Source organism: Megalops cyprinoides, chromosome 19 (assembly GCF_013368585.1).
Source record: "Megalops cyprinoides isolate fMegCyp1 chromosome 19, fMegCyp1.pri, whole genome shotgun sequence".
NCBI lineage: Eukaryota > Metazoa > Chordata > Actinopteri > Elopiformes > Megalopidae > Megalops > Megalops cyprinoides.
The window spans coordinates 6,372,214-6,443,601 of NC_050601.1; the positions used below are offsets into that span (position 1 = coordinate 6,372,214).

The 71,388-nt window shown below is 43.6% G+C and overlaps 4 protein-coding genes across 5 annotated transcripts in view; 3 read left to right on the plus strand and 1 right to left on the minus strand.

The window, feature by feature from the left end:
- The first annotated feature begins 3,742 nt into the window (after positions 1-3,742).
- Positions 3,743-12,296, plus strand: tab1 (TGF-beta activated kinase 1/MAP3K7 binding protein 1). 2 transcript variants are annotated; one of them, XM_036552669.1, is made up of 12 exons: positions 3,743-3,818; positions 4,948-5,081; positions 5,690-5,843; positions 6,050-6,136; positions 6,587-6,725; positions 7,627-7,743; positions 8,560-8,671; positions 9,151-9,295; positions 9,608-9,821; positions 10,056-10,209; positions 11,526-11,774; positions 11,806-12,296. In XM_036552669.1, the coding sequence occupies exons 1-11, from the start codon at positions 3,786-3,788 to the stop codon at positions 11,749-11,751; spliced, it is 1,515 nt and encodes a 504-aa protein (XP_036408562.1). In that variant the 5' UTR covers positions 3,743-3,785; the 3' UTR covers positions 11,752-11,774; positions 11,806-12,296. The 2 variants fall into 2 exon arrangements, with proteins under 2 accessions (XP_036408562.1, XP_036408563.1); XM_036552670.1 differs by having other exon boundaries at positions 4,951-5,081.
- A 9,954-nt stretch (positions 12,297-22,250) lies between these two features.
- Positions 22,251-36,181, plus strand: LOC118795163 (beta-1,4-mannosyl-glycoprotein 4-beta-N-acetylglucosaminyltransferase-like). Its single transcript, XM_036553546.1, has 3 exons — positions 22,251-22,421; positions 33,601-33,931; positions 34,104-36,181. Exons 1-3 carry the CDS (start codon positions 22,411-22,413, stop codon positions 35,496-35,498), a joined length of 1,737 nt encoding a protein of 578 aa, XP_036409439.1. The 5' UTR covers positions 22,251-22,410; the 3' UTR covers positions 35,499-36,181.
- Positions 36,182-49,458: 13,277 nt separating this feature from the next.
- On the minus strand, positions 49,459-52,857 carry LOC118795142 (complement C1q tumor necrosis factor-related protein 1-like). The gene is made up of 3 exons (XM_036553517.1): positions 52,815-52,857; positions 51,115-51,312; positions 49,459-50,006 (listed from the first exon to the last, which is right to left on the minus strand). Exons 2-3 carry the CDS (start codon positions 51,302-51,304, stop codon positions 49,459-49,461), a joined length of 738 nt encoding a protein of 245 aa, XP_036409410.1. The 5' UTR covers positions 51,305-51,312; positions 52,815-52,857.
- Positions 52,858-65,602: 12,745 nt separating this feature from the next.
- Positions 65,603-71,388, plus strand: part of LOC118795188 (interleukin-2 receptor subunit beta-like) — a 9,207-nt gene continuing 3,421 nt past the window's right edge. The window contains exons 1-7 of the mRNA XM_036553583.1: positions 65,603-65,713; positions 66,978-67,058; positions 69,678-69,801; positions 70,193-70,265; positions 70,529-70,619; positions 71,019-71,152; positions 71,275-71,388. The exon at positions 71,275-71,388 is cut by the window's right edge and continues 100 nt beyond it. Coding sequence (XP_036409476.1) covers positions 65,707-65,713; positions 66,978-67,058; positions 69,678-69,801; positions 70,193-70,265; positions 70,529-70,619; positions 71,019-71,152; positions 71,275-71,388 — 624 coding nt within the window. The 5' untranslated portion in view covers positions 65,603-65,706. The remainder of the gene's footprint in view (positions 65,714-66,977; positions 67,059-69,677; positions 69,802-70,192; positions 70,266-70,528; positions 70,620-71,018; positions 71,153-71,274) is intronic.

The window sequence follows — 71,388 nt, forward strand, 5'->3', positions numbered from 1 at the left end:
CATGTAGATGTACTGGACTTTGTTGAGAGAAAAGAAATAAAGAAACTGGTCTTTATCATAATCTTGTGGGCTACATGGCACTCAAAAAGGAAAAATCAGACTTGAGTCAGTCAGTGTTTCAGTGAGCCTGTATATATATAAACTACAGCTCATACACTATAACAGGATGTCGTACCAGGTCTGAGATTAACACAAAGGCAACAAAAATAAAGGACCACGGATCAGAGTGATTATAATTGTGATATCATAATTTATTGATGCAGAAGACTTGTCAACAATTTGTCTCCCCCTACTGATGTACAGCCACATTGCAGCCAAAGCACAAGAGCTTGGACAGGGCAGCAGTCACACGAGATGAGAAGCAGGGATCCCTGGGCTTTTTCACACCAGAGACAGACACAGCACCGTCCAGTGGATCTGCATATCAACAGGAGCACAGCATGCTCGCTCTTCAGGCTTTTCATAGGAACTACTCCAGAGCAACAAATCAATGAGGCTTATGCATTCACCCTGACCACGATACACGGTATCCATGAAGTTACTACGCTTCACTGTCATTGTAGCGAAGCGAGACCGAAATGTGAAGATAATTGACTGAATATGACAGAGCAAAGACAGTTACCCTTTGGAATCCATGGCACCACTGAGTTGTTGAACATCTGCAAACAAAAAGAGAATAATTGTAAACATTGTGTCACCATGACTTCAGACTGCACTGCCTTTTGCAGTGCCCTTACAGTAGATCGCAAAAATATGTGATGTTCTTTCCTTGTGGCTGTTTGAGAAATATTTCTTCCATACCTTTGTCCGTCTGAATGGTGACCTGAAAGATTTCTTCTCATATTTGGGCTGGGCTTCCTCTGCTCGTGTCTGATCTTGAGCTGCAGCTTTCTGGTAATCAACAGAAATTAAACCGAAGGAAGGTGACTTTTGGCGGCCACACAGACCTGAAATCTACCGTGCTCTCAAATGTCTGCACTTTCCTATATATCATGCGCCATTTCAGACTTAGTCACAGGCCAGCTTTTTTCTTTCCAGGCCATTTCTTCTCTGGCACTGTGTGTGCACTGCCTTTGGTATCTTGTGCATTACATTATTGTCATTTAGCAGACGCTCTCATCCAGAGTGACTTACATAGGTTACAATTTTTACATGTTGTCCATTTATACAGCTGGATGTTTACTGAGAAAATTCTGGGTTAAGTACCTGGCCCAAGAGTATAGCAGCAGTGGCCTAGTAATCAAGCCAGCAACCTTTTGGCTACAACCCCTGCTCCTTTCCACTATGCTACACTGCCATGCCTCTTGTAAACACTGAGCACAATCAAAGGATGATGCAGTAAGTTTCACTGAATGCGTACATCTCTCTTTAAGATACCTGTGCAGTGGAAAACATCACTTCAATCGGTCGGCTGCTTTCCAAATGGCCCAGGCTTTCTGCAGCCCTGTAGCTGGGGGTGTCCACCGAGAATGACCGTGTGGGTTTGCTGGGCGTGTTGTCAAGAGTCTCCAGCGGGGTGAACTTGTCAGAAGATGGCACGCACATCTCCTCCTCGATGGTGGGCAGGGCGTGGGGGGCATTAACAACCACCTCCACAGGACAGGGCTTGTCAGAGGGCTCCGCCTCCGTGGTGGACGGGTTTGGGGTCAGGTGGGTTATATTCTCCAGGAGGCTCTTCACCACTTGCTCCACGAATTTGTACAGCAGCTCCACGTGGGTTTCTCTGGCCGCGCCCACGTCTGCCTGCGAGTCCGAGCTGCATCTCCTGGAGTCCAGGATCAGCTGGGTCACCTGGCGCACGAGCAGCTCCGAGAAGCCCCAGAGCCTGACACCTACGCAGGAGCCTGCTTCCTCCGGGTCCTCCATGTAAATGGTGGTGTCCGGGTCTGGCATCTTCGCGCCCGTCCCGTCAGTCCCGGCGGAATGAGCAGCCCTCTGAGCGGCATCCGTGAGCGTGTTCACGGTGTCACTCACCGCCTCACTGGCCGTCGGAGAGAACCAGGTGGAGCCTTTGGTCACTGGGTTCAAGGGATCTGGAACGGAGCTGACCAGCTCTGCTCCACACTCCTCCATGATCCTGCAGACCAGCCTTTTGGTCTCCAGTTTGAGCTCTGCTGGGAAGAACCCCACCTGAGAAGTGTGGTCAGGCATACACTGTGTTAAGCTTACATCATGTAAACTGTGCCACATCCCTATAACAACAAAGCTCTGTGCAAAATAAGATGAGACTTGATCATCACATTTTGGAAAAAGGAAAACTTTGACAGATGGGATCCATCACTGGGTTTTTATATTCATTCATGACCTTGTTATGACATAAAGCCCAGTTACAGTATCTATACAATCATTTATTTGGCAGGTTCCCTTATTCAGAACACTTTACAAGACCAGCACTGCAAATTACTTTATTATGCACAAAACATACTTTATTATACACAAATAATCTATTCAGTGCCTTCAAAGTGGATGAATGATCACAGCTGTGTCATACATTCAGTCCTATACTAATTTAAAGCCGGTTTGAAAACAACAAACACCATGTTTGAATACTGACCGGCTAAATCATTTTAAAAATCAGATACTAAAGAAATTACAAATGCTCGGTATGTGGAAACGGAAGAAAACAGTAAGCTACTTACATCTTCAGAGTCGTGCTGCATTTATCAATGATGTACATTCAATTTTTTCCGCATGATAAAGAAGCTAAGTTAACAAAGAACATTTTGATACAAATTCACTTCAGGTTGTTGCTACAACGGATGTTTGTCAAGCTGACCACGTCACAGGGACCTATGTTGTCATAGTTAATTGAAGATGTGGGCATGCCCACCATAGCTACTGTCGCTATGTCGTACGTTCCATAAGTTTTTTTTTCCCCCATGTTGACCACTCGAAAACGGTGGTCAAGCCTTAATCTTAATTCTCTATCTTTTTGAAACAAGCTCGTAAACTATAAGATAATAGCAAGCACATGTAATCGAAGGAGTCCGTTTATATCATTGATTCTTACTTTTCAATAACAATGTTTGTTCAGTTATAGGAATTCCTGTACAGTTAAGCTACATTATTATTATTATTATTATTATTATTATTATTATTAGTAGTAGTAGTAGTAGTAGTAGTAACAGCAGCAGCAGCAGTGGCAGTAGGCTACTAGTGGCGGTGGTAATGCTCCTATTAACAACAAATGTGGATGGTTTAGAAAGAATATGGCAGTTAGGGCCATGATAAAATGCCTCTCTGCTACATTTCGACTTTAAAAACTTTAAGCCTTTAAACTCGACTCCAAATATTTCATCTCAGAATCAATGTTTCTTTTTAAATACCCTAATAGTCGCCGTAGGGCCATACTCAGCGAAAATGAGGAAAATGTTCTGATCACGTAGTCTGCCAATATTTCCACGAGTGGAACGCCACACACTTTTTCATCGTTGTTTTGCATATTCGGGCACAGCCACGTTTGACAACAATATGAGTATTAAACGCCATAACTCAAATTCATAGACATTATAAGTCAAAAGTCCAAAAGTCTTATTAAGTTGAAATTGAAAATGCCGAAGATGAGGTTCGAAAGAACATATTATATTTTATATACCAAACCAAGTTGGTTAAGAAAAAAGCTACACATTAAGTGAACTTGGTGAGATTTGTTTGTTATCCATACGTCTCCACTAGATGGAGACACATCACAAGGAGACCGGTGCCGTAGATGACGCTGTACGGAAAACAACGCAACCAATATGGCAGCGCCCAGGGAAGTCTAACGCTGGTTAGTTCCGCTCAAGATGGCGGCCCAGCGGAGGAGTTTAATGCAAAGCGTAAGAAAAATAGAAAATTTAGTTGTTTTAACTCATGCAATTGGCTTTTGATGGGTATCGAACAGTTGGTTATGGATTTGCGTGTGTTCAGTTTTTTCGCCATGCCTTTTAAATGTACACAATGTGACTTAAAACACACAGCTTAGCAAGCAAGTGTTGTGTTTTTCCTTGTTTTGCCAGTGTTAACGTTAACGCAGGTGCGGCCCTGTTTAGCTAACGCTGAAGTGTTTTAGAGTAGAGCAGTTGACAACTGTTTATTGTCAGATACTACCTATATCATTAATTGCGCTGATCTATATTTATTTGTTGATGTGTCGCCAAATTTGGTAGTGTGGCTGTGTTTTAGCAAGCGAGCTACTGTCATAGCTAGCTAAGTACCTAGTAGTTTTCTAAAAGGTTATTTCAAGAAAAAGATGAAATGGCTAATGATCCTATACAAATTGGCTTGCCAGTTAGCTAGATCTAACGTTAGCTGATTGCTGGTTATTGGAACAGCAGTAGCTTAGACAGTTTAGCTATGTTTAGTAATGAAACTCTGCTCGTCTCATTTTTATTTACAGTAGGACATTCAGAGTGACTTAACGTTTCAACAGAATAAATAATACCAAAGTGAATGGTTGTTACTTGATATTATTGTCATTAATATTTTGTTGTTGCTGTTATATTTCCGTTTCGGGCTGAAGAAGTTATCCATAGGAAGCTAACACCCGTTGTAATGTACTATTTTCACGGAGCGTTGCACTACAAAAACGTGATAACGAAGGTAGCTACCTAGCAAGCTAGTACAGTTCATAATGCATTTCAGAAATATAAAGTTACACTGTCCAGTTTCTTTAATTCATTGAGATTGAGGTAATTCTGTTGTCGGATCAAACTGAAACACTGGGTTGTGTGTGTGTGTGTGTGTGTGTGTGTGTGTATGTGTTTATGCACTTAAATGCACTTGGGCGTAGGCCATATATTATATCTCCAGGTATTTTAAGTGATGAAAAATGAAAGTAGGGCCTTTTGTGCCACTTAATTTATTGAGAATATCCACGTGACTAGATGACGCTCATGCGTTACCCTTCTCCACTAATTGCCGCTTAAGCGTGTGGTGTTTTTTTTTTTTTTTCTTGCTGTGCGCTAGCAGCAGCAGAGCTGGACAGATGACCTCCCGTTGTGCCAGCTGTGTGGAGTGGGCACTGCGGCCAACTGCATGTACAGTCCTGATGGCAAGGGCACCCAGATGCACCCCAATGAGGACGGACACTTCAGATTCAGGTCGGAGACACTGGCGCACAGACACCAACACTCCCTGCCGCTCAAAGCTTAAAAATGTATTTCATACACTAGGTGTCAGAATTATGCTTTTATGTCAGGGCCCACTGTCATTTGTTTCCTTGTTTGACAAACCTCTTGTTTGTCCATGAACAGCAAATATAATTATTCTCCTGCGACAGATTGTTTTGTTGATGTTAATACTTGTATATGATGACCCCCCCACTTCATTATGTTTACATTTACAGCATCGCTTTGTCTCTACTTCTTTCTCTCTCTCTCTGTCTCTCTCTCCCCCCCCCACCTCGCTCTCAGAGTCAGAGTCAGATTTATTGCCCAAGTATGTTAGCACACTCTCTGCCCCATGCAAGAGAACATGTCAGTGTTTCACTCCGTCTTATGTAAAGTCACCCTTGCAAAAAGTTGCTAAACGTAGTGGAATTCCTTTAATGGCAGTGTGTGTGTGTTCATCACTCACAGATCAGCTCACTCTCCTGACACAATCTCCTGTGAACTGGGGGGTGTGAACACAGTCATTTCCTGCTGCCACTCACTGCGAATTGTGATCGGGCCAAGATAACAGAACCACCGCGTTTGTTTTACCCTTTCAGGGGCGATGATGGATGCTTTCTCTACGGGGTGTTCAACGGCTTCGACGGGGGCCGAGTGGCCAACTTTGTGTCCCAGCGTCTGCCGGCGGAGCTGCTGCTGGGGCAGCTCAACTCCAGTCACTCTGACGCTGATGTCAGGAGAATCCTCTTACAGGTGTGGGGAGAGTGACTCCCAGCCAGTCAGTCGGAGAGTACAGGGGCTGTTTATTTATTATGCACATTTATTGCAGATAGGCAGTCAGGTAGCCCAGTGGCCTGAACGTCTTAACGTGTTGAATGAAAGGTCTGTGTGTTGGATCAGGCCAACAGCATGTCGGGATATCATCGTAGTTGTGCTGATCGTATGGTTTTCTCTCTCAGGCCTTCGATGTTGTGGAGAAGAGCTACTTTGAGACCATCGATGACGCACTGGCTGAGAAAGCAAATTTGCAGTCACAGCTGCCTGAGGTAAAGACAGTCTGCAGCATCATGCGGCCAGGTTGCAAGAGCCTAATTCAGCCAAAAAAGGACGGATAAATAGTACACCATGCAGGTGACTCAGGCTAGAAGAGACAGGACCATAATTGGAAGTTTCTATTATGGCCGAGTTAAAGACCAAAACGCTGAACTAGTACTCAACCCTCTATGAAAATGTAGCATCGGCTGGTTGCCATAATTTAGGTGACATGATTAAAGGGTTAAAGTGAATTCAGACCTTGACTAACACGCCTCTTGAAAACAAAGTGTGGCCTAAAAAAGCTTTTGGAGTTGGGTAACAACTGCTGATGAAAGATGACTCACCATCTTCAACAAGACCATTCAGGGCCGAGTGGAAGTCAGCGTGTGACTCCGAACCGCAGTAACCCGTCTCTCTCTCCTTCTCCCCCTCCCTCCCTCCCTCCCTCCCTGCCTCTGAAGGGTGTGCTGTTTCACCAGCTGTCCCCGCAGAATCAGAAGCTGTCTGAGAGGCTGAGCATGCTGGAGCAGGAAGTGTCGGGTGGGGCCACGGCGGTGGTGGCGCTCATCCTGAACAACAAGCTCTATATCGCCAACGTAGGTATGTGCAGCATGCAGGAGGCACGCTCATAGGCGTCGCCCTGATTACACAGCTGTATCACTTTTTTTTTCTGCTCTGCCCTAAAGACGGGACCCTTTAACTAACAACGGGGTTACAACATTAAGCACCTTGTCCAGTGCAGTGGACCCAGCACATTTTTTAGGTGGTGAAACCGAACAGGTTGACCTGGTTCTGTAGCTTAAAGTGAAGGGGAGTGTAGGGAGTACCTGGGTGCACTGGTGATTTATGAGTAGCCTGTGCCATCTGCTCTGTTTGGGGTCTCTGAGATCACTTCCCTCTCATCTTCCAGATGGCTGCTGTCTGAGTGATTGAACTTAGCCTCGTGCATTTCCCAGTGCCGGAGTTTATTCTGGAGTTTATTAATACCAGCAGTCTAGCTTTTTGAAGATGTCAGACCAGAGGATGCAGATAGAAATCTAGCTAGAGGGTTGGGAAGTGCTGAGGACAGAAGGCCCAGCCCGAAGACTTGCAGTGTGCATTGCCTTTACATTTGAGCAATGCATTTAAGCTAGTATTCATGCGTCCCATTCAGTCATGATAGTGGCTTATTCATTGCCTTGAATAACCTCCACTGCCGCCTCCTGAGGAAAGTATACGTAAAGAGTCTTCTGTTTCAGGTGTACCTGTTACGTTTCCACTGTCTGGACAAGGCGTCTTAGACAACATGAAGTTGTATGGACCTGTTTTCTGTAGAAGAGCCAACTCTGGTCTTACACCAGTGTGTTTGCAAGGAGGAATGTGGTCTTTTAATAGGGCCTTAGATCTCAGGGCTGTTTGGCTGTAGAGGAAGGGTGTGGCACTCCGCGTCTTCCTCTATGTGTTTGTGCCTCTGTGTATCTGCGTGCCTCAGTCTAACTCCCTGGGTGTCTTTGTGGGCCAGGTACCAACCGGGCCCTGCTGTGCAAGTCCTCCAGCGACGGTCAGAACCAGGTGATCCAGATCGGCCGGGCCCACACCACGGACAACGAGGACGAGCTCTTGAGGCTGGCCCAGCTGGGTGAGCTCAGTGCTGGGAGGCTGGGATGGCAGCCTTCCTGAGCATTACCCTTTGCCCTGTTATTGCTGTTATCATTTGCCATCATACATATATATTGTCTTAGCAGACACCCATATTCCCTCTGGCTTATGTGGCTTACATACATGTCGCTACCAATGACGTCCAGTTCAGTGGTCGCTACAGCGGTGACCGGAAATGGGAAACCGGAATGGTCGTCATGGCGCCACACATTGTTACACCGCACATAAGGTGGATAGTTCAGATTCTTTGAAGTAGCCAAAAATATTTTTTTTTAATTTAATTTTCTGGGAAAGAAATTCATACATAGGCATCGACTTCACTATTTATATTTGTCTAAGAAACAAATTTCAAGCATTTATGCACAAGTGTTTAGATGATAATGTCTTTTAATGCATGTTTCCCGTTGTCTTAATCAGGTGTGTCCAAACTTTTGACTGATACTGTATGTATTGTCTTAGCAGACACCCTTATCGAGAGCAGCTTATGTTGCCTACATTTTTACATGTTATCCAGTTATACGGCTGGATATTTACAGAGGCAATTCTTGTTATGCACCTTGCTCAAGGGTAGAACAGTAGTGCCTCAAGTTTGGTATTCAAACTGCAACCTGTGAGCAATAGGCCCACCTCCGCACCACACCACAACACATTGTTGCCCTACTCATGTGGTTCGCGTCCCACCTGTGATTCATCCCTCCCATGTTTCTGTGCACTGTGACTGGAGGGTAATGAAAGGAAGTGCTTTGCTGAGGTGAATCGTTTTTTTTTTTTTTTTTTACTCATTTTGAACGAGCAGGCCTGGACACCTCCCGTCTGCGCCAGGCCGGGCCCATCTCGGGTCAGAGCAGCACCAGGAGGATCGGGGACTACAAGGTTAAGTTCAACTACACAGACATCGACATTCTCAGGTGAGTTCCAGGGTAGGGCACCTTCAGCAGAAAGGTCCGCCAGATGGCCTGTATTGATGATTACTAGTAGGATGCTTCAGTAGGACTTCTTGTGTGTCCATACTTCCATGTCTCTCTGTGCAGTGTTTAGATGGTATGTGGTAAAAGCTTCTGTGGAGCAGTGAGTTAACTGTGGCTTTCCTTTGCTGAGTCATCGATGGGTAACTGTAGTCCCACAGGGTTCGTATTCACAGTATACAGTATGTCAGCCATCCTTCATGAAACCGATGGCCAGCTGAAAGCAAGAGCAGTTTTTACTCTCAGCCTGCTTGAAATTGTAAATTTTTCTGTGTGTGTGTGTGTTTGTTTTTTTAAATGGTGGACCATGAAGCCTAAGCATTATCCTTGAATTTGTGAATGTTTCTCATGTTGCCTCAGACTGTTTAATTCTTACTCAAACACTTTCTCACACTTTCTCCCTCTGTCATTCCTGTTAACAGTGCAGCCAAAAACAAGCCTATCATAGCAGAGCCTGAGATCCATGGTGGCCATCCACTCGAGGGTGTGTCGGGGTTCCTGCTGCTCATGTCTGAGGGACTGATCAAGGCCCTCGAGGCCGCCCATGGCCCTGAGCAGGCCAATCAGGTGCGTTCTCTCACATTCACGAGGCTTACTCCTTCTGTGTGTGTAATTATTAACTCTTTTCATGAGCATTTTAGGTTTTACAAAGGCAGGCTAGGTTAACCCAACAGGGAGTGTTCCTACGGAGGTAAAAGGCATCTATAAACCTTGTAGGGACACTGTGGAAATGCTTGAATGTGCACAGGGCTCATTTTCAGGTTTATGTTCAGTTTAATGAAGGCCACTGACATTTCCTAAAAGGTAGGCCTGCAGGTGGTCTTTCTTTGGAGAGGGGACCTTGACCCCGCCCTCTCTCTCTCATACACCCAAACTCAGGAGATGGTGGCGATCGTCGCCGCGGAGCTGGCTCAGCAGAGCAACCTGGAGGTGGTGGCCCAGGCCGTGGTGGACAGGGTGAAGCGGCTTCACCACGACGTTTTCGCCAGCGGGCGCCAGCGGGCGGCGCACTGCTCCCGGCACGAGGACATGACCCTGCTCATACGCACCCTCAACTACCCCCTGGCCGACAGCGCGCTCACCCCGACCCAGGGTAACGCACTGCCGCTCGAGCTGGCTCAGAGCGCCTCTCTGAGTGTGTCGTGTGCCGCATCGTCTGTATGCGTGCGCGCGTTCTTGTCTGTTTGTCCTGTCTTCTTTTTGTCTGCAGTCTTTTCTGCAAAACAGCTGGTTTAACAAAGTCACACCAAAGAAAAACGTTTGATTGACTGACGGTGTGAGTGCATCAGCCTTGTACCACTTCCTGTTGTGTCTTTTGTGGTGCCAGGGGGCCGGATCTACCCAGTATCGGTGCCGTACTCCAACAGTCAGAGCACCAGCAAGACCAGCGTCACCCTCTCCCTGGTTATGCCCTCTCAGAGCACTCTCACCAACGGGACCAACACCGCCTCCACGCAGGACGAAGGCACCCCAACGCCAAGGTGCTTGTCGCTCCATCTTATTCCCCTGCCATTTGGAAGCTGTTTCCTGTTTGTATGTGTGTGTGTTTCCTGCTCATCTGACACACTAACGGATGAGTGCACTTGTCAGAGCCACCTGTATCACGGCTTTCATTACTCCTTGAGGTCTTGTGCTTGTGCTTGCGCTTGCGCTCCATTTGCCAGAGCATCGTTTTCACATCTTAAAGATTCATTCTCTGATGTTCATTAAGGGTCCAACCTTCTCTGAAATTCCCTATAACCGTACGTTTTTTTTTTTTTTTTTGCCTGGACCTGCTCTCAGTTCTTTGAGCACAAACCAGCTCTTGTTTGTCCGTGAGTAGGAAGTATCAATGCTCTCCTACTGAGCAGTATGTTGTTGGGAGCTGGTATTTACTTGTGATGAAACCACCCCATCTCATGTTTCCATGCAGCGGCGCAACCGTTTTCTCCTTCCCCATTGTTGTTCACAGCTCACTTTCTATTTCACTGTGTCACTACTGTAATGTGCTGTAATAGAGACAGTATTTCCTCCGCTTGCTACATAATGTGATGAAAGCTAGAAAGGCTTTCTCTCTCTCTCTCTCTCTCTCTCTCTCTCTCTCTCGTGCTGTAATGTTGTAGCATAATTAATACTTGCTGGGTCTAATGATTGTCTCCACTGGGCTATCCGTGGCCTGTCCTAGCTAGACTGGACAGATGTTCATTCAGACGGGTTAGGTAATTGTCTCCATTGTATGTATGAGTCGCATTTTATAAAAAACCAGCACAGCAGGCAATGACAAATACAGACTGGGTAGCGTGTTTGCTTAGTCATTATCTGATCAAGAACTATTGTGTTGTGTCTTAGCTCTTGTAATTTACTCGATATAAGGGTTCACTAGTGTATTTAGACTATAAACTAAACAGTGTGGATATTGAACCAGGTTTGTGTAGCTGGTTGTCGCTGTTTGCACAGAGAAACTAATGTTAATGTTTGTCATACATTACGGATAAGTATTCATTATATATATTTACATGAGCGTGTATCTTGGTTGCTTTATTTGAGTTATAACCCAGCTAACATGGCCACGCCCACTTTTAGTCTTTCATCACTGACACCCCCCTCTCGGAGTTCTTTGTCTGAGGAAGTGAAAGCTGTTCGGGTTGTTGACATTACAGACATGTTCAGAGGGATAGGAATGACAATTGAGGCACTCACAATTGTGTCAGATAGCCTGAAGTCAGTTTGTAACCTAATCAGTACAGACGACGCACTAGTATTTCCTGCTCTTCGGACTTTGGAATGATGGTTAAAACCTGTTCCCCTCCCTTTACAGCCAGAGTCCCACAGCCACCCTGCAGTCCACCAACACCCACACCCAGAGCTCCAGCTCCAGCTCCGGGGACGGAGGCAGCCTCTTCCGGCAGAGGGGCAGCCAGGCGGCACAGCCGGACGAAACTGGCAGGGTGCAGCCTTACGTGGACTTCACCCAGTTCTACAGACTGTGGGGGGCAGACCACTGTGACAGCCAGAGCACGCAGGGGGGGCTGGGCCCACAGTGAAGGGGTGTGAAGCAGGGAGGGAGGTTTTGGGTTGGGGTGGGGGGGGGGGGGGAGGTTTATGCTTTGGTGGCGTGGAAGATTTTGAGCAGGGGGAAGAGGCAAAGTGGAGGGATGAGACAGGATGAGGAAAACGAGGTAAGAAATACAGAGCCAACTGCATGTGTGAGTGAACTTAACAGGGACCATGTATTCCCCTGTCTGTTTCTCCGTCCAATACCCAAGTGAGTTCTGTGTTTTTCCTGTTTTAGGGGGGGCGGGTGGTTGACATACTGTATTGTCGGGCCAGGGTCTTGATTGGAACAGAGGACGCATTTCTCAGTTTGTTAAATCTACGCTGATTGTGTATATGTATGCTGTCTGCCTGCGGCGAGCAGAATAAAGTGGGGGAAAAAATATCAATGTTATTTTAGTGTTTCTATTTAGCAGAAAACATGACTTCCTATTACTTAGTGTGCAGTGACTTTAAAATCAATCAAACCTGGAATGCTGGAATGTCAGTGGAAACATTTAAAACAAATTTAGTCGTGAGACAAAGCATTTAAACATTTAAAGGAAATTAAAGGTGTATATATATTTATGCAGGACACCTATACCATACAGCAATTATTAAAGTCTGGGTCTCTTCTAAACACCGCAATAAATTACTAGGACTACACAGAAAAAAGGTTTCTACTTTCCTTATTAACATGTTGCAGCAAGTATAAGTCTATTTTATAATTTCACTGAATTATTGTTTACCTTTGAAGTCAAAGTAATTTTAGGTAAAGCATTAAGTTAGTGTGGTGGGTGTTTTCTATCAGGGATCCTAGACAGAGATTCAGGTAGAGGAAATGACCACCGGTTTTAGGAAAGCTGATCAGATGAGGAAAAATGTAGTCATGGAACAATGACAGAAAATATCTTAACCACAACATTACTGTAACATTACTGCAGCAGATGTGGACATGAGTTCATAAAACAGAATGAGGCGTGCCAAATTTGTAATATATGATTATTATACAGGTCAGCAAAAAGGTTTTTTTTTTTAAACTATTTCAGAGTATACTGACTTTTGAAAACTGGTGTACAAGAAAACATCATACAGTTTTTTTTTTTTTTAAAGGTGGAGTGTTGCTTAACCATTCCTATTAGGTAGTTGTGACTGAAACGATAGCAACACATTATATTTTAAATTACTCTTCTCCACCCTCCATTACAGACCTTTATAGGGTTAAAGTGCCACTATCTGAGACTTCTTGTATGACATAAAGCCGTTAAACACAGCACATAATTAAGGATATGCATTTGCTGACACTTGGGTGTTTTGCTTGTAACCTTGACCCTGTGATCAGTGCTTACAGCTATGTTTGTTATTACATTCTAATTCACCAGTGCCATAAATGTGTGCCTGGTGACACTAGCAGCATGCAATTTCCTGCATCATCCTGCATCATCAAAAAGAATGGAATGGAAACATTTCAGTGAGAGCGTAAACAGCCAGGGAGACCTGAAATATAAAGCTGGCACACCGCAACGGCTTTGGCTCTGTGCCACACCGTGTTCACTTTACCCTTGCAGATGAGCTGCCTGCTCTGTTAACAGCAGGGGCCTGGGTAGATCTGATCTTCACTTTCACATACGAATTCACATCTTCACATACGAATGCTTTTATCTAGCTCTGCATCATCGCTATGTGAATTTAATGGATTTTAAGGGCCCCTAGAAATCTTGTGGGCTGATTCTGATTAAAATACCTCAGCCTGTCCTTCTCTAACCTTGGCTTAGTGCTTGCTCGCAAAGGGTCTATGGGTCTAGTGTTTGTTTCATTGCATTACGTTATTGGCTTCTAACAGGCACTTCTTACCCAGAGTGACTTGCATAGATTACAGTTTCTTTCTTTTTTTTTTTTTGAAAATCCATTTATACAGCTGGATATTTACTGAGGCAATTCTGGGTTAATTACCTTGCCCAAGGGTACAGCAGCAGTTCCCTAGCAGAGGATCGACCCAGCAACATTTTGGTTACAAGCCCTGCTCCTTAACACTATGCTACATTGCCACCTCCTCAGACAGTAAGGGGTTTTCAATGTAGCTGTTTTGGTCAGATGCACAGTATACTGTACATCCAAAGACAGGCGGCATTCTGTTCCCACACAGTATATGTATGTTAGGTATAGATTTAGTGTTTTGCCGTTAGATTGATTAATTGATTGATTTAACTTGGATAGATACACTTATGCTCTATTATGCTGGAAGTCACTCTGGATAAGAACATCCGCTAAATGCATGTTAAGTAATTTAATTGCCTGTGCAGGACTGTGATGTGCTCATTGACTGACTTGCATAAGCGCTGCATCACCCCATTGTACAGAGAGGTGACTGGGAACAGGTGTGGGTCATTTACTCTGTTCAGTGTCAAACCCCTCCTTATCAAGGAAACAATACCAGCATGACAGCAGTTTCTTAGATGGCTAAGACCACAGCCAACAGTCAATTAATCAGAAGTCCACTGATGGGCCACCTTTTTAAGATGGTGACAACCCCTTGCTCCGTCTGCGTTTGGCCTGGATGCTTTTATTTTATTAAATTAAAGACGTCTCTTAGCATTCTTGTAAGAGTCAATTTCTTGGTGAAATCAGTTGTCTTTGCGTAGGTTACGTACTGTTAGAAGTTCGACATGTGCGGTCAGACCAAAGCTATGACGTGTGAACACAGCTTTGTAGACCTTCATATATTTCTTTAAAAACACAACGAGAAACTGAACATAATGATGAATTTAAGATAGCATCAACAAGCAAAAGGAAAATATGTGCAGTGGAAGAGGCATGATTCCAATGTAGAGAAAATCGCTTTCCGGTCGTTTCTTTTTTTTTTTCCACGAACTGCATAGGTCCCAACTTGATAAGAGGCTGATCCGAATAATCCAGTTGATGACAGCATTATTATTCACTGCTGGTACAGCGAGAAATAACCTGCATTTCTCAGAACGTTTCGCGCTGCCGCTACGCATTGTTCGTGCTGCATCCGCGTCTCTATTAGGATATGCGAACCGTTAACGGGGAGGAGCTGTCACCTCCTGCGCACATCGCCCCTTCCCCCTTTCTCCCTTTTCTTTTGGTCATATGGGAGACAGAATATACATGATATGCAATATATGGTGATATGTGTTTTATTCTGTCTGTATATAAGTGTGTGTGTGTGTGTGTGTGTGTGTGTGTGGGGGGGGGGGGGGGGGGGGGGGTGAATTTGAAACGGGAAAGGCGTCATGATCATCGCAGACAACACTTTGACGACTTTCTCACACACGGAGTTGGTTCATAATTACGGTGGAAGGAGTGGGGGCGGCGAAATGCGAAAGCGTCGAAACCGCTGTGCCCAGCTAACAACAACGGCTGAGCAGGGGGCGCAAGTGATTTCACTGTTCCTTTTATGATCAAGTTCCTCTATATTTATTGCGTAAACAAGTGATTCAGTTGCAGATTGCATGACAGGATACCGAAAACGCGTCCTTTTGATACCAGTGAGGCAGGGTACAAATTCATTTTAGAATTCCCGCTTGGAAGGGGCAGACCGACCGATGGAGTATGCGGTTGATTGACGGACTAGATGCTTCTCTGTGCCTGGGAAGAAATATGTACTCGCCCCTGAAGGGTTTACGGCAAAGACGTGGCTATGAAACAGCACGATAAGATAACTGTCTTTAAAGGGAACATCACACACCGGCATCCTGCAACCCAGCGGTGAAACGCCAAAATGGAAAAGTCGGTAGCTCTTTTCTACTCGGCGACTGCGAGAAGACTGTCTTGTCCGCAATGAACGCTTGATACATCATCCACAGGCGATGGGTAAGTGTTGTTCTTACGATAAGGATGGATACGAAGCTTGATTTTTTTTTTATTTCTATGGTCGAACTGTGTGTGTGCGTTTGCCTGATAGTATGAAACGGGGAATTGGAGCCAGATAAGTGTGGGCTGAATGTGGCTATCTAGCAGTAATCACTGTACAGTAATTGTGTCCAGTTGCTTGTTGCTAATGCATATTTGTAACGCGTTACAACATGTTTTAAAACAGCATCGTGGGAATAGTCACAGTGTTGCAGATGACGCGGTATAGTGTGTAGGATACATGTTTTTTGTCATTTTATATAAGTAATCACAGTGGAGGATAGGGTGCAACGCCTCCCACGTTGTATATGTAAGTATAACCCTGTTTTAAACCCGCGTACCCTAGGCAAGTCTCGCCATGACTGTTACATGGTACTGAAGCAGTGGACGTTTTGACTGTTTCTTTTTATGTGAACGCTTTCCAAATCTTCCTGGGCTATCTAAGGTCTCGACGCACGTGAAATTTCCAGAAACGCCGGGGATCCTACGGTAAAAACACACCAAAAGAATACCCCCCCCCCCACACACACACACACACACACACACACAACACGCATCGGCGAGACCGAGCATATCATAAGAGAAAACATTTACATTGAAAAGCCAACAGATTTTCCACGGAGACGGTCTCCTGTAGTAGGGGCGGGACAGTTGCAGTTGTTGGTACGAAAACCAATGTGTCTGCTGATGCACGGTGTCAATTCTGTGCTGTCAGTTGTGTATCTGCGCAGTCTCACGTGCCGTCCGACTGCTTAGAAGGGGTGTTTAGAAGTATTCCCCCAGAATTTCAGTAACATTGCTGTTTTGCAGTGTAAAAATGCCACTCGAATTGTATTTAACTTTGACCACTAATATTCCCTTTGCAATTTACTTAAAATTCATAGTAGTTCAGCTGAGCGCGATATTCGTTGCCACGAGATTCTGCTACCGTAAATCAGCGTGGTGAGTTTGAGGTCTGCTTTATGGATAAATGGTCATGTTGAATTGCTTATGAAATAATTAACCCTTTCTGGCGAAGATTTGCACATCTTCTGTCAGAGTAATGCAGAGGTTAACAGGAAGCAGCACCTGTACATCAGCAGTGCATTGTTTTTTTTTTTGTTGTTTTTTTTTTACTACATGGAGGTGTCTATTTCGTCATATCCATTGAACCAAAGTCTCCGGCTGTCTTTCAAGAAAGAACTTGTTGGGACTATTTAAGAAAGGCATGCAAGTGAGAAAACAGGCTAGGTAATGGCAGACCATTTTAGCACAGTTTAGGTCTGACTGTCATTAGAGATGGCGGTTTTGGACAGTCCTCCAGTGGGCAACTGTGGAATTGATGGAGTGAAAGGTTGACTGAAAGTTTTTAAGTGAGTGGTCAAAGCATGTGTTACCACCTCAGGATGCAGCTGTGATAATTACTATGCATCTTAGAAACATTTTTTCTAACTCACCCAGAGGCGTACAAAGCTCAGGGACATACAGAAACGCTTACCTGTTATACCAAGCCACCTCCATTTTAGTTTCTTTCGGTAACAAGGTCTCTGTGGATGGATCAGAGGAAGATTCTTGTTCTTCAGTTGTTGTTTTTTCCGCTCTTGCCCAAACCATGTCTTCACCTTAAATAGGGTGACCATACGTCCTCTTTTTCCCCGGACATGTCCACTTCCATTTTTTAGGTCCCAAAACGAGGACATGTCCGGGAAAAAGAAGAAGGAAGTATGGTCACCCTATTTAAGGTGAAGACATGGTTTGGGCGAGAGAGGAAAAAACAACAACTGAAGAAACAAGAATCTTCCCCTTGCATACCTTTATGCTTTTGTCTTAACGCCATTGTGCTTTTTTTAACTCACCTCTCACTGCTTTGCGCAAGAAGCAGCTGTTTGGAGCATGTTGATGATTGGTAATTTTCCATTAGTTGTCAGCAGTTGTCTTCAGCTCGGCTCGCAAAAACTTGGCGTTGAGCGGCATTCTGCCGAAACGCCTGACAGGCTGGAAGCTGGTAGTCGCAAGAGCAGAATTTTTGTTGCACAACAGCACCTGACCCACTGGGCAATGGAAAGCCGATAAGCGTTCAATCATAGAATTTCGTCAAGAGACAGAGGGAATTTATAAAGACGAGAAGGTCGAGAAACATCAAAAAGAAATGAGGATGACCAACAGTTTTTTGAAGACTATATTTGTTTAGGAGCAGCTATGTTTTTGTGTTCTCGGTGCATGGTTACCTGTGAGACATTTCTTAAACAAGCAGCACTATGAACCCATCAGCAGTGTTGGAATTGTCGTGCAGGAAAATGTTCAACGATTACCAACTCAGGAATTATAAACCTGTCACGGCATTTTGCAGTTCACTTATGAAATAACGCAAATAATTCTTTATAATGAGATCATATTAATGTGAACAGAAATATTAATGGGTTAAAACTTATGTGACCATGTGGGATTGATTGCGTCCATCCGTAGGTTCCGCGTAAAGCAGGAACAGTAAAATGAAGAATAAATTTGATGATGCGTGTCAGTGTGTGTGTCTTCATGTGCATTTCCATGTATGCGCATATGAGTGTGGATGTGTGTGTATGTATGTATTTGTGTGTGCATGCGTATGTGCATGTGTGCGCATTTGTTTGTATGTGTGTGCATGTGCTTGTGTGCGTATGTGCATGTATTTGTGTCTGTATGTGTGTATGCATGTGTGTGAGTGTGTGTGTGTGTGCGTGTGCGCGTGTACATACTGGAAGCCCGTGGTGTGCGTGCCTCCCTCTCAGGTCTGTACAGGCTGAGACTCTGTGTTAGGATGAGGTGCCCATGTGCCGCTGGCACAGCCAGGCAGTGCCACATTGACCCAGTTCACTCCGCCTGGCATCTCTGCCTGAGTGCACAGATTAGCAATGGCATAAATCACCAGGGACACCAGTGGGCATCTGCTGGGGACTCTTTGCAAGCCAATCATTTCTAGTTAGTGTATGGGGGGGGGGGGGGGGCAGTTTACATTAGGATTATTTTAGACATTAATCTCTGTTTGGAGAATGCCACTGTCAACTGGCGCCCCCAGCACGCTGGGCTTCCAAAAACCATCTAAGCAAAGCGTGGTCCTTGGTCTGTCTACATTCCTTTTTCACATCTGAGGTCCGTTTTAAAATTCTTCACGCGTCCCGGGTTCGAAGCTGTACCTCTTGCACCGTCCAGCCCAGGCTGTTTGTTGTCCCTGCCGTGTACAGGCTAAATGGGCGGATGTTCTCTGCCTTTGATCTGCCTTCTGATCCATCTCTCACGGTCATTCCGATGGGTGCCCTTTCATCTCAGACTTTCGGCTGATCTGACGGGGCATCTCGCTGATGAGGCCCGGGCACGTGCCGCAGTGAGAAACCTCCACAGAACAGCACGTGTAAGAGGCTTAAGTGTCGGTGCTCTGCAGGTTTTCACTCGTCTCACGATCTCCACATGCAGAGTGGAGAAGCTAAAGAAGATTTGCCCTGATTTAGGAAAGGAAAACAAGGGTATGCAATTCAGATGCGTGACCCCATTCGCTTACATACTCTAGGTGTTGCTGTACAGTGTGGACGCCATAGCTTGCAGCCTACAATACCTGCAATGAGGTAATCAACTATCTTGCAGTGTGTGTGTGTGTGTGTGTGTGTGAGAGGGAGAGAGAAGGATACTCATTTCTTTTATCCCTTGCTGAAGTGTGGGCTCTGACACAGTTCCACCAGGTCCTTTTCTCATTGCACAAAGGGCCTGGTTCCCTGAAGGAACGTCCACCCTCGTGATCCCTCCCAGTTCCAAGGGATCGGTTTACAGGCCGGGGCGGACACCACCCTGTCACTCTCAGTCGCTTCCCTGTCCCAAACGAGAGAGGCAGATCGTTCAGTGCCACGGCTGGGGACGTGCGCGTTGGCGCCATCACAAGAACCCCCAGCGGAAGTGACAAAGAGGGGCACCAGGAGTAGCGGTGGGGTCCCCACAGAGTTGCAAGGGAGGAACCGGGGTCAGAAGCTCCTCTGCGGTTTTTTTTTTTGCGCCGACTGCACCTGTTATCCTTGAGTGGGGCTCTCGGCTGGAGACTGGATGCAAGTCCAAGTAACACAGCGAGCAGCGCGGTGTCTCAGCGAGGTGTAGCCTCGATCTGGCAGGGTTTTGGAGAGGGGGTGGTTCCGCAGACTCACCCGACAGCATCTGTGTTAGTGGGAGAAAGGGACATTTGACGTAAGCTGTTGCGCATGGGAAGAGCGGGCGCCATGGGGAGCCTAATTCTTTGTGGGAGGTGAGTTTTGAATCCCTCCTTTCATACAAATGCGGAGAAAAAGACCCGCACCCAGTCAACGTCCCAAACTCATTTGCATTGCAGAGCTGTGAACAAACTGAACTTTAATCCATGTAGGTAGAGCACACTGTGTGACTATGTTAGACATAGGTCATTCGTACCATAGTCACTGAAGAATGCAACCAAACAGGATGGCTAAAGAAACGTGAATGGTTTGCCCTAGTTAGCAAGATAGAAGTGTTTCAATCCCCCCCATGTGTCTCTTCTGGTTAGAAGCATATTCCTGTGCTAAAGAGTCCTACCTTCACAGGCCTCGGAATGTCTCCCGCACCAGACGGTAAGATCAAGATTGTCACAGCTTTGATAGGCATTCTCTGATAAGTGATCTGTTACAAAAAAAGTATATATCAGGATATGGTAAAATGTGAAATCCTGAGTAATCTGTGAATGAACATTGCATATATGAGTCGCAGCTCTATGACAGATAGGCAGTGAAAGAATTAAGTGTCATAATATAGGATTGTGATGGCTTCAGAGTTGATATGACCGTGCCGGTTCCTTACTTTTCCCTACTTACACTGCGCTTCCATGTAATTGTACTCTAAACAGATATGGCAACAGAAGCCAAAGGGGGTTTTATTTTACCATGGAGTGATTTTGCCTTATTACGTTTATATCCTGTTAGTTTCCATTTTAATGGTTATTATTTCGGAGCTCCTGCTGCCCAGGTGTGTAAAGACTCTTGTTGAATAGAATTCTCTGAATGAACTTTGGCAAGATCACATCGTTGTCCAGTGAATTATTTATATACACAGAATGCCATCCAATCTACATTACATTTACATTTATTTCTTTGGCAGACGCTTTTATCTAAAGCAAATTAGAGGTGAGGCAGAGTACAACACAAGGAAAAGCCAAGTAAGGAGTCAACAATATTAGAAGAGCTGCAAGACCAGGTTTCCATAGCTGGCCAAACGAAGTTTAAGACATAAGAAATTGCTTTTGGTGGTTGTGTTTCAGGTGAGCGCTGAAGAGCTGTGTCTTCAGATGTTAATGGCCAACAATGTAGCAGCTCAACAGTGCACCTGTCAAGCTGCTGTTGACTTGCTTATCTTTTGTGGAGTGTGCCGAGCAGCACATAGCACATGTGGCTGTGTGCAGCATCATGGTGATATTAGTCATGGGCCTGTCAGTGCCGCCGGTCTGTTAATTAGAGTGCTGTCACACAAGTATGAGTAAAATCGAGCGCTCTCTGACACACTGACATCGATTAACAAGAAAGACGGGCAGTGGGACAGAGACCGAAAGCCCTGCTTATTTAATGAGGTGAGCAAAGGCCGCTGTGTGCAGGAGTTTCGCTCATTTTTATTAGAATGTTCTTTCTTTGACGAGCCCATGCAGTGTGTTGTCTGGTGTGTGGATGTTCTCTTTATTTCAGCAGGACACAGTGACTCTTTCAGTTCTCCATCATCCATTCACATACGGGCTGTTTTTTTTTTTTTTTTTAAAAAAAGGCGTTTGACTGGATGTTGCAAGTTCTTGTAAGCCTGCCTCACAAAGGGCTATTTGCTCCATCTGTTCATGTCTCAGTCTGTTCCTTGGGGTTTATTTTAAAACACTTACTAACCTTTTTCTGTGGAAAACAATAGATTCACATTTCCAAATAAATTTCCATTAAATGAAAATTGGAAGGTAGACAGCTTATGATAAAATCCTGTCAGCTTATGATGAATGCCCTTGAACATCTTGATTAGGGAAGATCATGTCATTCCTTGACCCTTCTCCAAAACAGCATTCCTGAAAAATGTTTTTTTTTTTGGTGTTGTGTTTTGTTTTGTTTTCCAGCCAAGATGAGGGGGAAGTGTCAGGACATGTGTGTGTAATTAAGATCCGTCTTTCTGTTCTGCCACGTGAGGTCTCCCAGTCTGCCTTTGCTGGGAGGTTGCCTATTTCCATGTAAACATCGGGGGACTAGATGAAGCTGTTTGGCCACTCCCACTCCTGTCTAAAATGCTTTCCACAGGAAGATCAGGTGTTTGCGTGCATGTGTGTGTGTTTGTGTTTGTGTGTGTGCATGTGCGTGTGCATGTGTGTGTCTGAGTGTAAGATTGAGCAAAAGCAAGAGACAGTGAGAGATAGAGAGATGGAGAGATAGGGGGATCACACATAATCCTCTACTAAATATGGTATAGGCAAACGAGGCTGTGGTTGCACAAAATACAAAGTTAAAGGGAGTGGTGTTTGGAGGGGGGGTGGGGGGGGGGGGGGGGTGGTGCCTGTTTCTTGTTGCCTGTAGACTAGAGAAGGACGCTTTTGTACGCACAGAGAAACTGAGAAAGACTGTGATATTTGAGAGCGGGGAGTAGGACTGAATTCAGAGAATAGGCCCTATTGTGCAGTGGCCTACGCTAGTGTTCTTGGGTCACGGAGACAGTCGGGCTGGTACAGGCTGCCAGGGTGTCTGCATGCATTCCCTGACGAAGGGTCTGTGACAAAATGACGCAGCCTGCGAAGGCATTCTGACCGACTCGAGGAGCCGGAGCGGGGAGGAAGCATGAGCGAACGGTGAGAGGAATCTTCGGCGTCGGGCGCGATGGGCTGACCGGGTCTTGACCCTCCCTCTCGAGCCGTGAGTGGTTCCTGGAATGCGGCGCATCGCGGTGTGCGCGGAGAGCGCCGGGCAGAGACAGGCACTTACACAGAGAAGCGCTTGGAGCAAACGCTGACAGGGAGCAGGCACGCACATACACACACACACACACACACACACACACACACAAGCTCACACAGATGGCAGGACACAAAGGCGGGACTCGGAGGACACAAGGTGGTCACGGCTGAGCGGGCGCACACAGAGGCAGACACGCACACGTGGATGCGCAGACACTCGCCCTCCTGCGTAGCCTCACACAGGCACACTGTGCCGGTCCAGCCCGGCGTTACATGCCTGCTGAGTGACGGGCCTTGTCTCCAGCAAATCCTGTACAGATTAACAGCAAGACCTGGTCTTTTATCTGCGTTTCACATCCTTTGTTCCTCCCTTCTCTCTTCCTCTTTCTCTCTCCACATGTGGTAAATTCCCCTGTTTTAGAAAGACCTTGTTCGCAGCTAACAGGTGGACACCGTGTATTTACTCTGCTGTTTTCAGTCTTCCGACCGTTTCAGTGCGCCTGACTTTGCTGAGGGAATTTAATGACCTTACTTCAGTGGTATGCTTGATTTTGAACTGTTTGACTGCGTGTTCGTCTAAAAACGTACAGCTTGTGCTGATGTGTTTCATTTGTCCGCTTTGGCTGTTTATTTTCATTTAAATGTTCCCCCGGCACTTTCTCGTTCATTCCCCATTGCTTTACACAGAAGCTGAGCGGTGAATTTACAAATGGCGTGTGCGGATGTAGCCATTCGATTGGAACGGGTCTGGCGCTGTGTGTTGAGTTCACTGAAGGGCATGAACAGCAGTCGTTCTCTGGAGCTCACCTGCTCACCAGCACTCGGGGGGGGCGGGGGGGAGGCAGAGCAGAAAGTTAAAATAAATTTTAAAAAAAACTTAATGGGTAAAAGATCATTCCAGATGATTTTTCCAATAAAAGTTGTTTTTTCCAAACACCAAGCCAAATGATTTTAACAATACAGTTTTTGTTTTTTTTTTTTATCCAGTAAAACGTCCCTGAGTGCTGTTGATCTTCGTGTTGAGCTGTGGGATAAAATGATTCATGGCTAATATGCTTTAAAACATAAAGGTGGAGTAATTTATGTTTCTCTTGATAATATTTATTGCTAGTTCTTTGTAAATTTCTTTGCATATTTTTTCCAATGGCAAGACTGTCAAGCTTTGGACCTGATATTAGCTATCAATTATGTGATCTTATTCTCTTATCTCTAGATCTCTGACTTTTAGTTTCATGAATATTTTAGCTTTACTGTATCTTCAGTTAGCTGATATTCCTGGGTACCATACTAGACATGAAATAGTAATATATTTAGATAGCTTAGATAGCTTCATGGTTTATTTATACAAAGAAGAGACTTTGCTTTTTTTTTTTTTTACTGTACGCTGCCACTCTGCCAGCAGAATAAAATAAAATAAGACAAGATGAGACAAGACAGTACTTTATTAATCCAAAAGGGAAATTGCTTTGCCAGCAATCAAGTATGTGGGGAAGAGGAGGTGCACAACATAAAACAATAGGACAGTTAAAAGTGCAACTGCACCATTAAAATAAGTTGCAGAATTTCAGTAGGTGAGCTTATTGCACAGATTGAACAATATGAAAACGGCCTTCCTCATTTCTGCTCCCTGCAAGTGCATCCTTTCGAAGCAAATGAGTATACGTTTTTATCACTGTTTATTGCTCTTTATATGGCCTTTAAGTGCACACAGCTGTTGAGTGCTTGCAGATTGAGGTAGTAGCCACAAAAAGAGGGAAAGTCTGAAAGAATTGATTGAATAATAGCACTTACAGCTGAGCAAATGGCAGTACTTCTCTAGGAGTGTTGTCTCACTGTTTTCCCCTTCGCTGAGTGAAATTGTCCAGAAAGGCATTAGTGGGGTTTTTTTTCTATGCCATTAGAAAAACAAGTTCATGTGAAGTGATGGACTATAACTGGGGGAAAAAAAAAAAAACAGTTGATTCATCACTCTCAGCTGAGTTCCCTTCCCCTGAATTCCCAGTTAGTGCTTTAACCGTTTCAAGTCTGGAGTCAGCAGGAAAAAAGCTGCCGGGAAGTTCTCAACACCTCTCAGAAGCTGTTGTCTAGCATAGACAGAAAACTGCTTAAGGAATTTTGCAGTCAGGGGAGGAATAAGGCAAACAGCACTTGACTTAAGAGACACAAAGTTTCTTTTCCTTTTGGAAACTCTAGTGGTGGGACACTGATTCTTCACAAGCTGTGTAATGAGTGGCACTTCTATGTGCTGTCAGTCATCGAGTTGCAAATATCACTCAAAAAGATTTTTATAAAGTAATACTATGATTGGTACTCAATGGCAGCGCCATCCTTTTAGTCAAGAGTAAAATGCCAAGATTCGGCTCCAAGGTCATCCTGCTCTGTGTGCTGTAAAGCCTATAATGACAGCTCTACTTTGGACAATTTTGTCCTGCCAAATCCTATCACACAGGGTAATTGAATGAAGCAGAGTGGTTAAAAATACGCAGGAAACTTGATTTTAGACAACATCTGAATTGAATGTCCCCATTTTGAAGGTTGTGAAAAGTAGTGGAAGCCATTTGAATGCAATCCCATCTATCGACATACAGCATGTGCATACCTCCTGATGCTGAAGATTACATTACTGGCATGTAGCAGATGCTCTTATCCAGAGCAACTTAAATAGGTAACAGTTTTTTGCAATGTTGTCCATTTATACAGCTGGGTATTTACTGAGGCAATTCTGGGTTAAGTACCTTGCCCAAGGGTACAGCAGTAGTGCCCCAGTATGGAATCGAACCGGTAACCGGCAACACTGTTGCCCATTATATACATAAATCAATGAAAGTGTATTTAATGTCACACTCCCAACAAAGCAGTCTTCTGAGAATGGTTCAGATAATACCACATAGCAAAAAAGTGAGTTATTGTAGAGGAAGTGGTTGGAAAAGGAAGGGAAAAATAAATTGTTAACAGAGAAGAAACCCAATAAAGTTATGACATAAGAGCTTGTGAGATGCTGTTTTTTTCGAGAGTTGTTAGGGCACACCATACAGTTATGCACAGTGGGTGTAATAGAATTAAGTGTAAATCCACTCTGTATGTTGGATCGAGCGGCGAAGGTTATGGCATGAAAGCACCAGTGACTTTGAATATAGAAGCACTACACAATCACTGGAGTGATATAGTCGCGGACTAGCAGCCTGGGATGTCTTATTGTGATGGCGTTTAAGTGAAAGAATCCTTCAGTGGTTCCCTTTCATTGACCAGGGCTTCGATCAATTTATGTATTCAGTTTAGTTAGACTGAATGCCACACAAGCTTGGACCCAGGTAATTGTGTCCCCTTGATAAAGGTCGTTTCTTTCAGCTGGCTCTGTTGTTCGCTCATTGGCTCTGTCATCGATATCTCTGCAGATGTCAGTCCACTTATGCAATGCCAAGATCCCAAGGGACTTCTTAATCACCACCCTAGCCTTTCAGTCTCCTTAGCTTCTGGTTCTGACCTTGACAGGTTCTAACAGCAATGTCAGTGATTCAACAGTTTGAACAGTTTGCAGTTGGTCAATAGAGAGGGAGGAAGTGTTAGCAAGCTTCGTATCATGAATGCTGGTTAGCCGTTTGCTGAAACACGTGTCACTGGTTTTAGCTTACAAAAGCAGGATGTGGTGTAAGAAGTGTCCTTTTCCACTGTAAGGTTTGTCATGGCCGATATAGGAGTAGGCGAATAAGAGTAATAAAATACACATAAATAGTGTGTGAGTGAGTGTATGTGAGAGAAAGGTGAAGAGATGTACAGTTTGTTTCAATTCTGTGTTGATCACCACCTGCATGCTAGATTCCTGTTACCTTTTAAGAAGCATGTTTGCATGTTAATATTAAGCCATACTTTAGCCCGTTAACGACTGACATCATCTGAGTCAAGTTAACGGCTCGCTGCAGTCGTTATAATTCTGTTTGGCAGTCAGATGTGTCAACAGCAAAGCAGTCACACAACGTGTTAAGTTCTTTGTAAACAACTATCTGTAATAATAGACAGATGACAATGATAACTAAATTTTATTTTGGTTAGCAATTCATGTTAGATATAAAAGCATCGTCATCATAGGTATATTTAGCATGTTTTGAATTTTCAGAAGAAAAAACAGGTATCAAAAATCGGGGTATGGTCTGGTCCGTTCTTTTCTGTCATCAAATCGCCACAACTGACCCCTGGTGACAGTGAGCGTTGGTCTAATGGATCGGTTTGGCTCACAGACTTCAGTGCAGTGTCCTAAGCACTGTATGAAGCTTCATTTCTTTACAAATAATGACTTAATGCAAAGAGATACACGTTTGCTCATACATCCAGGCAGGACTATAAAATAATATCCGTGAATTATCTATTATTTTTTGCAGGCTTATTCTGGACACGAATGTTGATGAGAAAGAAGAAAACTCATGATTTTTCTCTTTTTTTTTTTTTTTTTGCTAATTTACAAACAGTTTAAAAACGGATCCAGGTCATTGATTTGTGATTTCATGGGCGAATGCTCTAAGATCTGTCATCCCAGTTGAGTCCCATCACCCCTGGGGTCTGTAGTGCGCTGGGTGTGAGGGAAACGCCAGTCCAGCTGACACAGTGCCATGAAATTAGGCTTTTGTTAAGTGGGCAGTGAAGCCACTATTTTGACACAGTTCAGCCTTTGTGCCGGGGTTTGTGAAAGGGCTGCCTTGTGAGCTGGCCATCAGCATCTGACTCTAACAAGCAGAAGTGTGATGGGAGGGAGCAGGCCTAAGAGCTAAGGAACATAGTCCGGTCTGTCACGTTTTATTTACTGCAGTTATCTTTCATTCACCATCTGAAGGCGGATTATCTTAGTCACCACCAGTAGCTCTTTAATCTGAGACTTTCGGGAGAATACACTGTGCACCTTGTCCGGTTTCTTCTGGGACAGGGCTGCTGTGAGTCCTTGCATCCCAGATATTATTCAGCGTTTCCTCTCATGTGGCCCTGCAATGAGGTCTTTATAATGAACACTCAAAGCTGGGTGGGGTGAAGCAGGCTTGAAACACAGACTTCAATGAGCACATGCAATGGCCTGCACCCTGCTTGGCCAAGTACAAGCTTGAAGTAAACAACAGCAATGTCTTCTTATGCAGAAGCATTAACTGAGCTTTTTAGTGCCGGACTTCTATTGCGATATTGTGAATGGTAATGGTACAGTATTTGCCGCTCAAAGCAAAAAAAAAAAAAACTACTTTTCAACACAGATACAAGGCTTGCACTTAGGAAACACTTTAGGAAATTCAGTGGAAGATGTAACTGACCACATGCAACTTGCAAAATCCCCCCTCAGTTTTAGTTCCGCAGCCCCAGTTACAAATCTGCATTTAAAAAAATCGCATATGCATTTCCAGGGAAGGCAGTGTGATGTGGTAAGGGGCAGGGCTCGTATAACCAAAAGGCTGCTGATTAGATTTGCTAGGGTGCTGCTGTTGTACCTTTTGGCAAGGTACTTAAGCCACAGTTTCCTCAGTAAATAGCCAGCTGTGTACGTGGATACATTTGTAACCTACTACATGTAAGTTTCTCTGGATGAGAGTGTCTGCTAAATGGCAATAATGTAATGTAAAGACACACAGCAACACTCCCAATATACTGTAATTAAGTGCAAATTTCACCTTCACGACAGGTTAGTAAATCCCACACACATATTTACCACCTGCAGTGCACAAGTAGTGATCTCAGCTCTTCCATCTTGGCAGTTCTCTCTTATCTCGTATTAAAGCAAACTTGGAAAGCAAGTTTACTGCACCGCTGAAGCTATAATCTCGGGGAAGCATGTACCGCTGTAGATGAAAGTCAAACAAGGAACCCGAGCGAGTGAAGAAAGGAGTGGCCACGCTCGAGACAAGAAATCAACTATATCCCACTATCCACCACAAACACAGAGGCGGTGTGAGAGGCAGGCCGCATCCAGGACAGCAGCCGTAGCAGAAGTGGTGTCAGGAGAAGTGTCATGTCCCTGTAAACAGTCAAGAGACTGAGAGAGAGGTGCGGAGGCATAGGCAGAGATGAAGCTAGCCCTCTGGGAATCCTGTTAGAAGCTGAAGATGACCATGCCCAGGAGCCAGCAGAGCAGGTGAGAGGAGCAGCAGATTGGGAGGGGAGAACAGAAGCATGTGTAGAAGTGTGGCACAGCGGTAAGGTGCAGGGCTCATAACCGGAAGGTTGCCGGTTCAATTCCCCCCCCAGCTGGGGCACTGCTGTCATACCCCTGGGCAAGATACTTAACCTACAATTGTCTCAGTAAATATCCAGGTGTGTAAATGGATAAAATTGTAAGTCACTCTAGATAAGAACGTCTGCTAAATGGCAATAATGTCATGTAATGCATGTTCATGTCGGGGTGGCCTGTGCTGTGAGTGGGCTTGTGTGGGCAGCTGGACCTTGTTTAGAGATACGCGGAAAGAGCCAGAATGACGGAGTCACAGTAAGGCATGCAAAAGGCCACCTGTATCCAAAAAAACTTAATAGATTCATGACCTGGTAGAGTGATCTAATCCCTAGACCCTGACTTGTATTTTATTTTAGTTTTAAAATCACAAAATGGTGAACTGTGACACTGTCATACTACTAAGAATAAAATGTGGCTGAGTTCAGCTCAGGTCAGCTGAGGAATTATTTTTTATTGTTTTGTTATCATGCTGTTATCAGTCTACCCATAATTCTGCCATCAAATCAGAGGAAGCGCTGTAGGTGAAGCCTCATTAGAAACTTTAACAAGTCAGTAAACTGATACGCAAAGCCACGCCTTGAGCCATCCTGTCAAAGAGTCAATCATTTATGCAGCCCTGGGAGTGGTGTTTCTTGTGTTTCTCAAGAAATCTGGCAAACAGGAGCTTAAACCAGGCTCCTCTCTGTTTCTGGTGCCCCAACAAGACCCACAGAAGTTAAATCCATACATTTAGTCTGTGCTTGTATCACGTTTTGACTGAAATTATGATAAATGCTGAAAAAGAAAAAGATCTTGTTGTTGAACAGCATTCTTGCTATGAGAGTGGTTCTGTTCTATGGTTCTGTTTTTTGATGGGGGTCAACTTACACATTAAAAAAATCGAGGAAAAATGGTGGATTGGTCCGAATATTTGAACACACCTCTAATAATGTGGTTTTTGCAGAGGAGGTTTCTTTGTATAGAGGAGATAAACAGTGCAGGTCAGAGTTATCCGACCAATCAAGCATAAATGATCGGAGGTCAAAAGAGGTCATTTGGAACAAAACCAGCTTACAGAGCGGGTCCAATTCATTGTTGTATTGAGTCACTGCCCGCTGTCCCAGCACAAGAAACTAGAAAGAGGAAGTCAGGTTACAATTACAACTGCACACACAGCTGCTGCATAGCTACGTTACAAAAAGCACTCTGCCCGACCAAGTGCACACAGTCTCTGTGCGCACACAAAAACTATGGGGAAAGGAACAAAGCATCCTTTATCAGCGTTTTGCACGAAAGTGCACCGGGGAGCCAGTAAGACTCTTGCGTTCCTTCCTGGTTTGGTAAGTAGGTCTAATCGTGACTGAAGGAACGGTGGTGAGGTGTTCCGGTGATGGCACGTTTGGGCTCATATTCACACCAGAGACACCGCCTTCAGCGCGGGGTGCCTTGCTGTTCTTACTGATCAATAACCTTGATTCGACGGCCTAAGCGGCAGTCTCAGGTCCAGGAGAGGTTGAGTGTGTGTAGTCTCCCAGGTGATGAGGGGAGACTGCTTAAACGCTGCGTCACAGTTGGAACAAAGAATCGCGTGTGGCCTTGCAGGGTAAGTGCTGCCAGGAGATGGGTGGTGCCACTTGATAGCATTCGGTTTCCTGGTACAGAGACACAAGCTCAGCAGTGTTGGTGATATAGGAGAGTGCTCTGTAGGACGTTTCAAGCAGATTCGAGCCGCCACAGGGGAAGCAAGCTTTCAGAAAGCAGGCACAGAGCTCAGCTGAGGGTGTAAACCTGACCGTCTCACATCGTGGTTGCCTGCCAGGGGTAATTGGTCAGAACCAGTAACAATCCTGAACCAATGCCGTTTTGTTGATTAGCTGACACAGTTGTTCCTCATATTGTCGCCCCCAAAATAAATCAAGAGAAGTCTCGAAAGTGAAATTCAAAATGCTATGACATTGTAATTGCTGTTAGCAGATGTTGCTGTTAGCAGACGTCTTTGTCCAACTCCATTGTTTTTTAATGTCATTTTCTAATCTAATTTAACAGGAAACACCTGTGGGCTGCTCACATATTTGCGGTATTGCAACACTATGTGCATAGTGTGAAATGCATGTTTTTCATTGGGTGTTGAGAGAGGCCTGCATTCTGACAGGTGAAGTTTGGGAGGGTAGACCCACATGAATTCAGCAGCATGCCTAACTGGGGACTGTGTGTGATATACAGTTATGACTCACCCATGACAGACTCAACATTGGCAGGTAAAACACATCATAATTGATGGCAGTATTTTTATTTTTTCTGCTAGAGCCATCTTCCAACCTGGTCAGCCTGTACAGACATGAATTTAAACACTGATCCAGGCATTAAACCCATAAAATTCTGCCAACTCTTTCTCCTTCACTGCAACGTATCATACATTTCCTGTCCAGCAAATTGATTCAGAGGTCAGGTGCTGATGGAAACACTCTTTGTTTGAAACTAAAGGCCACCATTTCACAACCTGACACTGATGAAAAATGTTTACCATTGTGACTGGTAAGTTACAGTTAGTAATGCAGTTAGTACAGCATGTGTCCATACACTGGGTGGTGCTCCCAATCTGTCCTGAGATATGCTAACTGAAATGTTTGCTCCTAACCTGCTGAAACAGTGGAATAGGTATGTGTTTGAAAGTTTGCAATGGCCATTCCTCACTAATGACATCATGAAAAGATCGCCCTTTGTCTAACCCCTTCTGCCAGTTTTTCTCTGCTTGCCTAAGCAGTGAGGAAAGAAACTCTTTTGTTCTGACTGAACTGAGCATCAGCTATGCAGCATTTTTTCCTGGTAATGTGCATTGCTGAGAGCTCAATGCTCTCTCACGTAGGGCAGTAAGTCTGTCAGTGGCCCTGGTTCCAGTTCAGTAGCAGTGGTTTCGTATCATGGTTTCACATTGCGTGGTTCTCCTCCTCCGGCCGGACCAAAGAAAAGACAATGAAACTGGTGCCTCCTCCCTCTGCCTGGTTTCAGGGGTCTAACATTTCTCTTGCCCCCTCGGCAATGCAGAGACTCAAACCTCTTCCTGAAAGGAATGAACAGATAGTTCTTTTCAGCTGCTTTGTTAAAGCTCAGGGATAAAGGGAGTGCCTTCTGTCTCGAGGTAAAAGAGAAACGGGAGGGAAAGAGAAGGTTATGTTAAACACAGGACTGAACAGAGACATTACTCCCACGCACCCAACACACACACACACACACATACACACACACACACACACACACACACACACACACACCAGTGTTTACAGTTGTGGCCAAGCCAAAAGCAGCATTACCGAGCATAAATTGGTCAGCTGGCAGCCGGTCCTCCGATCTGTGCCCTGCACAGGAGCATGATGCATCACTTTGGAGACATACAGGAAGAAAGACAAACACGCCACTCCCAGTTATATGGAAGAAGCCTGTAACTTATTCACATTGTTCTGCAAACAAACTCCCATTTATCGAGCAGATTGTCTCAACAGGTCATCTGACACCTGTATAGCAGGTAGCTTTAAAGAACAGCATGGAAAGCTGGTTGTTATGCTGCTGAGAGGGAATATTAACCAGCTCATTGTCATATGTATTGGTTTTTAAGCTCATTAAATACATCTCAGCTGCTGTCTGTTATTTTCTGTCTTTGCATTTTCCACTGCTCTCCTGCACCACTACCAGTCTGTCTCATTCCACCTTTTCACTTTGATACAGAAAGGAAAACTGGAGACTGATTCTCATACAGCTACTTGGGATTCATGCAGTGTACTGTATACTAATACTGCCAGACTGATTTGGTCCTTCTTCAAGTTTTTGTACTTTTAAGGTAGAGTGTGAAAGGCTCTGAAAATGAATTACAGTGCCGGTCACAGACTAGGCCCATACACGTGCATCGTGTAGTTGAATCGGATTTCTGTTTAGGCACTGTAACATTTTTAGCGCTGTCTGTTATAGAAGTACGCCACAGAAGAAAAGGGTGTATTGTCACACTGGGGCCCAAACGTTGCCATAGTGGCTTAGCATTGGCAACTCTCACCACCTGAGTTCTGCCAATGTAATTGTTTAGTATTGATCAATGGTTCCAGGAGACAAAGAATGCAAACATTAACTGTTACCAGTAAAGCCCTTTCACTTAGTTGCCATTGCAAACAGTAGCTTCTCTGTTCTTGACTACTGTGTTTTATCATTACATTATACTACGATTCAAAGTTGCTGAGCAAACACCATTATCCCGAACAACTTCCATCACATAGTGGTGGATATTTACCGATGCAGCTGTGCAGCAGCACAACAATAGTGCCCCATCTGGGAGTCGGACTTAGGTTGCAAGGCCTGCCAACCTTTGGCTTATTGCTCCTTACCACTAAGCCACTCTGCTGCCACCGCCATGCTATAGAATGTGTTTCTCATCTGTTTACCTCAGTTGCTGTGTAATGATCTGTCTGAGTGCCTTGGTCTTGCTTAATGTGTATCCTCTTTAATTTATCATACTGTTTTCCCACTGGCTGGACTGTCTCTCTAAAATAAAATTTCTCTTTAAAAATTGCTAGTGTAATATTGGGCCATTTCCACCCATTCTCACACAAATGACAGGACATGTGGCTATTTGATATGTGATTTAGCTTTACCATTGGCTTACAGCAGACTCCCCCTATGAAATAGGTGTGAGAGACATCCCAACACTATTTAAAAAAAACCTTGACAGGAAATAAATGTGGAAAGGGAAGTGGTCCATCACCTCACTGTGGCTGTTTTCATTATTTGTTTTGGTCCCATATTTTGTAAAAAAAAAAAAAAAAAAGTTTGAACGTGTGAAAGTGTGATCGTGTGCTGCCATTCATAATAGCAAGCAAGCTTGACCCCAGTGCTCTCTGTCTCCCCCTGCAGGATGAAAATGCGACGACACCGGGTGTTCTTGCTTTGCACTGTGGGCCTGTGCGTCATCTCCTTCCTGCACTACTACAAGGCCTTGCACTACGTCTCCCTGCTGCGGGAGCTCTCTGCCCCCTACCCCAACATCAAATCCTTCATCATGGTGACCGGCTTCTTCTGGAGGGAGAAGGCCTCTCCCCTCTCCCGTGCATCTCCGGAGGAGGGCCCAGGCCTGGTCATGCAGCTGTCTGACAGAGAGGAGCAGGATACGGGGGACCAGCGGTTGGGATTGCTGGCCCGGCCCTGGGAGAGGCCCGAGGAATTGGACAGCAGAGAGTTGGATGAGGTGAGGTGTGTGGGCCCTTCATGTCAACAAAGCCAGAAGCGGGTGGTTGATGATGGGAGGTAGTCTGCCTTACTGCTTAAGAATGGTTAGACAATGTAACAACTACCCCAAGGGGTTCAGTGCACCACCAAAAATGTTTTCTCTCTTTTTCTCTCTCTTTCTCGTTCTCAAGCCGAGAAATCAGAACATTAACCTGAGAGCCTTGTATCCCAGCTATCAAGTTCAAGAAAGGCTAGACCCCCTAAACAGGAGGGGGCTGGTGGTGAGGAAGAACGCCCCGATGTTCACCCTCCCAAACCCCACAGGGCCACTTGGGGACCTCCACAAACGCAGCTACCTGCTCCGCGATGACCCCACACCCTACTTTGTGCGCACTAAAGCTGGGGCCCTGTGTTTCCGGGAGGGGACGGAGATGGCTGCCCCCAGGGAAGGTCCAGGAAGAGAGGGCGCAACAGTGGCGAACCAGCGCAGGATTTTGGAGCACCAGGAGGCAGCCAACCCGCCCCGAGCCAGACCCAAGCGAGGCAAGAGGCTGGTGAAGTGTGTGTGCCGGCAGGGCTGGCACGGGCCTTACTGCGGAGTCCCCACCATGGTGCACCATTCCAACCTGCCCACCAAGGACAGGCTGACGCCCAGGGAGGTCCCCCGCAGGGTCATCAATGCCATCAACGTCAACCACGAGTTCGACCTCCTCCACGTCCGCTTCCACGAGCTGGCCCAGGCGGTGGACCTCTTCCTGGTCTGCGAGTCCAACTTCACGGCCTACGGCGACGGCAGACCGCTGCAGTTCCTGCGGCTCCTCCTCAACGGTACCTACAACTACGTGCGGCACAAGATCCTCTACATCTTCCTGGACCACTTCCCCGAGGGCGGCCGGCAGGACGGCTGGATCGCCGATGACTACCTGCGCACCTTCCTGACCCACAACGGGATGTCCCGGGTGCGGGGGGCGCGGCCCGACGACGTCTTCATCATCAACGACGCCGACGAGATCCCCGCCCAAGAGGGCATCCTCTTCCTCAAGCTCTTCGACGGCTGGACCGAGCCCTTCGCCATCCACATGCGCAAGTCCCTCTACGGGTTCTTCTGGAAGCAGCTGGGCTCCCTGGAGGTCATATCCGGCTGCACGGTGGGCATGCTGAACGCCGTCTACGACACCGACGGCATCAAGCTGCGCCGCAGGGAGTACTACACCATGCCGGGCTTCCGGCGGTACGAGAATGACACGGGCCACATCCTGGTGCAGTGGGCCATCGGCAGCCCCTTCCACTTCGCCGGCTGGCACTGCTCCTGGTGCTTCAGCCCCGAGGGCATTCACCACAAGCTCGTCTCCGCCCAGAACGGGGACTTCCCCCGCTGGGGGGACTACGAGGACAAGCGGGACCTCAGCTACATCCGGGAGCTGATCCGAACTGGGGGCTGGTTCGATGGGTCGGTGCAGGAGTACCCGCCCTCGGACCCGAAGGAGCACATGTACGCCCCAAAGTACCTGCTGGAGAACTACGATCAGTACCGTTACATGCTGGAGAACCCGTATGCCAAGCAGGAAAAGCTGTTGGAAGGGTAACTGAAAAGGGGGTGGAGCATAGAGTTTTTTTTGCCTCCCAACACAGTGATGGGTCCTGCAAAGAGATCGGGTCCAGTGTTAAAAATGGTGGAGGGGTAAAGACAACCATCTTTATCTTCTCCTTCTTCCTATTTCATTTCCTTCCAGCACCCCATTCCTCATATTTGCAGGATACCAGGGATTTCTTGGTGGTGGTGGTGTTGAGGGTGGGGGGATGATGTTTGGGGGTTCAGTGGGCAGCTTGTGTGGAAACCTGCTGAGAGAAGTTAAGGGATTGATCTTGTGGCTGCTGTTGTGGCTTTCTTTGTCCTATTCCCAGGACAGGATTTTGCACTCAGGCACCCCCCAGCCACGCCCTTGGTATGACCCATTTCCTGTCCTCTCCTTTTCCATCCCCGGCCTGTTCTCAGACATGAGCTGTGACTGTGGTCTACAGTATATTCAAAATTGTCAAGCTTGCCAACAAAAAAGAACAAATGACAAGCCTTTCATATTCTGGGGTTTCATATCCTGATTTCTTGCTTGCCATATCTGGACAGTATCTACCTTTCAAGAGCAAAGGTTTTCTAGAGTTCAATTCACCCCTGTTCTGTAGATCTAGGAGTTCATGACGGTCTTTTTCTTTACCCTGTCCAGCCATGTCTAGATTACTTGTGGTGATTACAATCATTTGATTGTAACCGTATGTAGAGGGAGAGGTGGTTTCCTTTCAGATGGACCAACACTCCTTGCTGTGGTAGCTTGAGGGGCATTTTTTGAAGAGACTTGCAGAAAAAAGGTGATCTGAAACAGGATCGGCACACTGTTAAGAGGTCACGGTGTATTCAGTGCTATACAGATCAGAACAAAGAGCAGGAGAGAATAGAGGCAAAAGGAGGCAGGTCAGCTAATGAGGTCAGGTCATGAGAACATGTGGGAAACCAGGGAAGACAGAAAACACTAACCAGGGACCCCTTCCAGGTCCTCCATGGCCCCGCCCAGCAGCTGCGAGAAGCCTGCAGCATTTTGGGAAGGAGACAGGGGACAAACACGGAAAGGCGGGACCAAGGTGTTTGAGTCCTCTACTTAATTACTGCTCGCAACGGGCTCCCAAGCCCAAGTCGTTTTCGCCATCCTTTCCCGAGGCTGCAACAGATATTCTGCTGCGCTCGCCGAAAATATTCCGGGGGTGGTCCCCTGCGGAGAGTCTCTCGCGAAGTAACCGCCTCCTCCCAGCTGCCAGATAATCGCCCTTGATCACCTCTGCGCTTCAGAGGGCGCGGTACGCAGTCTCCTGCGGCACAGGCTTTTTTTTACACACTGCCCTGCGACTGTGACATCCTGCCAGTCCATGTCCTAGATTTGCACGGTGCATAAGCAGGGGACGCAGGGAGTTAAATAGTCTTAATTTGAGCCTCTTCAGAGTTTGGCAATGTTTTCCAAGCAACCTGCTTAGATTGCAGAACCACCTGACTTTATATGGTGACCCATTTTTTTTTTTGCTGAACAAAGGTCAAATGGGTTTCTAAAAGCAAACAGAGAATAGGAGGAGAAATGAGAATGTCAACAGCCAAGAAAGCAGAGAATATTGTAAGAACACTAGAACAAGAACCAGAGCTGGAACCAGTGCAGTTTAGGTTACGATGAGAGTGAAATTAAAAATCAAGTAAAGAATAGCGTTGATTCCTTACCGTCCTATACACCTACGGTAAACCTAAAATGTATAAGCACATGCAAAAGTATGATCACATAGCACAGATTGTCAGATACATAAGCATTTTAACAGCATAATTCAACACAGAGCACTAACTGGAACCAGTTTTGCCAGCTTTAAAAATTGAATATCAAGCCAAAGACTTGTAACTGTCACATTCTCAAGCCACTTACACATCAGTTGGCTTATTAAGCCTAATAGTATGTGGCCCATTTATTACTGATAACGCCTTCACTCCTTAGTTATTTAATTCAATTTAATATTGTGTAAAACAAGACTTTTTATTATTTTTGCCATCTTGATATTTCTTTTATGAATATATCATGAAATTGTGCCAACATTTCTCCAATAATTACATGCTCAAGGAAATCCTCATCATTAAAATAAAGATGACCTCCTTTATAAATTTAGCAATTTTGCTTACATGTAGTTATTACATTCAAGCTTTTAGTAACTACAAAAATATCAATAGCCTTTCATGTAATATTCTGGCATACATGAGTACTGTAATAGCCTGCTATGTCTTTATAATAACTCTGTACTCCAGCAAAGCCTCTTAAAAAGACCACCATATCTGTGACTTTTTACAACAATAAGAAGGATGTTCTCAGGAAAAGTCCATTCAGGTCTATAATAATTAAGCCTGACTAAAGGAAAACTGGTGAACTTGCTGCAGGCCAGTAATACTGTATAACGCTGTGGATGTGGTAACCTTTTCCACACAGCAGAGACTGTGTTTTAAAAGCAAAGCCTGTGCCAGCCTGATGTTTGGAGCACAGCTTTATTATAGCAAGTGCACAGTAGCAGAACAATCCATACGAAAATGGTGCTTATTAAAATTGAACTTATTGATCATTATGTTCATTACTCAATATCAACATTTAAGTGTTGTTTATGTGCACTGGTTCACAAGGCCTAGCACTGTACACCTCTGTAAATGCTTCTCTTAAATCAAAATGGTCTTTTGACCATTTGACCCTCCTCAGAAACCCATGTTCCAGCAAAATGACAACCAAATTATGAGAACAGGGAAATAAATGAAATGGTGTTCCACATTTTGAGGGTAACAGCGTTTGTTGGGCTCTGTTATCTGCCACTGGGAACTAGGTCATTGCTTTGCGAAAGAGATTTGAAAATTATTTGTGCCACTCCTCTTTCTTTGCGTTTTTCATCTTTAGTTGTTATTTATGCTCATTCTGTGATGCGGTACTGAGAAGTTGTTTTGCTCGCCAGTGAACCAGATTACATGTACAAAATGCCTTCAAGCACTGTTGCTGTTGCACAAGTCAGCATTTTCTCCATTTTTTTGTGTTTTTTTTTTAATCTTACAGCGTCAAAACAGACAGTCCTGTGTTTTTTTTTTTTTTTTGGTGTGTTTTTGTTTATGTTAGTGTTTTAATTTATTGCCAGTCTGTTCCTGGATTAATAAAGGGAAAATCCACACAAATATGCAACCTGAATGAGAAGAAAACTTTGCACAAACATACCCCCTTTCCACCAACGCGAACTAGGTGCTAGTTCTGGGCTGGTGCTAGTGCCAATTTGGAGTTGGTTCAACTTGCGAACCTTGTAAGAACCGGTTTGCTTTTCCACGGGCTAGAGAGCCACCATAGAGCCACGCCATTACATCACTGTATACGTCTGTATACGCCTCCGCTTTCCCAACAACAAAAACAAGAGAACAGTGCATTAAAAATAAACTTGTCCACTATACTTTATACAATGTTAGCCTTTTGTATAGCCAAATGTTAAGTGATGTTGGTAGGTGAGTCGGTGGCACTGTTAGAAAGTAGCATGCTAACGTTAGCTACTGTTACCAAGGTTATGGCTGGCTAGCGAGCTGTTGGTCAACTAACATTACCCAAGCAAGCATAGCTACTAATTTCTCACATCAATGATACAAACATTGAGCGTAACATTGATGTGAGAAATTAGTAGCTATGCTTGCTTGGGTAATGTTAGCTGACCAACAGCTAGCTAGCTAGCCACCAATGTTATGTTCATAATAATAATAATAATAATAATCCCGCCCCCAGCCCCTGACGTAAGCAGTTCTTGGTTCTAGACCAGCAAAGAGTTGGTGCCGCTCTCGAACCAGTTTTCCTGGCCGAGAGCCAGTTCTTTTGCTGTCGAAACATGAAGAACTGGTTCGAGATTAGGCACTGGCTCCGAACCGGCCCTCAAACTGCCTTGGTGGAAAAGGGGTAACAGAGAGTTGTTGTTTTCAGTAAATCTATTTACCTATTGGTGCAGCCAGATTCAATCAGAATATAAATCAGAAGGTTAAACTTCACAAAAAATGTGCCAAGTCACCAAATCACTGTTTGATGTACATACATTTCCACTTACCACATAGTGCAGATCTCCTCGTATCTAAAATTTATTTATATGTCCTGTGTTTGACATTTGTTGTTTTGTGAATTGTTTAACCAAACAACATTCAGTCATACTTGCATTTATGTGGTAAGGCGGTGTAGCTTTTGGATTTAAAGTTTATCTGAAAGTTTGATAAAAACAATCCATGACGTGCATCCCTTAATCCCTCTGCAAACTCATATTTCACCACAGAATGCAGATTTGTGTTCCAGTGGAATTAATTCAGTTTTATGTCTGATGATCTGGAATGCTTAAAAGGACGGCACTGAAGAAGCATCTGTTGGGTTACGGTACTTGGGGTACTTTGAATGGTATGGCTATTCACGTCAGTGGAAACCAAAAAAGCATTTCAGTAAAAACAAAGCGGTTAGTATTGTTGGACTGGTTTAAAAGCGTGTTATGGCACGGGTATTATTTTAACGTCTGTGCTGCAGTGTCAGAGGACGTTTCTTCCTGAGTGGTGATTCTGTCATGCTGACACATCACATCCAGTTCTCTGCTCAAAACAAGCAGCATCAGTCAGCACTAAATCCTGGTGAAACTGTCATTTTACCATTCGTAGATATACTCTATTAATAATTGTTAACGCTTTTTCTAAACAACTCTACAGGATGTATGTCCGCAGGAGATTTAAGTGGCACTGAGGTCTTGGCACAACTGTTGTTTGTGGCACTGATTTATTTTTTATGGTCAACTCGTATGAACAGCACCCTTTGGAATAAAACTAACTTACTTGATCTTGGCTGGGTAGAAGTAAGGAATCGATTAGCACTGGCAGACCCTTTCACAACAAAATCACTGAGGAACAATGTATTTACAGTGTATATGAGGGGGGGGGGAAAGCTCAGCAGTTCATAGAGGCACCATCTTAAACAGAATCACAAAGGAGACGGTGAGGTCTTAATCTGCCAAGCGTGGCTTTTCAGGATATTTCTCTTTGTGACTCTGTTCTGCAGTATCAAAGGCAGGCACCTGTATGCAGTCTCCCAGGAGATCGGGGGGGGGGCGGGGGGGGGGGAGCTGTGGCTGTGCACTGCCTGACAGATGGGACACACACTGACTGACGCACGGCAGCAAACAGAGCCTGAGACTAGGGCGTCTATAATCCCTCTGTCCCACCTGCTCCTGGCGTTGGAGGGTGCCAAAAATGTGCAGTGTGCCCCGGCCACATGCCAATGTATCTTTTTCATTGCTAATTAATGTGAAACTAAATTAATGTGAGTCATACATATTTTTAGCTGTTTCGTTTTGGGTTGGGCTGGAATGGCTTTGGGTTAGGTTTATTTGGTTAGGTTTTACATATTTCTTTTGGGTTTCACTTTATTGTTTGTTATTTAATTTTGTCGATTCTTCCTCTTGGCAGCTTCTTGTTAAAAGGTAGGTCTATGTGAAATACCAATCACTAAGTTACATGTCACCGCAGTACCTCCTCCTCTTCGGAGGGGGCAGTGTTTTCTTGCTGAGAAAACTTCTCACGATCATTACCACTGATTCATGTTCTCTTGTCCGTTTGCATTATTCCTGTGGTTACATCTTTAACAGAACCATTCCTCAATGGCAGTTAAGGGAGAAAAATCGCATAGAGGAGAAAAGTGTGATATAAAGACACAAACTGTGCTGTCCTGCTGCTCCTAACTTGTCATAGAGGTTGATGTTAGAGAATGGTCTCACACAAAAAAAAAAGATTTAGCCTACCAGAATGTGACACCATATGAGACTAATTAATATTTATTTATTTATATTCTTTAACTAAATTCTTCTTTTAAAGATTCATACAGTCCTGTTTATGTCAGGGAGCTAAGCTGATAAATACCTGTTATCTAGTGTATTTATGCCCCTGAGTTTTCTTGTTGTGCTCACTTGATGGTTTTGCTTGTTTTTTTGTTTTTTTTTTTGTTTTTTTTTTTGTATTCCTGCCACAGTTACTTGCTTTACAAGGATGGCATTTCTGATTTCTTGCCTAAAATAATTTAAGTTGCATGCGGAGCTGCAGAATGCATCGTGTGGTATAACGGCGCTACGTCATCATGCGAAGTGTTCGGTAATAAGCGCAATAAAGTTAAAGTTCAGGGATAGGACATTCCCTAGGTCCTGAAGGTCTCTCAGCAGGGGTCTCTGGCTGTCACTTAAGTTTATACTTCATACTTAAACTGAACATAAGCATGTTAAGCAGTTCAATTAAACTGCTGTTTCCATTTGTTTAGTCACCTGATTTTAATGGCCAGCAGCCAGAACCGTTCTGCAGCCTCAAAACTAATGTAGCTTTCAAAAAACATTAGCTATACATCATGTCTCCTGCAGGCAGCAGGACTAGTGTCACACCTTTGAAACCTCCACCCTTTCTAAAGATGAGCCAGGAGGCTCAGAGGTTAGGAGAAGTCCATCCATTTCACATAAACCACAGTGCAAAGCCTTTACTTGTGCCACAGTTCTTGTGAGAGAAGTAATAGTTTGAATTGGATCTCTCGCCTTGGCAGGGACTTGTTTCTACAGGCCTTTAGTGCAGGTTGCTCTTGCTGTCTGGTCTCGTGTACACACTCCGAGACCAAGCCTCCCAAAAGAGATTCTTCCTGGGGCAAGCTTGAGTGCCCTGCAGCCAGCAGGTAATTAAGAGCAGGGGCTGGAACGAGAACCAGAGGTCCCTGCTGAACTCTGTTGCTGAACTGTGTTGCAACATTATGATTGCCTACCTTTGTCTTGTGACTCCATGGGCCTGTGGCTGGTTAATCACCCAAACCACTAGCTCCCTAGTCCTCCCTTAGCCAGCGGTCTAATTGCTTGGGAGTGGTTCAAAACACTGCAGGACTGGCTAACATGCAGTGCAGCTGGGCCTGGTTCAGAGACACTGGTTTGGGTCATTGGTGACCAAGGAATGATGGGGCAGGCTCATGTGCTATTGGTTTCCCATGGCAGTTGAAAGAGGCTCCCAGCCCATGAGAAGCCCCCCACCCCCCCCCCCCCCCCCCCCCCCAAAAGAATAAACAACGTCAGGCATATAGAGGAGCATACTGAAATGACAGTGCTCCTCACACCCACGCAAACCCCTTAGCTAGAACAGAGACCCTCAACCCTGGGCCTGAAGCGCCCCAGTGTCTGCGGACTTTTGCTCCACCTACATCCCACAAATCATCTTTTTAATTTGACCATTATCACTTCCCTCTTCAATCCCAAGAGTGCCAGTGATTTAAAGAGATCAAGAAAACCTAATCTATAGGACTAATGGTGAGAGAACCTAGAACAGTATGGCACTCAACCCACGGGGTGGAAGTTGGTCTGTGTCTTTTCGGGGTTTACATGTAGTGGGTGGATCATTTTATTACACTGCCTGTCTGTTTTAATGCCGTCAGTGTACTGTGGTGTCAAATTCCGTGGGCGTTTTGTGGCCAAAAAGAAAAAAAGAAACGAAACTGTGCCATTATCTGTGCCAGTGTTTTCGTATTGGGTTCAAACCACTCCAGGTCTGCAGCTGTTTGATGGAGAGGAACAGAGAGATGTTTTATTTTTTCAAAACAACATGAAAACAAGGAATATTTTTCTTTTCTCCTACTGTTAATGAAAAGTGTACATTTCTGAATTTTGGGAGCAAATACAAAATGCTATTGTTCTGTATCTGAATCATTGTATGTTAACCTCAATCAAGATGGATTCTATGAGAAAGAGATATAATAAATTAATTATACATTTCACATTGGTGTTTTGAGTCTTTTGTTTGCAGACCCACACTTGATGTTGTTGGGGAGATTTTGACAACTGTGATATAGGACTGTATTCCGCATAAGAACAATTGCCCTGCAGAAATATGTTTAGATCCTCTGTCAGAGATCATCCAGCTCTCTAAATAAGCCCAAAAAGTCTGACTACTACCGGAGTCTGTATTTTGCAATACTCAGATTTACTGGTCAAATTAAAGATAGCAGTACAAGGCTACGTCAGCCGTTTATTTTTACAGTATGACATATTGTACGATTTTGAATCATACATCATTTCCCATTTTGTTAGACAGACTAATTCAGTAATTGTACACCTACTGGATTGCATGCATTATATGCGCTCATATGCAGTTTTATTTAATTGCGTTCGAACGTTATTCTACAAAGAACTATTGTGTTACTATTATGATACTATGGTGGCGGTGAAAGCTGCTTGGTGCATTTTGAAGTATCGCCACTAGGTGGGAGTATAGATGTATGAACGTGAATAATTTTTTTAAAGCTTTTAGCCACTATAAAATGTTACTTTGATCCCACTGCAGTTTTTATTGCTTTTGTTTATTTATTTATTTTTAATGCAATTGTACATTAATGTGAACAGATGCGAGATGCACTGCAAATATTTCTTCTGGTGAAGGATTTGATATCTTGCACGCTGTTAAAGTGCTTTTCATGTCCTGCAGGTGCCGTGATACCGATGAACAGTTAACAGAGACTAGTTAATCGCTAGTGTCAACAATGTGGTGAATTAGTGCCGCAGTCTCAGTAAATAAAAAGCGCCCCTACGCTTGTCATTTTACATCAGCCAAGTACAGCGTGCAAGATATTATATCCGCGTAAAATCTGGAGCTGGAATTCGGCATACGTTTACTGCAATATGACCACAGCAGAACCATAAGAGGACCAAACAGCTGGGATCCTTTTACCAGTCGCAAGTTATGACCAGAACACTCCATGAATACCGTTTGTACCATTGCGAACTGAAAACATAAGCCTGTTTTTTTTTTTTTTTTTAAGATATTACATATAGTTTAAGGATATGTAGTTCATGACTTCCGCGGTAGGCTTGGTAAGGGGTTAATCCAACCACAAGTCTGTCTTTGTAGCAGGCTAGTCAACCACAGTATTGCAGGGATACATTTCAATCACACAGCCACAGCACACAATTGGCGTTCGATGAAGTTACGTCATGTTACAATCAGTTCCCTGTTAGGAACTGATCAGACTTTCACTGCTTAAGGTAATATAAATCATGCGCGGTGCATTGGCGTTTGTAGATAACGGTGGTGATACTCGGAAACCACTTTGAATGCTTGAGCTGGCGTAGTGTCGGTGCTCTTTTCCCGTCTGAATTTTTCTGTTTCTTTGAACCCGTGATAATGGCGCTTATCGTGTGGTTGCGTAAAAAAACATGGCCCCGAATTGACAGAGAAGTCGCTCGAAACAATCGACCACAGCTGTGGTTGTTAATGGTGTGGTTTGTGCTCATCTCTCATCTTAGGCTCTTTTCGGGTTATATAACTTTCACCGCTCGATCCAAAATACAGAGCGGATTTGCACTTAATTCTTGTACACCCACTGGGTGTGTAACTGCATGGTGTTCCTTAACAACTCTCGACAAAGCCAGCATCTCACGAGCTCTTATGCCATAACTTTATTGGGTTTCTTCTCTGTTAGCAAATTATTTTTCCCTTCCTTTTCCCACCACTTCCTCTGCAATAACTCACTTTCTTTCTATGCAGGTTTCTGTGAACCATTCACAGAACACTGCTTTGCTGGGAGTGCCATATTTAATACACTTTCATTGATTTATACATATACCTCTCTGAAAGTAAGTAACTGCTACTACTACAGAGAAGGATTTTTAGTGCCATCAGAGCAGAGTTTGAAGAAACCGGAGTTAAGCCTCAGAAGTAAAAGAGTTATGGGAGTGCTGGATGGAACTAGGCCATGTTGTGCATCCAACAGTAACTGTATAAATCTTCTAGATAGCTGCTGTAAGGGCTCGTCTGGACGTAAGAGCACAGGGTGTGACCACAGAGGATCAAACCGCAAAAGCCCTTGGAATGCTGATTGTGTGTGTTTTGGCGAAGAAGAGACGGCTCATTTGAGGAGTAGTGAGGAGAGCACAGGCCTTGGAGGCTACAGAGATAGAGAGAAGTAAAATCTTTTTTTTTTTTTTTTTTTTTTGGGCACGGGAGCCTCTGTGTGTGTGTGTGTGTGTGTGTGTGTGCGTGCGTGCGTGCATGCGTGTGTGTGCGCGCGTACTTTGTGGAGATTGAAATAATGCAGCAGTTAAACATTAAACTACCATTAAGTCTCTTATGTTTTTAAGATGTAAGAATAAGTACATGTGCTTTACCAGATTGTGCACATTAATGCATGGCTTTACTTAAATGTCCACATAGCTAAGACTATATAACATATCCCCCCCCCCCCCCCCCCCCCCCACCTTTTTTTTTTTTACAGGAATGGATTTTAGAAATCTGTTTTAGTCCTTCAGCTTAGGCCCAGCGCTATGGGGGTGCTTAGGGGTGCATTGCACCCCCGACGGACCTCAGTGCACCCCCAGTTGTCTCTTTATATCCCAGTCTCTACATAGTATTTTCATGGATTGCAATTGCACCCCTCAGTATTGTCTTTTGGCACAGGGCCTGCTTCAGCTTTACATCTTAACACACTGAAACATTTCAATCTAACCAGTATTGCACATAACCTTTAATTTTGAGTTACAGATTTAAACAAGCAGTACATATGTTTGACTGTTAACCCTGACTCAAGTGACCATCGTGCATGTCACCGTCTGCCAAGCCCTTGACGATGTGTTAGGATGGACAGATTGAATTCTCCCTTGAATTACAAAACGGTCTGTTCTTTCTGTCATCCCTTTTTTTGTCCTCATGAAACTTTATGATGACAGCTCCTCCCTGAGGTATGTGTTTGCCCTTTCGTTTCCTCTCAGTAACTGCTGTATTTTAACACCTTTCGCTCTAAAAATCAACTGCAGCTACAGCATATTCTCTAGTGCTGCAGAGCCACCGTTCTGAACCGCAGTGATTAAAACTGGGGGCTGAAGAGCACAGAACACCAAGACTGTTACTCTTCATTAAGAATTTGTCTTCTTAAAGTAATTTAGTGACAACTTAAGCTTTCCTTGGCCATGTTTTCCCGTTTTAAAAGATCACATTATGTTATTGTTACTTAGGAGACTCTCTTATCCAGACCAACTTACACAGGTTATAGTTTTTGTATGTTATCCATTTATACAGCTGGATATTTAATGAGGCATTTCTGGGTTAAGTACTTTGCCCAAGGGTACATCAGCACTGCCCCAGCAGGGAATGAAACCAGCAACCTTTAAGTTACAAGCCCTGTTCCTTACCACTATGCTACATTGCCACCCCAAGTTAGAAATGGTTTTACCTTATTTACATAATACATGCTCTTTTTGTGACCTTTGGTATCCATATATTTGCTTTCTGTATCTTTTCAGTCATGTATTTATTTATTTTCTCAACCTCTTTCCAAAAAACTCACTCAAAACCTCCCCATTCTTTACTAAGCTCCTGGAAAATAAAAAAAAAAAACCTGTCTTGTTTTTGCATGTCTTCATTCGTTCAATAAACTGTGTGAACTCACTCCATAACCTATTAATTAAGTTCTTGTGTTTGACAAGCAGACTAGCTCCCCTAGCTTGAGGGTAGCACATTTTGGCCTATACCTGAGAAGCCCTCAGCCTACAGAACCACACCACTGCCCACTTCTGCAAAAACCTTCCCCCTGTCACTTCTGTAACAGTCATGAGGAGTCTGTCCTCGTGTGATTTCTTGCTTTCAGCTGATGCTTGCTTTGGCAGTTCCAACAGAAAACTAATAAATTTCTCCTTCTGCAGAGGAGGTCAGAGAAGACTCCATCTTTCATCCAGAAGCTCAGTACAGAGCAAGCCCTGTCAAAGCCTGCTGCAACTTGTGGTCTTGCTCAGCAAGCCTGACTGTTCTGGAGTATGGGTTGAAACCACAGCATCTCTGCATCCCGAAACAAATATAGGCCATCCCACTCGCTTACTTAGAAATAGAAGGGAAATGCAGGAAATGAAAGTATTCTAAACTGCGACAATAATTTTCTTAAGAGGTTGTCTCAAAATAGGAACGCTAACAGTTGATTTTCCGGTGTTTTTGTACCACAGGAATTGTACCACAATTCAAACCTCTTGGTACATTAAATTTTTTCTCTCCCATGGATTTTCTCTCTCCCATATCTCCAAGCAACTTTTCCCTTTTCTCATGAATATCTTTCTGAATGAGACGAAAACAGTCAACAGAATGAATTTCATATAAATTGTAAGGAAACACCTATGGGAGCATGCATCACTTCTAATCAAAGAGCAGTCACTCTGAACAGCGCTTTTTATTGTAGGAAACACAGCCAAATGATAAATTAGTTTTCATGAGTGAAATAAAGGACACTGTTAATATGCCTTGCATGTGCTCCTGTCAAATCCTCAGGGCTTGTTACTCTCAGGCAATGAAACCCATTACCTTCCTTGCCTCTCCTTTCCTCTGTTCTTTTTCTCACCCTTGCGTCTGAGGGATGACAAGGTCTGGCTGCAATTATAGCAAACCAACATGCTTCCTTCATATCCTGTTTTGAATTTTTAACGCAAACAGCTGCCGGCCATCTGTATCTTTGTAAATGGAGATTAGAGGACAAATTTGAGATGTTCACATTCTCTCCAAAGCCTCATGGCGAATACGCCCATACTGGACCACACACTCTGAGGCCTTTGTGTTGGATTTAAAACGTGCATTTGCTAGTCAGCAGTATTGGTGCAGGTCTCTCGTTGACTGAACCAGGTCAATGACACTCTTTCTCCCCGGTGTAACAGCTTCACCAAATCATAGTACAAGTCATAGAGTAGGCATGCATTTACACATGAAGCATGAGGTTTGAGGTGAGGGCCAGTTTCAAATGCATGCCATTTAAACTTTGTTTCCTGTGATTATGACAGATATGGCAAGAGTGTTAACAGTGATATAGAACCTGCTGAGCTTGGTCACATGAAGTCAAACACACCACTTCCTATTTACCATATTAATCACATAACATGAGTACAACATATAGGACTGTGACTTTTTGTTTTGTTTGTATCAGTACTGCTGAGCATGTATAAAGAATCTTTCATTTTGCTTGGTGTTTGAACATGCAGTATTACTTGCTTACTTTTGTACATCAAAGTTAAGGACAGATATCTGTGTGTTGGTACTGAATTCAGGACTTAGAGTGATTATTGTGTTTCTTTGTGAAAGAGTTTGCTCTCACATTATTTAATCTTACGTCATCTAAGGTAAATCCCTCTAGTAGCTTATCTTTCTAGAGTTTTCTCCAGAATTGACTGTGAAATTGGCACAGCACAAAACACTCCAAAAGAAGCTGGAAGAGAGGCTTCAAAAAGAGGCTCTTTATTTCAGCATCTACAAAACTCAACTCACCCGTGTTGTTTGGGATTAAAGACAATATCAGGTACGTTTTTCTCTCTGGCTGTTTGTTCACTGTGGAAACGATGCATATTCCATGCGGCATTTTAGGCGTAACATGATGGGGATAAAGAGCACTCAGAGCACACCACTGAGACATTGAGCACCAATTTATCAGAGATTCTGAAGATGTGAGGCTTCAAGAAAACGGCAAGGCAAGCACCATCCAGCTAGGGCATCCCACCAGTGAAAAAGGACCATGTATGGTCTTGAAGAAACCGTTCACATGGACAAGTAGCCAACAAGCCAATCTCTCCAGCAGGACATCCAGGGACTGCAGGTCTTGTAAACTTGTGCTCAGCCAGTGCTGAGACTGGAAGGCCGTTACACAGCAGCTGTTTCTAAAGGTTATTACTTTGTCAGGTGTAATCGGGAGCCAGCACAATTAAGCCGTCCATAGACAGGCTGCCTCATTTGTTTCCATAATGAATACTGTGGCTGGAAACCGTGTCCGGAATACTTATGTGATCATTTGCTCTGCATCTCTCATCTAATTCCAGTTTTAAGATTGGCTAATCAAGGGGAAAAGACATTGGATTCCCACCATCCGGTATCCAACTTTGGGTGGGGGGGGGGGTCTGTAAATCCAGGGAACGGAGGTAGGACCCAACCCCCCCCCCCGTTTCCACGACGACGTGCCGGCGGGCTCACTCCTGGTCGGGCTTGATAAGGTAGCCGTTGAAGGTGATGTAGATGTCAACGTCGTCGCTGTAGACGGCGTTCTCCCGCTCGCGCTTGTAGAGCCGCACCCACACCTGGTCGTCCCGTCGCAGGTTCAGCATGATGCTCTGGCTCTGCATGATGCTACGGTCGCTGGGCTGGGCGTAGACGATCACCTTCTCCTGCTCGTTCTGCATGATGTGCAGGTAGGTCTCCTTGAAGTTCCAGGTGTGGATGTTGACGTTGAAGAAGTAGACCCCGGGCACCTGGCAGTAGAACTTGCCCTTGAACATGTTGAAGTGCTCGTAGAGGTTGACGAAGACCGTGTCGAAGACCAGCGCCTGGTAGTAGTCCACGCTGTGCAGGGCCTTCCGCCGGCCCACTGAAAACGCAGAGTACTGGGTCTTGCAGGCATCTCCTGGGGCACCAGCTTGGCCTTTGCTTCCTTTAGGACCCATGGGGCCACGTGACCCCGGTGGTCCCTCCGCTCCTGGTTTCCCAGGCGTTCCTTTGTCTCCTCGGTCACCCTTATCTCCTATAACCAAATGGGAATAAACAGACATGACCGTGAGTATTACCCCCCTACAGCACATGTTCACACCGGCATGGAGCAGGAGTAGATCCAATCTGGTTGCTGTGGGGCTTTTGTTCCTTTAATCATCATATTTACCCTCAAATGCTTCAGTAAAAAAAAGAAAAATCCAGCTGTGTAAATGTAACTGGGAAACTGAACATCGCAGCAGTCTATTCAATTTAAAAAAAAAAATCTTTATTTAAAAGTGTTCCCAGTCAGGCTGCACAGAAATTTTCCCTCTCAAGCGCTTTCCTTTATTGCATTCCACTGCCTAACTCGTAGCTCCACGGCTCAAAGGGCTGCTAAAGTTAGCTCACGTACGGTCTCAGCTGTGGTTTTCTTCCACATAAGCAAGTTCAGTGCCAGGTTCATGTGCTGAACATGCAAGGGATATGGAGGGGGGTGGGGGGGGGACGACGACTAAGAAAACAGACATTGAAAAGAGCAACAGGCATCGTTTAGCCACAGGGGAAAAATGTTCAGGAGTGAATCACACTATAGCGCATGCCAGCCCTTCTGTGTACAACCTAATACGAGCATCTAAAATGTCTGGGAAGTTAGGGTCATCATTATGCATTAGATGCACACTTCATCTGGTCCTACATCTGACCTGCATACTTCCTGGCCCTACACATCACATCTGACCTATTAGAAGTGCAAAATATTACTGATGAGAGGGACTTATAATATCTATAGGTCTAATACATAAAATACGCATATTATATAACATTATTGGTATTTAGTAGATGCTTTTAGCCAGAGTGACTTACATGAGTTACAGTTTTGACATGTCATTTATCCATTTATACAGCTGGATATTTACTGAGGCAATTCTGGGTTAAGTACCTTGGGTTAAGTACAGCAGCAATGCCCCAGCCTGGAATCAAACCAGCAACCTTTCATTTACAAGCCCTGCTCTTTACCATTATGCTACACATTTACTCCTCAGTACATATTTTAAATAGACAGTTTGTGACAAATGACAAATAGACTTTAGGAAATCTCAGAACAAGCAGCATTGTAAAAACCAAACTGGAAAGTCGCGTAGCTGATCCATGAATGGGAGTACCTTTGAGAATGGTCATGTTGATATAGGGGCGTACTTCGGGCATCTGGTTCAGAGGAATGTTGTGGGCAGGGGATCCGTCTGCCAGGTGATCACAGCACCGGCGGCAGGGTCTGGGAAGGGCACTGGAAGGGGGCGGGACAGAAACCACGAGGGGGAGGAGTAGCAGAATGGGCGGCAATACCTCGAACATAGCTGCACCTGTGGGACCAACAGAGCGTCAGTTTCATTGCTCACCCGCCATTGGCTGATTCTGGCTTCTTTCATCCGGTATTTCCCAGAGTTCATTGTACCCTTATTTTACAACTTGCCAGTGATACATCCCTGTGTTGACATCAATGAAGAACAGCCAAAAAAATCTTTGAATCAATTAGTATTACTGATGATGTAAGCAATTACCTGAGATTAAAACTGTTAGTACATTAGTTACATTTACAGTTGAATTGATGGGAGTAAGCATTTAAAAAGACGAAGGTGAGAGGTCACCAATCCACCATTTATAAATCCAGCTAAACTTGCTGGCTTGGTTGATTTTACAGAGTTTTACCCAGTTATTATTATTTAATGTTTTTAAATTCCAGGTATTATTCATTGACTTATAATTGTCAAGTAAAGTACTAATCAGTTTTGACAAAATAGCCCTTCGTATAAATAAACAGCCATGAGTCATGGGTGGTATCCTAACAAGAACTAACAATACATCTAAAGATTACTATAGCATGGCCCATTTAACAGAGGTGTCCCACTAACAGTTAGAGGACATGCAATAAAAACGCTAGCATAGCTGGATTTGACACTTAAAACAGCAGAACAATGGCAGTCTTCTTCATAGACCCATTAATGTGTCTGCCTGAACATGCTGCCAGCCAATGTCATCACCAGGTCAACTCAGTATGGTACCATAATGCTGAGCATAAATCATTGGTGTTACACTGAAGCCGGCGGGATGAACGATAAGGGTAACATGTGGTGAAATGAAAAATGCTTAGCATCCGGATTTAGTGGGAAACTGGTCAAAAAAATAACTGTTTGGATCCTCGTTGCTTAAAATTTTTGCCATTCTTCTCTGTTTTTTTAGGGAAAAAAACGGCTCCCATTTCATGATACAAACTTTTAATGTTTAAACTTGGATGCCGTCTTTCTCTCTAGATTAGAATATCCGTCCCTTTAATCCCGCAGGTGTCACGCAGTTGTGTTCTCCTCTATGGACCCGCAACTCTGTTGGATGTGCGCGAACTCTTATGCTCTTTAATCATCATAATTCCCGCTTGCATTTTAGTATATGTTGCCGGAAAATGTTACAGACCGTACCAAATCAGTACACCGTTGCAATGAAACTGACAAATTGGAATACACAATTGTAAACAGGCAAACAAATAGTTAAAACAAAGTGTAACTTGACTAACTGCGCGTATCCCGGTTTTGTCTGCACCGGCCAACGTCATTGCAGACCCTTTCCATTAAATAACTAGTTTTATTGTCAAACAACGTCGTTAATCGCATTACGTTTGTAAATAAAATGCAACCCGTATCCCATTAGTGTACTCTTTTAGGACAAAACTTTATTTCTGCGACTCAGCATAACCTGACCAACTCAAAAGCGTCATGTGCAGAAATTGCCCTTAATGTGAAGTCGTGGCACTGTCTGTGCGAAAGCGAATGGAACGTTGATGGAACGAAACGTGCGTCATCAGTCAACTCACCTCTTTTCAGCCTTCCCGGCTACTGCCGTCGTGTCGATCAGCTGGGAAGAGAGGGGAAAATACTAAACTATGCCTCCCTCCCCCTCTCTCTCTCTTTCTGTGTCTCTCCCTCCCTCTCTCTTTTTCTCCCTTCCATATGGAGAGATTTAAGATCCAAACTCCTTGAGAAACTCCTTAAGATCCTCCTATTTAATGCCCCCCACCCCCACCCACCAAAAAGGTCAAAATGTAATTTTAATATGACAAATCTCTGTAATAGGGAAAGCAATGTCTTTTCTTCTTCTTTTCACTCTGTCTTTCCAAGATATTTAATACCAGAACAGTGCATTTGAGGTCAAAATAACAGTAATTTAAACAGTAACTGTATTACCTTTGACTGAGTTTCTGTATTGCCTTTGACTGAGTTACACTGTGGCAGGTTAACAAGCTAATGACAACACATTATGAATTTGAGAGTATCATTGTTCTATAACTTTCCCTTAAGTGAGTTCAAAAAGGCACATACACTTACTGAAAATGTGTGGTCTTGCCAGAATAGTCATTTTTTCCACCTCTTCAGATTACACCTTGGCACCCAGAACCTGTAAATATTCCATTCTTATGGTGCTTATTGCACCAAGTCATCTGGAATAAAATTCATGTGTGAACAATATGAGTCTGCTTTGTGCTCTGCTGTTAAATGTTAAGATAACACTGTGGTAATCATCACTGAAGAGGAATGGCAGTGAAACTCTGCTACAATTTTTTATAAATTTGATTACAAAGTAACTACATTTACATTTATTCATTTGGCAGATGCTTTTATCCAAAGCAACTTACATAGGTTACAGTTGTTTTACAATGTTATCCATTTATACAGCTGGATATTTACTGAGGCACCTGTGGGTTAGGTACCTTGCCCAAGGGTACAACAGCAGTGTCCCAGCGGGGATTGAACTGGCAACCTTTTGGTTACAAGTCCTGCTCCTTAACCACTATGCGCCCGCCCACTATCCCTGCCATGGCTGTTTAAAGACAAAAAAGCAAAGCAAGCACATTTGCCTTGAAAAGGTTCATCAGCCGGTGGAAACAAAGCATCGCATCACTGAGGCTTTCCCTGAGGAGCTCCACCTTCTCCATAACCTCCACTTTCTCCATGCTAACACATGCCTGCCAGTCCAGCAAAACACAAACATAAGCAGATGTCATGACAAATTCGCAAGTCTCGTCAAGGACAATGTACCGGAACTTGGACAAAATGCTTTTGATTGCTGCTTGGCTAATTGCAGCCGTTAATTACTCAACGTATTTTGATCCTTTTTAATGCTATTTATTTGTTGGCAGCTGTACTCTATTATTGCATCAGAAATGACATTGGCAGCAAATAGACAAACATTAAACAACACACAGCATTTAACTACCCGAGGATGGAGCTGTTTTATCCAACCAGAACACAAATCGCTTAGTGTAATGGAACTAGAAATCATACTGACTTGTTGTTGGCTATCAGCTATCAACTGAAAATAACACTCAGATGTTCTCCAGGTCTTCATCTGAGCCCAATAGACAGATGAGCCTTCAGGAGGGAACGTGAGGGGGCTTTGAGCTGAAACCTTTGTCCCAAAAGGTTAAAACAGAATTTCGATCTCTCCATTCTCTGCAGTGGCAGCGGTGTCCTGTCCAGGTGGCAGGTTGTCAGTGTCAGCCTGAGAAGAGGGGAGAATTTACAGCATGGAGAACCATCATAACCGGAGCGCGTCGTAACCTGAGAGCAGACACACCTGCGCTATCGCCGTGCTCACTCACAAGGAGGGCGGGTCCTATGTCAAGGCTGTGGAGGGGCTCACGCACCTGCAGGCCTTCAGAGCACAGCTCAAACCCAGTGCTGGAGGGCAGAGGGGTGTGGCATCCATTCCAATCACTGCCTTCATTCACTTACAGCCACTGCATTAACGGGTCTTCTGAGTGGATGAGGTTTAACCCTGTCCTTTTTGATAAAGTGGGAAATATTTGCAAGTGAGGAAACAATGTGTCCTTCTGTGGAGGACAGGTGCTATATCTGTAAAAATTATGGATAGTACTTTGCATAAAGAGGCTCCGGGGACTCTGTGATCAAACATTCATAGAAATTATGCTAAATTAATGACGGGAACAGGTTTTTTTTACATAAAGATTTTAAGTGATTGATGAAAAGTGCATACAGCCCAGATGCACATGCTTCTGTGGATGAATCAGGCTTAAATGGACTTGCTACCCTCCAAGAACATTTGTATAAATTTACAAAAGAAGGTTGAGTGCATGCACATCACTTCACATCAATAAGTCATCCACACTATTTTTTTTATCTGCAGTAGACAATTGAAAAAAACAGTGCATTTTTTATACTAACCTTTGTATTTTAAATGTATCCCAACACACAGGAAGATGGTAGCATTGTTATTGAACATCAGCCTAAATATTAAGCTAAAATATATGCATGTAAGTACCTAAGTAACTACGAGCAACACACCAACATCATACCCACAAAGTATATACATGCATACATAACAGACTCAAAATGCCTAACAATGATTTGCAGGAGAAAAACTCCAATATCTCACTCTGAGTATAAAGTGATGAGGTGGTAGAAGACTGAGCGTAGATGCAGGCATCATATTCATTTTTTGTGCATATACAGGAATAGGAATATCTGCATTTTTGCTGGTGAGTTTTTCGGTTTTCCCTTGCTATGTCAGCATTTGGCCGCTCCTCAGCAATGCAGCCGTGGAGGCTGGGATCCAGTGGAAAGAGGACAGCTGCTTGGGAGAGTGGAGAAAGTGAGAGTGAGAGAGAGCCAGAGGCAGAGAGGAGTGACGGGGGGAGAGAGGATGTGGTGGGGACAGAGGAGAGGCAGTGAATGGTGGCAAAAGGAAATAACAGAGTGAGGGTGAGAGACAGATTGAAAAGGAAGATTATTGATTTGACATGTTGGACGCTCAATCACCTCTTCTTTCACAATCACGTCAAGCTCCATCTTTTTTTTTTGTTTGTTTTAACGAGTCTCTTTTGAGCATTTATGACAATTGGCACTGGATCATCACATACAGGAGCTGCTTTTCACGGTTCAAGCGCAGGCAACACTTTGGAACATGCACACGCCTGGCTTCGGTTAATCAGGATCGTTGTGGTTCTTATTCCAATATCATTTCATCACTGACGAGAGGCTGCGTGGAGCTGCCTCAAGTTTTCCAGACATCTCTCTCATTTACTGGCTTATTTCCTCTCTTTCTCTGTTCCTCTCATTACAGAGTCGCTGTCCCCACCCCCACCTCAGTGCCTCTGTCCCTCTGCCTTCCACCTTTTTTGACCTGTTTTACCCTCCTTTGTCCGGTCCCCCTCTCTTTTCTCATGACCTGCTTTCTTGTCCTACATTCCTGCAGTATGTTCACTGTTGAACCCGATTCTCCCCCTTTCTCACCCCTTCAATCTTCATCCACAATCTTCAGTATTTCCCCCGTCCCCTGTCTTCTCTACCGAATTCCCTCACCCTCTCTCTCTCTCCCCCTTTCTCCCTCTCTAAGTCAAACTGCAGCTGCATTTTGACAGCCCCTCTGTAGAGCATCAGTGGACACATGCTGCCATCTTTGTGTGCTGTCCTGAGTTTCCCGCTTTCTTTGTGTGAGAACAGTCACGTCAAGTCAGCACCCGTCCCGGGGAAATTTATCTAAAGCTGATACATACGTAAGTAACAGTGTATGGATTAAAGAAAAGGGGTGTGTGTAAGTGCCCGTGTAATGCTTGTGCATTAACGCGTGATGGCAACAGACAGGTTAGCTTGGGGCCCTATGTATGCATGGCTGCTTTGTAGTCTGGTGCAGTTGTGAAGTGTTCATTTGATTTTACAGATACAACCCGAGTTCCATTGTCGAGAAGCTGGGCAACACTTCTCACAAAAGAACAGAACAGAAAGTACAGTCCAAAAAAATATATATATATCAGTCAGCTCCACCCACACACCACAGGGTGTGGCGCATTAACCATTGAGCTGGTTCACTTAGACAAAGACAATTATCACTTGATAATTAGCTTGCACGGAAATGGAATTGATGAGTGAGATCAGTTGTTCACAAGGTTGGAAGTGGGTAGAGCAATCCTTAAACATTCAACATGTGACAATTCAACAGTTTTGGGGAAAAGGTGAAGGTTCTCCTTCACATCCATGTTTTATACAAATGCACTCTACCACAGCAATCCTCAAGTAGTGACCTAGGACACTCATCTCGTATCTGACAGCGTGAAACATGCTGTGGGTCTGTGCAGGCTTCGGGTTTTGTTTGCTTTTACACACCTCCCGTCGAGAAGTTAAGCAACCTTTACAAAAAAAATCTAATTGTAACTCTAATTGTAATGAACAGAAAGGAGAAACCACAATCAAATAAATCAGCTAAAAATATTGATTTTCCTCTACTTCAGTAGGTGAATCAAACACTCCTTGGCATGGTACCTTCCAAGCTTCTGAGGACACCTCCCTGAGTTTGCAGTTATTTACAGAGAAGCAGTCGGTGCTGCTTGAGGGGAAGCTGACTGCACATCTGTGTACACTTGTGACATGTCTGACCTCACAGATTCTTATTCAGTTGAGCTTGTGACATTCTCCCTGTTATCACAGACACTTCATTACCTGCCATTGACCCAGTTTTTAATTTTAAAGGTGACTGTATTATCTGTAGCCTTCCACTCAGTATAATATCTTTCTTTCTTACATCTAAATGCTCATGGTTTCCCCTGCACAACCCGTTGTTCTCTTTCTCTCAGCCCCTCACACACACTTTCTATTTCTCTTCTCTTTCTTTCTCTCTCTGTTTCTCGCCCCCATCTTTTTCTCTTCTCTTTCCACCACTCTCATTCTTTCTCAATATGTCTCTTCTCTCTCTCTGTCTCCGTCACCCTCGTCACTTCATTTTCTCTGTTCTTTCAGAATACATGAAGCATCCTGTGGACATGAAGCATCCTCCTTGTGTTTCCAAGACAACTGCAAATACTCCAGCTTTCAGCTGCACGGAGTCAACAGAGATTATGGAGAAACGCCCCCAGCTGTTTAAATGTTCAGGTTATGGTATATAACTAGTCGTTTTATATGACTATAAATAGCTTTGTTAGGTTTGCTAAGGTGTATGTTATTGCGTTATCTTCCTCCCCTGATGTGGTTACCTATGATTTCCCCATGGATGTTGTTGGCCATGTGGGTGTGACTCACTCCTCCATACCTCTGTCTGTTTCTCCTGGTCTCGGCTTAGAAACCTCAAAGAAGACTCTATATGTAGATGCCTTCGTAGCCTCCATAAGTCCACAAACCCGATAAGATAACAGGAATTGAAATAGTCTGGTAACAATTTGCATGAGACCATGTTAATATCAACCCTGTGAAAGACTGGGCATTTTTTTTATTATGAAGAATGGAGAAAGGAGCTGTGTAAATGGTATGGAAAGAAACAAGGGAAATGCTGCCCATTGACATTAAATGTGTCTCTTCTGGGCTTACACTACTGCCCCGTGTAACTTTAAATTAAAATGTGTAACCAATATTTTCTTGCTTGGTGAAGAAAACATGTAAAGTAAATTCTCAGTGGAGAAAATATGTTGCTCAGTGTAAAGCAACACATTTGTGTGTGTGTGTGTGTGTGTCTGTGTGTGCCCTGTGGGTGTAGGAACAGAGAGGGACAGTGTCAGAGGCACAGATTTATCAGACTTATTCTTACCATAACAAAGAAATTACTTCCTGTGAGACAGATAAGATCTAAACCATTTCTGTGGCAGTGAAGCCAAGAGTGGGCACCAGCTGATCAAGGAGAATGTTGTGACAGGAAGTGTCAAGTACAGCACAAAGGTGCAGGGACATTAATACACTCAGGGTGTCAGAGTCCACAGACAAGAGGATGACATCAATCATTTTCATCAGGATAGTTACTGTGCTATTCTCAGCACTGAAATCGTATTTCCGCGTGACCCCTTAGATGTTGATTGTGAATTGTGATTGTGAATCTGAGGTGCAGCAACACGTTCTACGTTCTACGTTCTACAGCCCTCATTTTTAAACAATAATGTGTACATGTGTATAATGTGAACATGTGTAACGTAAAACAAAATAATGTGAACATGTGTAACGTAAAACAAAACAATCGGGCTGAACATAAACCTCGCCCTGTTTTGACCAAAATGCAGAGAGCAAGTGAACGTTTACCGCGATGTCCCCTTAAAACGGTTGACGGACATAACTGATGTTGTGGGTTTGTAATAATACCCTATCAGATGCAGCGGTATACACAAGGAATAGAGTAACGTTTCTGAATAGTTCCATGTCCAATAATCACCTCACAGGATGTGGACGAAGAACGGTTTGAGGGTAGGATATTAATAGGCCTACTGTGAGCTAAACTGAACTGAAACTAAAGTACACCATGGATTAGCGATACACAGAACCTGCATTTTTATGGTTCTGCTGATTTCCGAACCCAATACTGAAGATTCGACCAAATCCCAAAAACCTATTATTTCTAAGACAGAAAGAACAATACAGTGCAAACAAGACTACAGCACATACAGTAAAATATAATAATGGTTATTCTTTTCAGCTGAATGGAAGCTTTTTTTTAACTTCACCGGATGTTTCAGCATATTTTGTCATGAACATAAATAAGCATATCCTTGAGAATATGTAATATTAAAATCAACAGAGAACAGTAGGGGATTGGGATTTTAATTATTGTATATGACACTACATCCCACAGTAAATTATGCCAGCAAAATGTTCAGCCAATGTAAAATCTCGTAAATATGCTTATAAAAATCAAGTTTAAACTCAGCTTTGCTGCAGATTGGTTTGAAAGTTCTAAGCACAAGTGTAGATGTGAGATCTCATTAAAAAAAATACAGCCTGCATCATTTTAGCATTTTTTTTTTATTAATTAAAGAATTAATTGTAATTAAAGAATTATTGAAAACAATATTATTCCATTTCCTCATTACTGGTATACACTACTTTGCTGCTGTGATTAGGTGTATATCCGGGTAGCGTAATTAATATGTGAAATGAGCCTTCGCTTTCAGAGAAGTAAGTCGTTCGCCACTTGTTGTTGACAGTCCGTTGCAAGGTTGGAGGCGGACAGAAGTGAACCTGCCGCATTTTTCGCTTGCAGTGAGGAAGCTGGTTTGCCTTCCACCACTGAACTGGGTCCCCCGTTCTAGCAGTGAAAGGTTTGCAACAGATGGTGTTATCACCGTCTCAACAGCATAAAGGGGTGAAAGCAGCAGTGTAAAATAGTGGTAAGGACCAGGGCTAGTAACCTAAAGGTTGCTGGTTCTATTCCCAATTAGGGAATTAGTGGGTTAAGTACCTTGCCCAAATTCCCAATTTGGGCAAGGTACTTAACCCACAATTGCCTCAGTGAATATCCAGCTGTATAAGTAGATAACATGTCAAAAAGCTGTAACCTGTGTCACTCTGAATAAGAATCTGCTCATTGACAATAATGTAATGTTTCTGAGGTGCTTAGGTATAGTTTGTTGCTGGTGTTCCAGATTCCTGAGCAGGTGCTGGGAGGTGTTCATCTCTCTCCATGAAGGTCATATTTGTGCAGGTGTCGTTGCACAGTAGAACAGTGCATCACCACTCAAGAGTCTCTTTTGCAGTCAAATGGGGGTTTTGATTTGCCTTTCTAGCAATGGTACAAGCAGTTCTCTCGGAACGTTTTTGTGGTCTTGCAGACCTCAACTTGACCTCCACCGTTCCTGTTAACTGCCATTTCTTAATCACATTACGAACTGAGGAAACGGCTACCTAAAAATGCTTTGCTATCTTCTTATAGTATTTTCCTGCTTTGTGGGCATTGATTATTTTTATTTTCAGAGTGCTAGGCAGCTGCTTAGAGAAGCCCATGGCTGCTGATTGTTGGGACAAGGTTTGAGAAGTCAGTATTTATAAAGCTTTGAAATTTGTATCACCTGGCCTTTCTTAACGATGATTGTGAACAAGCCATACCCCTAACAAGATAATTAAGGTCTGAGACCTTGGTGAAAGTTATCTGAGAGCTCAAATCTCTTGGGGTGCCCAAACTTTTGCATGGTGCTCCTTTCCTTTTTTTCACTCTAAAATTGTACAAAACAAAAATAATACACTAATCTTGCTTAAAATGTTGAAAAGAATGTTTCATCTTTAACGTTATGCCTTTTGGAGATCAGTTCATCTTCTACTCACTTAACTATTCAGAGTAACAGAAATTTTGACTAGGGGTGCCCAAACATTTGCATGCTGCTGTATATATTCTTCAGCAAGTTCTACAACATCAGTTGTGGAATTCCACCTAGTTGTCACGTTCCTGATGAATAGATCATTTCAGAGACTCAGTTCATCCTGTAGACGAGCAAGGCTTGTTTTGGCACTCAACAAGTTGCTGGAAGTGGCCTACAATTTTTGTCGCGACTGCAACCAGGTCAGAGACAATTCCTTGATTGAAGAAACTGTAACGTGCATACAGTTGGAGTGTGTGAGGAAGGCGGCCCACACTTTAGACCCCAGCATTAAAATATGGCTTTCCACACATTGCTGGAGTTATATTTTTAGAAAATGTGCCTCTTGTCTACAGGTTTGTTCCATTTCCTGCAATGCGTCTGCAGCATTTACGGCCGAATGTGCGCGGTCAAGAGCCACAACTTTCGTCTTCAATCCAGTGTGAAGTTGCACCTGTGTACAAGTGTGGAGAGTACGTGCATGTCCACATAGCACACGTAAAAGGCTACTGCTGTCAATTTTTCAAGACATTCTTGTATGCGGGTCATGACTAATTACTACATGTATGGTACAATCTTGTGAGAGAAAAAAAAAATCTGTAACTTGGTTTGAGTAGCTGTAGGAGCTGGGCAAATCCGGTGTCCTCAGTCAGAGTACAGCTGTAGGTCTGTTACCATTATGCTACATGATGGTTGCATGCATCACTTTAGTGCAAGGGTTGTCTGAAATCCACTGTTGTTTTCAGGCAACAACTTTTAGCATTATAGGTTTGGTTTTTTTTTTAATTTGCATCTGAGCCATCATATCAGTAATGTTTTGGCTGCTGCTTTTGCAAATAGAAGTATCCGGGGCTATATAAATGAAATATTCCATAGCATATTTTAGGTGCAAATGTCTTAACAATGGAGATGTTGTGTGTTGTCTTATGTTCTTACCATCACAGCATAAATCACCCATACATACTGCCCTGCAAGAATCGCCCTCTTTCACCCAAAAATATTGTCATACAGAAGCTGCATTTCTTTGCAACCTCCATTGCTCGCTATTAGGATTCCCTGTTCAGCTAGCAGATGCTATCAGGCATCACTTACATTGTCGCTTTCATATCATAAATCCACGCCGGTTCTGTGGTTTGGTTGATAGAATGGTCTGGCTGACACGAATCACGCAAAAAACAGCAAGATTCTGTCCAACAGCAAGATTCTGTCAAACCCCTAACTGAACCCTGGATTTGGCGTATCCTCTGACATGGGATACAGACATATTCTTTCAATGACACGGCCAACATTCCACTGGTGCTTGTGATCAAAATCAGGCCATGAGATAACAGTAGCATGAAAGGCCTTCCTTCTACCCACGCATTAAGCCACATGTAAATAAGAAAGTGAGGCTTTATGAACCACGAAATGGGAGGCGGTATCATTTACAGTCAATTTTTTACATCCAATTACAGTGTTTTGCTGTGGTGTACAAGGTATTTTAGTTCAGACAAGTCAATAATTGATAGCATCGCTCAATATGGGATTTTTGAGGCCAAAATCTCCCATGTATTGCTTTGCATTCTGCTGTTTACTATGGGTTCATATTTCCATGGTTTCATTACACAGGATGTGTAAGACATAGCTTGAAACTTGAAAATTCACTTGAGATTATTGTGCTTACAGAGAGTCACTGTATCCCCCTTTGACAGCAATACGGGCCTTTTTGCTATTTATACTATAGTTACAGTATTGTAATTGACACTCTGTCAACATGTGACTACATGTGACACTTCTGCTCTGATTGAGTGTAGAGAGGAACCTTAAAAGAAAGTGCCATGTTTGAGAGGCACAGTTTTCAATTAGGTTTTGGTCTACCTCTTTGGCCAGGCATTTCACCAAAAAAAAAATGGAGAAATTCAGGGTCTGCTGCATTCCTGGTTGCCAACTCTCTAATCTGAACTTTCGCTAGCTTGTTTAGCACATGTTATAGGATTTCAGGACAGCATTTGTAGATTAGTTTTTTTTTGAGCTCTTGTACTCTCAAAACTAGAAAAAAGACAGTCCTCACACAGCATTGGCAGATACACTGGTGTGAAGGCTATATTTCCTGTTTGCATCCTCTGGCAAAAGGCACTGCCTCTGTGGTCTCTCTCTGTTAATGTTATTAGGGCGCCAGTGTAAAGTGAAGGGTAACATAAGGACTTCAGGACAGAGGCCTGGATTGGATGGTACTGATGGCGACCATGACTGGAACCACACTGAAAGTGTTCTGGAACTACCTTACTGTCCTCTTCACTGTCACTGTGAGCTTAATTATCAATTAACCCTGATTAGTTGCAGTGCAGGCACAAGCTTGGTCACATGACTTGTTGAGCACAGGCATGTATCAGAGCGATGCAAACTGCTGGTTGTGTGAGGGATTTTGCTGAAAACCCAGTTGTGATGGCGGCCTGCCAAATCGATGACCAAATTCTCAGCGATTCTCAGAAATGAGGGGGCTCTGTAGAAATGTTACTGTATTTAATCACCACTGCCCCCCCACACACACACACCCACCCACACACACACACGCACAAAACAGTTGGTGTAAATTACTCCAGTTGGATTTTACCTATGGAATCTAATGTCATCTGAAAAAAGTTTTGGAAATGTCAGTTGCCAATAAACACATTGTTTGTCAAACTGTTAACTTTCTCTGCTTTAGGATCCTTCATTCTTGTTTAAAGTTTCAGCACCCTTTGTTTATTCTCTGTTGATTTCGTACTCAGCACCTCCCATTTCACACCACAAGTAAACCCCCCCCCCCCCCACCCCCCAAAACCCCTCGCTGTGGTCTGCCGTTGGAGTTTTTGTGTGCATGTTTGTACACCAGCTACTCGATGTGCGGTATTGATTTCCGCTCCGAAGCGGACCCTGACCTTTAAGCCAACATGGCGCTACCTTTGCCTCTGCACCTCGTTGACACGGTTACCGTTACAGCCTAGGCCCTTGATGGCAAGAAAAAGCCGAGGCTTCAAGGTGAAAAATAGAAACAGCAGCGTTAGTAAATGTGAGGCGGGGGGCGGGGGGGTTTGATGGCAAGGATGGTGCAGTTGCGAAATGTTTTTTTTTTTTTTGAAGATTTGTTTTTTTGTCCCTCCACAATACATGCACAAAAGAGGTTTTTGCACCATTCAGCTGTTTTGATAAACCCAGGCTTGCAATGTCTAAATGCCATTGAGCGTTTTCAAGCTCTGTCCTCAGATTCACTTTGCACAATGCATGCCACACCCTCTCAATACACATGGAAAGGCTGCCTTTTCTGGCAACATCAGTCTTGCCATGATTCTACTGTAATTGAATTAATAATGAAGGATACTTCTCTCGCTTGACCGACTTGGCTGTTTATCCATTTTTCTGTTTTTTCTTTTGTTTTCTGTTACCGTAGTATACCTGAAATTTAAGGAAAACAAACCCAGTTACAGTTAATCTAAGTAACAGATATTGCCTCAATAGATACCCAAATATTGGTGATGTTTATGATGAAACACCTGTTTGCATAGGCTGATCTGACATGTGAGCCAACACCCTTCAGTAACAGCAGAACCACAAGCTGAGCTGTTTCCTCCAGTACTCTATGAGTGTATCTTTTTAGACATACATTTTCTTATTCTGCATCTCATTGCAAACATATTTGTCTGGAATTTACAGGACACTGTGAGGTAAAGTACCTTGTTCCTACAACGGCTGTGTTTCACTTTGGATCTGCATCCATGACTGTAAGCTCCAGAGTCCAGTTGTCGATACAGTAAACCTGCAGCTAAGAAAGTCATGTTCAGTAAGCAGGTCAGGTGGACCCCCGTGTCTGCATGCATGTAAATTTGTCTCTACTGAGCATGCACGTGTAATAATAGAAATGGGCTCCCATTTTATAGCATCTGCACTGCAGCAGTAACTCCACACATCTGCATACAGAGTTTCTGTACACTCATGTCTGAAATGGCCGAAGTGAGAGTGTGGACACACAGTGTTACTCATACTTGGACTCAATGTATCTGTCAGTATGGTGCTTTTTTATCTCTCTATTTAACAACTCAGAGTAGACACACACCCAGACCAGTGAAATGAATTCAGAGGGGTTCTGTTGCGAATTACATCATTGTACATGCCATATTTAAACCTGCAGAGCATATAGGTTTAACCACTTGCATAAGGGGAAAGTTATGTTATAGTTATAGTTAGTTAAAAAAAATATTGCACAGTGTATATTTGTGTTTGTACCATGTCTGCTGGTGCTCACTGACACAGGATGTGGTTAGTAGGATCGTATTTTGCTCTATTTATACCCTCACAGGTATCACAGAGCCCTAGGACCTAATTTGTGCTTCTAACACCACACAGAGCGTACATACTGAGAGAGGCTGAGTTTTTTTTTTTTTTCTCCTCTCCTCGTCCTCCACTGACTGCAGCTTCCTGCTTGAGACACAAAATCGTCAGACCTTGTGTGAGATTGCGGTTGGCCTACTCCACCATAAAATGTCACTGGGCCAGGACCAGGATGTCTTCATCATCACTAGGCCGGCGCGCAAGTGCAAGAGAAAGAGAAGAGAGGGCCAACGGAGAGTAAGTGCCCAACAAGGACGGACCGGGGCCCCAGGATTGGCTCACAGACTGACGGACAGCTGGAATGAGAGGTAACTCTGCTCAGCATGAACGGTGTGATGGTGTGATTCATGGGCGAGACTGCAAAGATGAAAGCGACACAGTAGCCAGCGCATTTTATTCTCGACTGTTATCACAATGATGACAGAACGATAAAGTAATAAAAATGTAAACAATATTGTAAGCTCTAGTAGATTCAAAAGATGTTATTAATTCTAGGCTGACATTTTGAAAGTAGATTAAAAATCTGTTAAAAGTAGAATTCAAAGTCTGAAGTAGATTTCAAAGATTTCAAAGTACTGTTCTTAAATTCTAATGAAAAATCGACAATTGATTGCTAGTTAAATGTGGAGAAATATAACATCTATATCTGGTTTCAAAAGTTGTGATGATTATGTTGATGAAGATTCATCGTGTTGGACGATGGTATTAGTTGCAACAGTAGTATGATTGTGGGACTTGAAGAGTTACGATTGCAGAATGCAAATTACTTGTGTCCCCTACAGAGAGAATTACCGAGTTTACTAATCATAAACTCAAAATCTAAAATTTCAGTTTCGTCTTGGTGTTCCCCACATCAAGACAACCATCCCACCCCTCACACCATGACTGACTGTGTTTACTAATGTGCTTCAGTAGTTACAGTAGTTAATATAACTACTGATAGTACTGTTAACTACTACTAAACTACATTAGTAACAGTATTTAATAGTAGTTCAGGTCTCGATCTTTATAAAACGTCTGTTACAATGCAGTCTATCCATTTATTTACTTGACTGGATGGCGTTAAACGCCAATGAATCATGGACCCCAGATCAGGTTATGAGCATGCTGTACTTTCATTTCTTTGTTCAAGAAAATGTTTTCTGTCACGTTGCTTGGTGCAAACAATAACTTTCCTACAGAGGCAGGGAGGTCGTGGCGAGTCATTTAGTCATGGTTGAGTGAGCACACGTTGTCACATGTTTCGCCTTAGCGGGGTGTGGTTTCTCTCCTCTGATGCGATACCACCTACAAGTGACGTCTTTCACATCCCGCTGGTGGTCTGAACCACTTCTCCTCCCGCTATATTTTAACCTTTTGCCAGCCCACTCAATCTCGTATTACATAAAACACCAATCATTACAAAATAAGGAATTCAACACTGTCAGACATTCGTAACGTTGAACCATTTTTATTCACGTATCAGTGAATACATATACTTTTACAATGTGCTCTAAATAATGTAATTGAAAGTAACATTTACTGATATATAGGAGATAAAAACAAGTTGATCTGTCTCTTGTGAGCTTATAGAAGCAGTGATGGAGTCCATGTGGCCAATGTGTCTCCTACTCCTGCTCTCTGTACAACCCCAACCCAGCTGCTCCTTTCAAGGTAAGATCCCTTTCAAAAAGAAGTTGATTGTAAATTATTTAATAGTAATGAATAATTCATCAATAGAGTAATAAGTTGTGTTTTTTGTCATATTTTTATGTTAGGTTCTCTATCACAGTGGCATGCATTCCTGCGTATTTAGACGTTCTAAAAGACTATTTGATTGGAGACAAAAAAAAACGATTGCAATCTGTGTAACCATAAATGTAACATTTACATTTATTCTTTTGGCAGGAGCTCTTATCCAGAACATCTTAGAAGAAGTGCACTCAATAACATTAGGCAATTAGCTGCACAGATACTGAATCATTAGTGCCATTCTTGAAATGTAGTGCCATTGTGGGAAACATAGTGTGTACAACCTTGAATTGTTGTCAGCAATTTACGTCCCAAACAATTTAGGTCCCAAAACGAGGACGTGTCCGGGAAAAAGGGACGTATGGTCACCCTACTTTAACTGAATCATTAAGAACTGACAGAAGCTCATCTGGAAAATTTGCATTGGCAAGCACCTCCCTGTGAATGTTGCAGTGCACCCAGTAAACTGATGCTGCAGCTTTTCTGATGAGAGCCGCAAGTCCTTTATGTATCTCTGTCATTCGCTTTGCTCCATTGGTACACACGCCCACCCAGCGTGCCCAGTCAATTCCATTCGCTCTGAAGAGGCACATTAGAAACATCTTCCCTCGTATGAGTAGCAAGCAGCCAGCGAAAAATCCTTGCGTACTGTATCCTCAAAAAAGTAATCATATCCCTTGACTCATCGATTTGTATAAATCTCGCTGCTGCTGATGCGATCGACTAGTTGGCAGAGAATGTTCTCAAACAATCAATGCGGCGGGCCACAGTACTGACAGAGAAAGGAACTGTATTTATTTTTGCTGCCTTTTCCCCAAGCATGCAGCTGACCATGTTTTTAGCAACCAGTAAGCAAAAATTTTTTGCAGCTGTTTGTGGCATTCCTTATTTTACTGTAGCCTATATTGCGAGAAGTGGTCGGACAATCTGGAGATAATATAAACTATTCTATATTTAAATATTGCACGTTAAAATGTATATCTGCACTGAGTTTTACTGTGCCAAAAAAGAAAATGAAACACAATTTCCATCATTATTTACAAATTTAGTCCTGGGCACCCCTAAAGATCACGCTGTGCACCCCCAGTGGTGCACGCACCACAGTTTGGGAACCGCTGATCTAACTGGATACATTGTAGATTGCTGTTATTGATTGCCTTGATGCACAAGGAAATATGCTTGTCAGTGAGTAGGAATGATAGACAGAGTTGTGTATCAACCCCAGAGCAATTGTAGGGGAAGCCATGGAAGGTAATGAATGCAAGGACGGGGGACTGAGGGACACCTGTGGCCTGGCTGTAAGGCTTTCAGACAGAATCACACTATATTACCATTTCTGAGCAGTCAGAAATGTAGGTAGACAACCACTTGTGGACAGTACCCAAGATACCCAGTTTGGCCAGAGTTGCCAGCAGGGCCTGATGGTCAACGGTATTACAAGGAGCAGAGAGATTAGGGGGCACTAGGAGAGAGGACATGGAGGGAGGTCTAGCAAGGCTGAGAACCTTGGTGACAGAGAGTAGAACAGTTTCCGTTGAATGGCCCACTTTGAAACCATACTGGTTAGGATCAAGTAGGTCATGATGAGTCAGGAAATGATAGAGCTGGTTGGATAAAACCCATTCTAGGTTATTTGAGAGAAATGGGGGTCTGTTTCTAAGGAACTGTCATGGCTGATAAGTCATGATCTAACTAATGCTAACTAACTTAATGTAAACAGTTTGCCTGCCAAAACGGCCTGTTGTGAAAGTGCCCCCTTTCTTTTTCTGCAATGTGCTACTGGTCTTTGTAAAAGGAAACATACACGATACTGCAGTCTAGTCATACTACTTCTTATTTAGACACACTACCCATTGCAAAAGTGTTTGCAATGTATACAGTTAAGTTTGGACTGATAGGTTTTCTTTTTTGAAGCCAATTGGAAGCCAAAACTGGAATACCAGTTTAACTCTTAGGTTAATGACTCTGGATGTGTATAATGTACTTATCTGAGTCTGACTTTATTCTGTGGATTTATTGCTGATCAACTAGTAGTGTCCCTTGCCCACCCTACCACCACACTGTTCATAGTGACAGTTATCATAGGTCGACACTTCTTCTACAAGACTAATTAATCAACTAAAAGGAAAAATTAAGTCATGTGCAGTACTGTCTTTGAGTATGTGTACTTTAATGTATACATTGAGTGTACATTATGTTTGACCAAATAGGTTTACAATGGAAAAACTATGGAAGGAAGAAACCACTTCAAATGCCAGTGTCCAAAGTGTCATTAAGATGCCAAATCTGTACCTCCTATTTTTGTATTGTGGCTTATGAAATGGTTTCTGCTTTGTGTCTTTGCTGCAAATATCAGATGCACACACCCAGCATTCAGTGGTTTCTTTTCAGATGTTGTATTCTCAAAGATGCCGTATTTTCATGTGCAAAGAAACAATCCACAGTAGTTGCCCTTACATTCAAAATGGCCACTCGAAGCCAGTGACAATTTTTATTGTGATACGTTTCTTTTTCTTTTTCTTGTGTCCTTCTCTTCCTTAGGCCTGACTTGCGTTAATGACTACATCAACAAAACCACCTGTTACTGGAGCAACTCAGGAATAGGTCCTGAAGTAGACTGTGGTCTCTGTGGAAGAACACGAATATCCAAAGAAAAAATCATATTGTAAGGAACCCGTGTGGGGAAAAACAAGAACACACAGTAATAAAAAATTCCTTTACAACCACCATATCCCAGTATATGGAATATAACAATAGATTATTGTTCGGGGGAGGCAGGGTAGCATAGTGGTAAGGCTCGTATTGGGCTCGTCACCAAAAGGTTGCCAGTTCAGCTCCCTGCTGGGGCTCTGCTGTTGAACCCTTAGGCAAGGTACTTAACCTACAATTGCCTCAGTAAATATCCAGCTGTAAATGGATAACATGTAAAAGTTATAACCTGTTTAAGTCGCTCTAGATAAGAGTGTCTGCTAAATGACAATAATGCAATGTAATTATATTTGACAACAGTAAGAATATGACAACAGCGATGTTTTTGCTGACCTTCTGTCCTGCAGGAGCAGTTGTGATCTAAAGCCCATGGAGCATCACCACCACACCGTACGAAGTTGCCAGCTTGTTTTTGCCACTGTAAGCTCTTAAATGTAGATATGTGTGTGTCATATGAAATTCTTGGTTGTAGTTTGTTTCTCTGTTATTACATGCAGTAATATAGTCTTGCTTCTTTTCTTTGCCTTTATTTTGATGTTTACAGTTGCATTGGTTATACTAGTTGAATATATGTTAAGCTGCAGTGTTTCATCAGTTTTCAGAGTGTGCACCTAATCAGGCATTCCTTGTAAATATGTATTAATTTGTGTAATGATTCTATATTCATTGGTGTTTTCTCCCAGGTGTTCAGTTCTCTCCACAGATTAACTATTACCTTAAAGTGTGAGAACTCCACCGTTGCAGTTTTAGAAGACTACCGCCCAGCCAGGAATAGTGAGTCTCTCTATGATTTTTAGAGAGTTGAAACCATATTTAAGGGTTCTCTGTTAGAAGTCAATGTGTTCAGCATGTGTTCACTTCAGTGTCATGTTTTACTAAAGTTCCTCTGATTTTTTTTCTCATTTGGTATGTTAAAGGGGTTAATTTTGTATAAATTTGTACAAATTTGGTATATTATTTTTTTCAAATTTAACAGAATACAAGACAGCAGCCATACGCACATTAATTTGTGGGCATATTTGTGTTGTTTTTAAAGAATTTAACTCTGTTGAAACAAAGTGATCCACTTCACAAATCTGGAATCTTGCATTATAATTTATTATTATATTATATTATATTATATTACATTATAATTTATACATTTTAGTAATATCTCTTTTTGGTCTTCAATAGTAAAAATGAATGCCCCTGGTAGACCCATCATCTCCAAGTACAACATCTCCTGGAGTCTCGGCACACCTCAATCAAGATATATAATGAAGTACTCTTTCCAGATGCAATACAAGAAATCAGCCCAGCTATGGCAGGTGAGCTGAGAAGAGAGGTGTGTCATGAAATATCAGTAGATCTTCAGGTGAACTCAGGTGACGAGTTCTGTGTCACCACCATGATGACAAAATTCCTGTCTGTGTGTGTCTGTGTATCTCAGAATGCAGTGTCCAGGAATATTAGCAACCGGCAGATGTCAGTAGAGTTGAATGAGGACATGTTGGAGAAGGGACAATGGTATGAGGCCAGGGTTCGAATCAAGCCTGATGAGGGC

Coding starts and splice junctions, on each gene's coding strand:
- LOC118795142 (XM_036553517.1), bottom strand. CDS start 51,304: ATGTTCGAGGTATTGCCGCCCATTCTGCTACTCCTCCCCCTCGTGGTT. Junction 50,007..51,114: donor CAACATGACCATTCTCAAAG/GTACTCCCATTC, acceptor ATTTGGTTATAG/GAGATAAGGGTGACCGAGGA.
- tab1 (XM_036552669.1), top strand. CDS start 3,786: ATGGCGGCCCAGCGGAGGAGTTTAATGCAAAGC. Junction 3,819..4,947: donor GGAGGAGTTTAATGCAAAGC/GTAAGAAAAATA, acceptor GCTGTGCGCTAG/CAGCAGCAGAGCTGGACAGA. Junction 9,296..9,607: donor GCCCTGAGCAGGCCAATCAG/GTGCGTTCTCTC, acceptor ACCCAAACTCAG/GAGATGGTGGCGATCGTCGC.
- LOC118795163 (XM_036553546.1), top strand. Junction 33,932..34,103: donor ACAGCAGAGAGTTGGATGAG/GTGAGGTGTGTG, acceptor CTCGTTCTCAAG/CCGAGAAATCAGAACATTAA.